The following is a 72,089-nucleotide window of genomic DNA, read 5'->3' on the forward strand; positions in this document are numbered from 1 at the left end:
AACACTGACGGTCCGACCTGGTTGATCGGGGTCAAGCACTACAGCTTGATGATTGTCGGCCGGCTGGGGTCTCAGCTCTTCAGGCCGGCTGACAGTCATTAGTTGCTATGCTTGGTCGGTCATGACCTGCTTTCGCTTCTGGCCGACCTGGTATGCTTGGAGTGGGGGTTCTTCCCCCTTCAACTCAGACGGCTTTCCAGGTCCGCAAGTCGTTGGCTTAACAGCTAACTAGTTGCACTCTTTTGCCATTTTCTGGCTCCCTTGAATCGAACCAATCTTTCCAGTCCGAACGCTCAAACTTCATCAACATTAAATGGGGGACGATCACAGCCTTTGCAGCATTTAGGGTGGGACGGCCGAGTATGACATTGTAGCCAGTCAATTCTTTCACTACCAAGAATCGAACGACCATATCCCTCCCTTCTCCTTTTTGCCCGAATCGAACTGGCAGATCTATCTGTTCGACTGGGTGAATGATATTTCCCCCAAATCCTACCTAGGGGTGAGTGATGTCCTTTAAAGCATCTTCTGGGAACTTTAAATTCTTCAGGGCGGACAGACTAATGATATAGGATGAGCTGCCCGTATGTATCAGTATTCGGCCCACTTTCAAATTAGCTATCTTCATAATAAACACCATAGGATCATTGTGCAGGGCTCTGACCTTCCCCCGGTCAACTTCAGACACGGTTACTTCGGGGAAAGGTTCAGCCTTCACAGCGCCCGCCTGCATCACCTTTTCCAAGTTCCAGGCGTTTTGCTTAATTCCCTTCATGGTGGGGCCGCCTGAAGCAAATCCCCCCATATCACGGCCACAAAGCCCGAATCGGTACTCTTCCCATCATCTTCTTTATCATTTTTCTTCTTCTTGGATGTGTTATCTTTCCGTGTATATGTGAACTTAGACTTCGTCACATAAGCATTTAGCATGCCCTTCTCGGCTAGCTTGTCTAACAATATCTTCAAATTGATGCAATCGTTTGTGTCATGCCCCACGTCCTTGTGGTAATGACAATACTTGTTTTTGTTCCTGTACTGAGCCGAGCCTCTTAACGGCTGGGGCTTTTCAAATTCAAACTTATCTTTGATCTTCATCAGGATGGAGTAACAGTCTTTGTTGAACTCATACTTGGGCTCGTACGTCTTGAATTTCTTTAATTTCTGCCGCTGGCCGTTGGCCACCCAGACTTCTTTCCTTTTGTTTCCATCTTTCTTTTTTCCAGCTAAGTCTTGCTGAGTAGATTGTTTCTTCTCAACTCCCTTGGCCGGTGCCTCTGCTTTTGTAAGAGAACAAAAGTCGGCTGCCTCAATATAAGCTTCGACTTCCCGCAGAACACCTGCGTATGTCCGAATCTTTTTTCTTACCAAGTCAAACTTAAAACCATTATGCTTTAATCCCTGGAGAAATTTAGAGTAAGCCATTTCATCCGACAGATTATGAATTTGGGCTTTTTCTTGGTTAAATCTCTGGACGTACGACCGTAGGCCCTCATTTTTTCTTTGGACAATTGTTGCCAAATTAAGACTTGTCTTTCGAGGTGGTATGTTATAAGAGAAATTTCCCACGAACAGCAAACTGAGAGTGGTAAAGCAATTGATACACCCGCCCGGAAGGCTATTGAACCAATCCTACGCCAAACCCTTCAAAGTGGCCGGGAAGCATTTGCACCAGGTAGCGTCATCTACGCTTTATAAGTACATCAGGTTTCTGTACGAGGTGATATATTCCTCGGGGTTGCCCGTGCCATCATAGGCTCCCACGAGTACACTTTTTACCTTCGGCGGCTGAGGAGGAGTTAAAATTTCTTGCGAAAACGGAGGCGGCTTATCTCCAAGAGTCAGTAAGCGCATCTGCCAATCAATTGGCTGAGGTTGCACAAGCTGTCCGGCTAAATAGGGAGTCTGGCCGAGCGCCTAATTGAACGGCCCATATTGTCCGAAGACTTGGGGGCTCGGTTGCAAAATGCCGTTGAAACCCTGGGGGGGCTGAAGCGATTGCACTGGAATAGGGGTTTGAGTACGCACGGCTTGACTCCTGTCGGAGATGGCCGAGTTGCTATGCTGGGAAAGAGAGTGGTTGGAGAATTTATCCGGCATTGTGGGAGTGGAGGCCGTGTCTGAGTAAGCGGCAAGTTCCCGTTGTTTATGCCGAAGGTAGTCTCTCGCGTCCTTCCAGCGTCGAGACGGCTCTGTCTCCTCTCTTCGAGGCTGTCTGCCCCTCCCCCCAGCCGATTGGGTTTTCGCCAACAGACTAGACAAATTCGTTGTTGGCACCCTAGGAGACCTTCCATTCGGCCTGCGAAATGGGTGTTCCCAGTATCTGTTGCATTGGTTACTCTGTTCTGAGTTTTCTTTGGAGCTCTTTCTCTCTCTTTTCTGGGCGGCTGCCTAGAGGTAGAAGCTCGGATGCTCTCAAACTCCTTCTAAAGTTTGTTAAGTGCGGTCTGCAAGGAAGCAGCAGTAACTGGAGGATCATCGGCCTCTTGAAATGAGGCGGTCAAAGAGTCGCTGGAATGAATTGTAGGGACTATATCCTCTACATGACCGTCCTCACCTGGACGAGGACCGGTATTAGGTGTCTGACCATCTATTGCCATAACGGACGAGTATCCCCACAGACGGGCCAAATGTTTCGGGTATTTTTTAGATTTCCTCAGATACTGGTCACACTCTTCAGGCAACGAGACTCGGACACCTGCAAAATGAACGAATATTCCTTTACCGGAATATTCGCCTCCGACGATTAAGTTAGAGATCTAAACCGGAAAGGCTAGAGAGAGAAAGTAGAGAGAAGTTGGAGCTATTTTATGCTCTTTTTAGGTAATGTCGTAATCCACCCCTCCCATCATAAATGATTGGGGTATTTATAGGGGTGGGAGCTTGTGCCCCTTTGGGGTTTGTGCCCTAAAATTCCGTGACGTGATTAGCTGCGCAATCACACAATGCCACGTGTAATATAGGGGCGCCGTTTTGCGGCTTTCATGAATATCTCTCGGGACTTGGGCCATGATGTAATAAGGCCTTTTTAATGCTGATTTCAGGGGCTTTTATGCCTTGGACATGCGTCATCTTCCCATAGTGACACGTGTCGCCCTTTGATTGGGCCACGTGTCGCTACGGGATTGGTCCACGTACATGGGGTATTTTTACCCTAAACAGATGGCATTCTGCTAATCTGATCTGATATTGGGAACATCTACACTAACACAAAGAAAAAAGGAAAATAAAAATCAAATATCTAATACTAACTCCGTTTTTAAGTTGTGACACTTTTACTTTCACGAACTCCTAGGCAATTTTTGGGGAGAAAAGATATAGAGAGGTGAAAAAAGGGGGGCCATGTGAAAGAATTTGCCCAATAACAGTGTCACAACCAATTTAAAACTTCATTATATGGAAGTGTCAACTTAAAAAGAAATGGAGGAAGAATCAAATTGCAAAATACTAAATCAATGCTTTGAAAATAAGTTTATATTTGTTCAAACATGTTTTAAAAATTAGAACCACAACACTACTCGAACAAAGACCCTAATCATACAAACTCATTACTATACACAAGCACAACACAGATATTTCATCTTTATATGCACACACACACACAATGTGCTTAAAGAAAGGATAAAAACTATATGAGCCTATACATGATAATAACAAAATAAGACAAGTCTAAATCAAGGGGCACTAACTATCTGGCATGTGTAAAGCAGGCAGAGAGGTTACCTTCGTGCTATATGCTCGTAGGCCTCTGATCGTAAGATATATTCAGATAAGATAATCCTATTATAAGAACCTGGGGGTCGGCGATCTAGGTTTAATATAAGATACTGGTAGAACCTATTCAAGAGATTTAAAGATATAAATTTCACACATAATAATTCAGGGCCATCAAGAAAACGCAAGTCACAGACTTGCCCAGGTGGAAACAAGTAGTCCAGGAATGCTGATAGCCATGACTTGCAAATGAAAAAACCTCTCTAGAACCAAATATGCCACGGATATCGCTTAAATATGTGAATTAATATCTCCTGGTCCATGTCTTCCCACCTTCTGTTGCAAGGACTTCCTTCATCTACCACCATCTTATATCCCTTCTCATCCCCCCTAAGCCAATTTCTATTTCCACATTGCATGAGTTGTGGTGGCGACGTCAATCCTGTTGACGATGAAGACGGCAGGTCACAACATCTTTGACCAGCTGCATCATGGTGGTAAACAAAATTGAATTCAGGCATTCACACTGCCAAGGAAATAAAATTGAAAATTTGATGCAGTGAAACCTCCATACATTGATCGAAGATAGAATAAATAAAACTAGAGTAATAATCTTTCATCTAATGATAGTTGCTACCAGTAGTTAAAAAAGATCGCTTTCATTGGCGGGTACTTAAAAATGAGAAAACCCAAGTTACTCATTTTGAGTAACAACTAAAGTTACTCAAAGGGCACGCTGGCCATTTTGTTATGTAAAATGGGGGTAAAATTGTCAAGATTGGGTAAAAGTGAAGAAAACAATAGGCTTCAATGGAGAAAAATTTACAGATCTTTAAAGTCTTCAATGGAGAAAACAATGGGCTTTAATAGAGAATAAAATTTTGAAATGGTTTCAGTGGAGGAGGAAAACACTCATACCCTTTGGGGTTAACCATGCCATTCTTTCCTCCATTTTTCTTAGGGTTTTTTTTCGTTAAATATGGTGGCGAAGCCGCCGAAAGTGGTGTGTTAGGGTCGGAGTTTCGTGTGGTGTTAGTAGTGTTGATGACGATCTATGTTGTGGTGTTGGGCAAATTATATCATTGTTATGCTCTAGCAAACAAGTGAAGAAGGAAGAAGAAGAGAGAGAAGAAGAAGGGAGGACTGCCATATAGACTGCCATGCACGAATTTCTAGACAAATATTTACAAGATTGCCATTTAAGTAACAATATTGTTACTCAAATTGTGTAACCTAGGCAGCCTCATATGTCCATAATGGATAAATATTTGTTACTCAAATTGAGTAACCTGGGCTTGGTGCTGTTGCTCGCAACCATCTAGGAGAGGTCCTTTTTGCTGGTGTCCGAAGGTATAAGGCTCACTGGACCCCTGAATTAGCAGGATGCAAAGCAACAATATTTGCAGTCCGGTTTGCGAAGCAATTTGGCGTTAAAAAAGATTATCCTTTAGTTAGACAATAGCACAGTTATATCCAGGCTTTTGAAGGCTTCCACCTATCTCTTGGACTTGGACTCCTAGCTTGACGATGTCTTAGATACTTGCACTTTCTTTGATTTTATTTCTTGGTCTCATGTAAAGCGGGAAGGGAATTTTGTTGCTCACCATCTAGCTCGTCTTATTCCGTGTGGTGTTGAACAACTATGGTATAATTGTTGTCCTAGTGACATTGCTCCATATGTACTTACGACAATTTGTCCTCAATTGACTGAATATGATTCCGATGAAGCAAGATCGAATCTCTTCAATCGAAGCTTTCGCCTTGATTCTTTTTCGCGAGTTTTCGCTAGGAATCATCATGTCGATTGCTTTCATTGGAGAAATTGGTGGCATGGTTACATTATGGTTCCCTCGTCTTTCAAAAATGCGTTTTGGATTCCTGGGATGGAAAGGATTTTTCATTTGAGTTCTTCACACCTTTCTTTTAATCGAAATTCTTTGCTACTTCGTGCCTCTACTTCAATGAAAGCTAGCCCTCGCTTTTCCTAAAAAAAAAAGTGTTTTCTTGAAATTTATGTACGTTGCATAAAAAATTGTGCATCATACGGGCTTTAATTTAATTATAATAATACGGAGTATAAATACAAGAAACACAAGAAATACACAATCATACGGAATACTCCGTATTTGCTAACAAGGGCAAGTCTTGTATGTCCATAATGGAAAATTATTGTCAAAAAAGGTACTAAATGCAGGTACCAAATTACCTAAATGCAGTATAAATTAATTTTTATGAAAAATTAGATTTCCAATCTTACCCTTTGTTAACAATAACCTCTTTAAGACTCTTAAGTCCCAGAGTTCCAACCCAGAAATTTTGAAATTTTATACTAGTATATGTAGTATATAATCATCCCTTTCACCACTTGTACGCAAATTCCAACTTCTTTAACCTTTTGACTTTTTTTTTCCAGTTACTTTCATCATTCGAAGTACATAATATTTGTAAGATTGATGGAAAAGTTTCTCTAAAAAATTTCCAACTCCAACATTTTGCAATTGGTTGCAATGTTCGGGCTTTAAAACCAACTACCGGAAAATGTTTCCGGGGCTGACAGCTATGTACCGGATGATGTTTCCGGGGCTTTGAACCACCTACCGGATGATGTTTCCGGGCGTCAAGACAAATACTCTTATCAAAATATAGTGAATTATAACTTTTAAGGCAATTTTTTTCACAAACTAGACATATACTTCGTATAAGTAAACTACCTAATTATGAATTATAACAACAGTTTGTGAACCCAATTGACAAATAAGCAACCAAAAAAATGTTTAAGAGATGAAGTTAATGTAGAATTGGCTTGGAGAAGATTACAGTAGACATTAAGAGAAGGGGGGAAGGAGTGAAGAATCCACTGTATTAAGGAAAACGATAGTATTGATTTAGAAGAGGTTATTTTTGTCTTCTTTTTAATTTACGTATTATTAATCTTTTCTGCATTTAGGAAATTTTTTACTGCATTTAGTACTTGTCAAAAAAAAAAAACAAAAAAAAAAATTGAACGTTCTCCATTGAAGCGCACTCCACGTTCTCCATCGAGCCGCCTTCTAACATTTCTATCCTCCATTGAAGCAGCTTCTGAGGTAAGTTGTTTTTTCCTTCTGTAATTATCATATTAATTTCACAATCTAGGGTTAGTCGTTGATCTAATTTAATTTAATTGTCAGTATAGTAAATTTAGGGTTCGAATTTTTGAACTTTTTGTTCTAATTACTAAGGTTATGAAAGATTATAACATGTTGCTAGAGAAGAAAATTACGAGCCTAATTTCATAATTGAATCAAATATGCCTTTTCTCCAAAAGATTATGTGATTTTCGAGTATGATTTGATGATTGAATTAAATTTGTTTGCTAATGTGTTGCAGAACCCTTTAGTTTTAGGATCGAACTATGAAATTGGACACTTCTCCCTAAACTTGAGTTTGATGATTATCAAGCTAAAATACATCCACTCCAACTATGCAGCCACTTTTGTTTATAACCCTTTTATCATAGGAGTCTAGGATGAAAAATAGGACTTTACTCCGTGGGCGCTGGGCAGTTGCGCCTCCGTACTTGCCTCGGGTAGTCGGGAATGGGCTTAGTTGTATAAATGAGCTTGTTTTGTCTCTTTCTTTTACTTACTTTTGTATTGAATACTCCTGAATCAGCGACATGAGCTCTTTTTCAATTACTCGAAAGAAAACTCCTTTCCAAAAGCATAGAGAAGAAAAAGAAGCAAAAAAGAAGGTACAAGTGTTTGTCTGGCTTGAATGTTGATTGGTCTGCGTGGGAAGATAAATATTTATGTTGATTGGTGTTATATTTGCAGAGGGCAGAAGATGAAACAGCTCGTCTGTATGAGGAATTTCTGGAGTCATTTCAAGGAGAGGATGCTCCAGGGTCGAAGGCTTTTGTACGAGGAGGTTTAATCAATCCCAATGACAAAGTAAAAGCTGATTCTGAAGGTTAGCATTATGAGTCTAAGAAATATATTTACAATATATTTGGTATGTTTTGCGCATTAGCGGTTGCATACTGTTCTTGTTTCATTTGTGTTATGGAGATGCTTTACACTATACCGGTACATTAATAAAAATATGGGCCTTTTATTATTCACAAATGGCAGGTGGAAATTCCAAAGATGGTGTATCAGGTTCAAAGAAGGGGAGTAGGTAATTGAATGCATTTAGATTATACATTGATTAGACAATGTGAGTTAAAAACTATAATGTTGTACTATGGCGACATCTCTTAAATAGAATTAGATGTTAGAATAGTTAGGTAACAGTTTCCCAGCTCTTTCATTGCATCTCTGTACTGTATTTTTTAGGCATCTTTTGTATAGCTGTTTGGCTTATGTCTTATCCCATGCACTATTTTTTCGGCAAATATATGGTAGCTCTATTTGTCTTATCCCATGCACTATTTTTTCGGCAAATATATGGTAGCTCTATTTGTTTGACATGGACTGTTTACTTGAAACCAGCATGCTATGGCCTTGTTCTTTCACCTTGTAGAAATATTTTTGATGAGAAGTTTGGACAACGGCTAGTGGCCAATACATTATGATATGCTGAATTAAGGGCGACTAAGTTCATATTAGCTCAGTAAGGGCAACTGAGTTAATTCTAGATAAGTTCATATTACAGCCAACATGTTTAGATAATATCCAACATGTCAAGAAAAATTAGTTAAGGCCCGGTAGAATTTTCATGTGATAGAATGAAGCATAATAAAACTAATGACATAGCAGCGAAAGTCTTAAGAAAGTATCATGCTTCTATTGTAGGATTGTAGTTGTTTATCCAAGTAAGAGTAACCGTTTTTTGTACAAAATTAAAAATTGAGACTCTAGAGCTGTAATCTTGTTAGCTTTTGTGGTCATCCATGTCTATTGTATGGCTCCTGATGGATGAGATGAAGGAGTAATTGATGATGGTGTGCCACCTTTTTTTCTTTTTCTTTTTTTGTTAAATATAAGTATAACTTTTAATTCCACCAGTCACATTAAGTAAGCAAAATAATTCATTGTTAGCTGTCTAATTATGTAGTAAATGTTTGTCGTCATAAGCAATAATCTAACTTGATTTTTGGATACAAGTGGAAATTATGCAATAAGAAAAGTTTTTGATGCAAGTGCATGATTTTGTTTAGTGAATTGTAGAAGGGTATAATGTCTACTAAACTAAAAAAAATCCTTATATAGTTCTTGTAAAATGGTTAATTACAACATGTATAGCCAAATTGGTAAGTAGTAATAAATGGTGGTAAGAGTGATGAACTTGTATGTATATTTTCCATAAAAGTCTAGGGTCAATGTTGATAATATTGTAACTCTATTCCCAAGTATCACTCAAGTATTTGTTATTCTCTATATATTCCCTTATTCCCCGAATTTGGAGTGTCCTACTTTCACCTAATTCATAGGCAAGCATTATGTATTGTTGAATCAGTGAGTCTTACTCATTACCATTTCTAGCGGTGGTATTAAGTGAGAATGAATTTTGTTTACCTTGAGGTAGAGAAGCATCGCCGTAGACATTATCATGGAACTTTCCTTGCAAAATTACATAGAAAATCATAACCATTACCACCATATATCACATCCTACCAATTGGGCCATTAATAGTTCAAAATTACATAGAAAGATAATGCAATAGTTCAAACTCTCTTTTTTGGCTTCTAAATTATAACCAACTTAATGGGATGGAAAAAGTTAATGTTTACCTCAAGGTAAGACAATGCGATATTTCAAAATTCAGTGCTTTTGAGGAAACTCTATGTATAGGTGCTAAGTATTTTCCTTTAGTATTTCCTCTCTGTTTCTAATTCTCTTTTATTCTTACTTAATCTCCATTGTTTGTTGCTAGAGCCATTCATTTTTGTAAAATTTGTAGGATAGAGAAATGTATAGGCTAGAAATGTTTTATATTATGATTTTGTAGGTTATTGAAGTAGGTAAAGCCAAAGTGAAGTATGCAGTAGTAAATTAATTTTCACACCTTATATGCTATAGGTTGGAAGGAAATTTAATGCATAGTATAGTGCTAATATACCCTTAATATATTGTAATGGAAAGAGAAGTGTTTCTATTGATAGGTCATTGTGACAAAGGTGATTTAATGAAGATATTTCTAAACAGCTATGTTACTCGGACTCTTTCATTTACATCACGTGTCCTTGTCGACATGACACACCGACATGACACATGGACACTGACACTTGGACACTTCATTTTTAACTAAAAACTGATGCTTGGACACCCGTGTCTAATTTGACACTTTATCTGAGTCCAAGTAACATTGGGGTTTTGTATTTTTTGTTTTTTACCTCTTTATTTTATTATTCTGGTTTCCTCTGGTTGTATTTACCACTCTTTGTCCTTTTATAATGTGCTTTTGTAAACAAGAATGTGTTGATAGGAAGTACTGCGAAATGTTGTCACTGATGTTATGAACCAATACTTATTCCTAAACAAAAGCACTTATGAATGATTATTATATTATTTTATGACTTGATTGAATACATCGTACATGAGTTACTTAAGTGTCAATGAGTTGAGTTGTCATTTGTTTTTCAACAAAACCTCCTTATACAAAGAAAAAGCATCCCAAAGTCTTTGGCGAGAAGTAGATTCTTAGTGTGATGTTTATTGGAAAATTGCACAACTTTATATTTCATGTTTTCTTAGTTAATAGATTACTTTGTTTCCGAGTCTACCTATTTTCTCTTATCTTCTTGAAAGTGTTGCTTTTCAACACTGTTGGTGCTTTGCCAAGTGAAATCGATCTTCGCAATTGGCAGATATGTTCCATCATTCTTACCACCACCAATGGCAGCTAAAGGCAGAGAATATGAGAGGGAGGTAGGAACATATCATGTAAATTTTTTTTTTTCTGGTTTCCAGTTGATTAGAGTTCTAATTCTTAGGCTTTCATTGAAATATACAGGAACCTAGAGAGAAGTCAAAAGAAAAAGAGAAAGGAAGAATGAGAAATATTGACAACTTTATGGAGGAGCTAAAGCATGAGCAAGAGATGAGAGAGAAGAGAAATCAAGATCGTGATAAATGGCGTGATGGGGAACTCCCTCCAGTAAGTGGATCTAATTTTGATATAGAATACCCCGAGACAAACTTGCTCTATTTTACTATTTTCTCTTGCACCAAGTGCGACTTAAATGTTGGAATGGTTTTGTGTTTGCCCCAATGCTTTTGCTATCTAGAGACATTAGCTTTTATTGCTTCGTAAAAAATAAATAATTTAAATATGAGCTGCTGATTAAGAAAGGATTTTAACATCTCTATTATTTATTAACATTTAAAATGTGGTGCTGATGAAGAAAGGATTATAATACCTTTATTATATGGTGCAAGATGATTCCGCATATTGAGGTTGGAATGGGATCGGCTGTTTTATTTACTTCTGTAGAGACTCAGATACAGAGAGGAGGGAAAGGAAAAGTGAGAGATGGTAGGACAGCTTGTAATACTGTGCATGACTAATTGCTTTTTTGCGGTCTTCACCTTCCATCAATATGAAGGGAGCTAAAAAAAGGGACATAGATTAATTGCATCACAAAAGATAATAATAACTATTTGTTGCTGATGAGCTCTTGCTGATTCATTAATAATCATTCCTGACTTGGTTCGAATAAGAGAGAGGGGGGGGGGGGGGGTGATTTGAATTGGTCAATGTTGAGACATGTTTGTTTGGTAGAGCCATTCTTATGAAAATATCTGGTCGATACTTATTCTGTCTAGCACTTTTTGTTTCTTCTGTTGTTTAACTTTGACTTTTATTGTTTACCCTTTGTAAGCCTATTACCCGATTCGATGAGCTGCCTGATGAATTTGATGCTGGGAGGGGTTCTTTTGATGATGGTGATCCACAAACAACAAATCTCTATGTAGGAAATTTATCACCGAAGGTTAGTCTGAAATTGCTGTTAAAACCTTGTCCTCTGAACAATATTTCCATGCTTTTTCATCACAGAAAAAACTATATGAACAATCTTAAAGTTTCTAGATTTTGAACATAGCTGTTCTCCAAATATCATTGTATGAGATATTGATGAGACTGTCATTGCTTTACATGATTTAGGTTGACGAGAGTTTCCTTTTGCGAACCTTTGGGAGATTTGGACCTATTGCTAGCGTAAAAATTATGTGGCCTAGGACAGAAGAGGAACGAAGGCGCCAAAGGAATTGTGGGTTTGTTGCTTTTATGAATAGGAGTGAAGCACAGGCTGCTAAGGATGAAATGCAAGGTTTGTTACTTCATTATTCTCTCTCATGCAATATGAGGTTAAGTAACTCCTTTGTTGTTTATTACCATTCTAGTCCCCCCTCCCCCTCCCCTCTTGCCCTCTTTAGGTAATTCCAGGGTATGGAAGTGTGTATTATGATTTTGAAGCTTGACTGTCTCACTCTTGTGTAGTCAACTTTAGATGTGCCTTCCCTTGGTGGTCCGACTCCTCTTCCTGAGTGGTGAGGAGGATAGAGCCAATTAATGCAAATCTGACCATGGAATGTCTTCTGCAAAGGCTTGACTGAGGTGAGAAGGGAAACAGTGAGCCTTTGTATGGAAATCTATGAGGTTGATAATGACCGGTTACCGTATTTTGCCTTATCATCCAATTTTAAACCTGTTGGTTAAGCACAAGCTTATCTCTCACTTGTCATTGTTACATGACTTAAAGTCTTAAATCCATCGTACCTTTCTAAATACAAATACTTCAGCTGCATTATTCCTCTATCCTAAAAGCTGGTAATTTCATTTTAGTCTGAGCAACTCTTAATTGAAAATCTAAATAATGAGTCTGATATTGTTAAATCTGGCTGTGTTTGAATCTTAATACCAAGTATTTGTATTTTAAAATTTATTTATTCATCGTATTAAATTGAATAAATCGTCAATCTGGGCATAATCAAATGTGAGTGGTGATATTTACAGCATTGGTTGCTTTCATGTTTATTAGTCATAGTAGCTTTGGGAATCGAAAGGAGAAAGATTTTCTGGAGGGAAGGAAAACTTAAAAAGAGATGGCTCTTGAAGGGTTTATACGAAAAGTGGTTTTTCTAAAAGCTAAGCTGCATGCAAACATCCAATCACGAATGTTGTCATTCATGAAATATCCTAGAAACTGTATTATGTATGAAATGTCTGATAACTAATTTGGTGGGAGGCTTAACATATTGGATTGAAACTCGAATAAAAACTCCAATGAAAAAAAGTTTATCACCAAATGTTTCCAATCTGGTGTTTCCGCTGAAATCTGTAGGTCTATTAGTGGAGCACTGATAGTTATATGGAGCTATGTGGTAGTGGCATTTTCTAGGAATTATTAGTAGTTGTATGCTATTACAATAGTCAGGGTAAGAGGATTAGAGTGGGATACCTTAGGAATCTTTCACCATAACATTAAATAGGAAGTAACTTTTGATTGAAACACATGATATAACGTCCAATGCGGGGTGATTCGGGGTCAGAACATATGATTTGGACTAGATGGCAGGTTTATGGAACACCCCTTTGTTGTTACAGATTATTTCAATTCTGTAAATTGAATATCCTGTACAATACGGCCCAACCTAAGTGATGCGGCCTTGTTTTTGCACCATGTTTCCCTCCCTTTGAGATTGGTGGTTATGTAATGTTTTGTTTTGGGGTTTGTTATTTTGCTTCCCTTAACTTATACCATGCCTAATCCTGAAATTTATGCTTTGCAGTACCTACACCCCTCCCTATCACTGAAACCTTTCCTCTTAATACTGCGTCAGATGTCTTCCCTTACGATAATTGATATAAGGGTTTTTATTGACATGAAGCAAGCCCATGCTGAGAAGGCATTCGTAGTTAGTGATCTTTCTACCATATAATTAAGTTTTGGCTAGAGTTTTGCTGTAGTAGTTAGTGATCTTTCTACCATATAATTAAGTTTTGGCTAGAGTTTTGCTGTTGTACAGTTTATACAGGGTTGATGGTGGGAATAATGAGCTTAATTGAATCCAATTGCCAGTTCTTTTTTCATTGTATGTGCTTTACTAATAGCACTATAGTGAAGGAAATGGATTCAGTGCTTATGAGTCAACTAAAATTAAAAGGTGGCCCTTTTTGGCTGTCTCTCAATCTGGGTAAAGTGGGAAGCAATAAATAAAGGATTTGGTTTGACTAAACATGTACTTGACCGTGTAACATTAGTTCTTAGAATTGATATAACTTTACACACTTGGTGTGTTGAAAATGGAAGCTATCCATGAGATTTAAGTGTTTTTTGTGCCATATACATGTATTCATTCAGTTACCCTTGTGATTGTGATCTTTTGTTTCACTCTGTCTTTCTTAAACGTTATTTGAAGCTTTTGTAAATGCAAATAGAAGCTGAAATGTCTGTCTTATGCTAAATTTGTGTCTCAGGGGTGGTGGTTTATGAATATGAATTGAAGATTGGATGGGGTAAATCAGTTGCTCTCCCATCACAGGCATTACCTGCACCTCCACCTGGCCATATGGCAATCAGAAGTAAAGAGGTTGATTAGCTTTTTTGCTAATGTCTCAAGCAAAATGTTTATTCCAACCCCCCTCCCCCTCACCATAAGCTGTTAGAATTGTTTTTCTCAGTGGTTTCTTTTTAATTGAATTATAGGGTGGCACCGTAATCTTGTCTGGTTCAGGCACCCCTGTGGCTCCTGTTTCAAATCAAAACTCTGAGCTGGTATGTTCTATTTTCGAGTTCTTGCTTAACTAATTGTTAATGTGAGAGAGAGGGTATGAAAAGGTGTGTGGGTGTAAGAAAAAGACAGATGATTTCTTTTAGATGAATTTGCTTTGAAGGCGATAATTTGTTGTAGTATTTCTTTTGAGAAACTGGAGCCTTAAGCTGGGTGTAGGAAAAATTTCGATAAAGTGAGAGCGGGTACGAAAAGGTATGTGGGTTTAAAAAAAAAAGACGAATGATTTCTGTTAGATGAATTTGCTTTGAAGGCGATAATTTTGTTTTAGTATTTCTTTTGAGAAACTGGAGCCTTAAGTGTTCTTAATTCCTTTTCTTTTCTTTTCCTTTATTTTTTAATTATTACATTTTATTTCTTGTAAAAAACTAATAAGGAGAAAATCTTGTTTATATTCAACTTAGGGTTTTGATCTTTTTTCAATCTTCAAAAATGGGTTTATTCCACACAGTTGGTAAATTTATTATTGTGATTATGATATACAATCTACTTTTCGCTACTTTCTTTGAAGAACTTAACTTAATGGGGGCTTGAAAATGCTGTAATTGTTCTATTATTTTCTGACCCTTTGCTGCTTCCATCTTTAGGTCCTTACTCCTAATGTTCCAGATATAACAGTTGTGCCTCCTGAGGATAGGCATCTTCGCCATGTCATTGATACCATGGCTTTATATGTTTTAGATGGAGGGTGTGCTTTTGAGCAAGCAATAATGGAGCGTGGACGAGGGAATCCTCTTTTTAGTTTCTTGTTTGACCTTGGCTCAAAGGAACATATGTACTATGTTTGGAGGCTTTATTCATTTGCTCAGGTGTGTTTTCTCATGTAATTCCATGAATTTGTTTGGTTGTAGGTATGCTTGTTTTGACTGTTTTATTTTCCGTATATTTCATGTAATGTTCTTTTGTAATATCAAAAGCTTCTGATCATATAAGGATGTCTATGCAATATCATTTTTAAGATGAGGAGACATCCATAGACTTTCGTGTCACCCTTTCTATTTACTTGCTCATGCATCCACTAGCTCTCCCTTATGTTCTGCATTGTGAAAGAATCGACCATTCATTTATTAGGCTATTATGCTCTCATTCTGATGAATAGGGTGTTTGTTAATACTACCTCTGTTTCACATTTTTTGCAACTTTGAAGGGTGCACGGACTCCTAGGCAAAATTTTTTTGTGAGTGTAAGATAGAGAGAGAAAAATTGGAATGCATGTGATGAGAAGAGAGATAGAGAGAAATAACAACCTAAAAAGGAAAGAAAACATTAGTTGCAAATAATATGTAGCATCCATTTTTGGCAAAAGTTGCAAAATATATGAAACGGAGGTAGTATAAGAGATTGACATCATACCACACCTCTTACTATACTTCCTGTCACATGTTTCTGCATGTGTAAGATAAAGAGGAGGGTGTGCAACTACATTGTTGAAAGACTTGAAACTGTTGAGGGGATATTTTTGCCTAATCCTTTTGCTCAGCAACATAAACTGGCTTCATGCTTTGAACAATAAAAAAAAAAAAAAAAAAAAACACATATAATCTAAATAACTTTATTATATCTTAACCCCAATGATTAACCAACAGTGAATTATGTTGGGGAAAAAAGAGGACATATAATCACAATAACTTTAGTATTTTACTAGTGGCATTATAACTGAATACTACCAGAGTTTTGTTTTATTCTTCACTTAGAATACTATGTTCAATTTTCAATTCTCCGCTCTTTAAACCTGCTTCGTTTTAGTGCGCTTTGTAGTTTTCAAAGTATTGGGTAAATGAATTTATATAATGTCAATTTAGGTAAACCTATTCTCTGATGGTCTTTTACTTGTTTCAGGGTGACACTCTCCAGAGATGGAGAACAGAGCCTTTCATCATGATAACTGGTAGTGGGAGGTAAAGTAGTCCCCTTTTTTCATTGTTGTTGCATTAGCAGTTATATATTTCCCTAGAACCTCTGGAAATTTCCTAATTTGCATATTGATATATGTATGTTTACATCATGTTTGGTTTCAGGTGGGTGCCACCTCCTCTTCCCACAGCAAAAAGCCCAGATCCCGAGAAGGATTCTAGTGCAACATATGCAGCAGGAAGAAGCAGGGTACTTTTTAAAATGCTCTTGCTTCTGCTTTTGGATCATACACAATTACCCATACTTTTGCATTTTTAGGATTTTGCTCTATGTAAAAATCCATTAGCATCACCACTATGCCTTTAAGAAGGCTTTCTTCTTTGATGATAGATGTATGCATTCTTACTCGCATATATTTGACCTCTCTTCTAATTTAGGGAACTTCTGCCTTTTATGTGCAGCGTATTGATTCTGAAAGGACACTTACAGACTCACAAAGGGATGAGTTTGAGGATATGCTGCGTGCTTTGACCCTAGAGAGAAGTCAAATCAAAGATGCTATGGGATTTTCCTTGGATAATGCTGATGCTGCTGGTGAGGTATGCATTTTGTGTCGGTTTGATTATGTGGGCGAAGGTTAAAAAAATATTATGGATGTGGCTTTTAGGATTGTGGCCCTGTAAAGTATAGTTCTAACCAAGTTTAAAGAGTGAATGAATAGCATGGCTTGTGCTGAAATAATCTACTACCACCATCTCAAAAATTCCAATTTTGATTGTATTATGATATAGATAAGTTGCATTGAATTGTAGATAAAGGTGTATGTGAGGGGTGAATACTAGTAAATTATAATAAAAGAGTGCAGTATTTACTGGAAAAGAGTGCAGTGTTTGCTGTTGGTGAGGTATGCATTTTGTGTCGGTTTGATTATGTGGGTGAAGGTTAAAAAAATATTATGGATGTGGCTTTTAGGATGGTGGCCCTGTAAAGTAAAGTTCTAACCAAGTTTAAGGAGTGAATGAATAGCATGGCTTGTGCTGAAATATTCTACTACCACCATCACAAAAATTCCAATTTTGATTGTTCCATGATATAGACAAGTTGCATTGAATTGTAGATAAGGTGTATGTGAGGGGTGAATAACTAGTAAATTATAGTAAAAGAGTGCAGTATTTACTGGAAAAGGGTGCATGCGTATGTACAGTAACACATTTATTATACAGTATTAGTATTAATTTTTATGCACATGATGTGTGCTTAAAATTTTATATGAGCATTTATAATCCTTTAAAAAGTTATATGGTCTTAAAATTGTTATCATTTACTCTCCTAGATTTTTTTTTTTAAACTCACTTTTCGTCTCAGTCTGGTCTTTTTTGTTCTACTCACTTTGTTTTATATTTTTTTTGGCTTACCCCTTTTACAATCTTACCCCCTTCGACCTCATAATAATTACAATCTTTTCCACTCTTACTTTAGTCACCTTTTTCTTACAAACCTACCTTTTTCAATCTTTTCCACTCTTACTTTAGTCACCTTTAACGCTATCCTACTTTTACAATCTTACCCCCTTCGACCTCATAATAATTACAATCTTTTCCACTCTTACTTTAGTCACCTTTAACGCTATCCTACTTTTTCAGTTTTCTTATACCCACCTACCTTAGTCAATATTCTCTTAATTTGCGTATCTATTGTATCTAAGTAGAACATAAAAGAACTAAGGGAGTATATAATATAATGAGGAAAGTTGTATACATTGTGTGTGTGTGTGTGTGTGTGTGTGTTTGTTTGTTTGTTTTTTTTTTTTTTTTTTTTTTTTTTTTTTTTTTTTTTTTTTTTTTTGAAAAATAAAAACAACTAAAAGAAACTATGGGATGTATAATCAAATTTTTAATTATAGATTTTTTTTCAAGGTTTGATAATATTATACTTTTTTATTTGTGAAAAATGTTATTCTAATTAAAATCTTTGAATCTTTCTGATTTTGCCAAGGCCTGTCAATTATTGATTTTTTTTTTTTTTTTTTTTTTTTTTTTTTTTTAATTCATATGTGGTTGTTCACACGGTGTGACCGGGGTTACTCAGTCAGGGTTTACTCGGTCGATCATGGGTTATTTGGTCTGTCAGGGGTTACCCGGTCAATGTTTTGGCGTGTGTTAGCTTGCCGCACGGTGTAGCCGGCCACACCAAAAAAGCGCGTTTTATTCTCTAACAAATAAATACAGTGAAGGGGGAATTTGGGCCTTACACAATTTGGACACCAATATTCTACTCCATCTCCCTTCACTTATATAATAGAGATTTAGGTAAGTTTGCCAATTACAACCTTGTGTATTTGCCTAAAATTTTCTATATTTTCTTATTTAATTTTGGCTGTATCTGTACAGCACCTGAATATTTGAATTTTGATTTTTTCATTTTCCATCCCTGTTCCTGTACCTATACCTGTTCCCGTTTCTGACCCTATATTCATAGGAATGCTACATAGTTTAGAATTCTGAATTTGTAAAGTCCAAACTTTGTTTAGAATTAGAATGAAAAAGTTTGGCTTGTGCCTAGGTTTTTCCTGTATTCCAAAAAGGATTACCTGGAACTTTAGAGTTAGTGCAAATTTGCCTAATTTATGACCAACCATCTGATTGGTGCTGAAGAAAGACTATGCTAGAAAAAAAGAAAAAAAAAAAAAAAAAAAAAACTGATCCATTTCTAGCCAATCCTAGGATATATAACGCTAGTTTCAATTGTATAAATGGTATTCAATTTTGTTGAGTGTGAATGTTAGTTGTAGTTACTATATTCTCAGCTCAAGGAAATTTTGTTGAATGTGCAATGTCGACTGCAATTGCAGATCTTTTTCATTATACTTTTTTGCCATTCTTAAGAAGAAAGGCGATATCTTCAGTTCTTTTCAAATCAATATAAATACTTAATCCTTGAATATTCAAGGCTAGTTTTCTGCCCTTCCAATTTCTCATTTCTTTGATACAAGGTTGGGCTTATGTTGTTTACATTATCTATTTGATTTGATAACCAATGCTTTTGTCTCTGTTACTGGCCTAGCCTGTTTTAGTGATTATTTTTTCATTCCTCATTTTGCGAATACTTGACTTTTATGCTGAGATTGACTAATGAAGGTGATGCTGTTAGCGGAGTTGTATGCTGTCCAATATAAATTGATGGACATCAATGTCTTCATGGTTCAGGTTTAACTTATGTTGCTTCTTGTATTGCATAGCAGATAGTTGAAGTTTTAACGGAGTCTCTGACTCTGAAGGAAACACCTATACCCACAAAAGTTGCAAGATTGATGCTTGTGTCTGACATTCTTCATAATAGCAGTGCTCCAGTGAAGAACGCATCTGCTTACCGTACGAAATTTGAGGTGACGTTGCCTGACATAATGGAAAGCTTTAATGACTTGTATCGTAGCATAAGTGGAAGAATCACTGCTGAAGCTCTTAAGGTTAGATCTTGATTTTGTAATTGTCAATTTCTTTCTTATTAAATTTCTATTGCATGTTCTAGTTGTCTGATTCAAATCTTGGCCAAACAATTGTAATTGTAGGAGAGGGTGTTGAAAGTGCTTCAAGTTTGGTCAGACTGGTTTCTTTTTTCAGATGCATATGTTAATGGATTGCGAGCTACATTTCTTCGACCCAGTGCTTCTGGGGTTATACCTTTCCATTCCATTTGTGGTGATGTACTAGAAATGGAAGAAAAGGTTGGCCGCCCTGAACATTCAACTGATGGAAGCAAGACTAATCAGGATGTAGCCTTGGCTATGGGCAAGGGAGCTGCCATGTTAGAGTTGCGAAGCCTCCCTCTTCCTGAGCTGGAGAGGCGCTGTAGGCACAATGGACTTTCACTTGTTGGAGGTCGAGACATGATGGTTGCACGATTGCTTTATCTCGGAGAAGCTGAGAAGCAACGTGGATCTGAGCTAGAAGATGATTTAAAATATGTACAGGCCCAACCAAGCTCAGCTAAATTTGCTAATGTGCAGAGTGATGTGCATGTTGAGATGGAGGCTTTACGACCGACAACATGGAACTCTTATGGTGATGATGTGGAAGCACGAGAATCTAACTCTCTGTCACAAGAATTTTCCCTTCCGCAGTCTGAAGTGAAATCATTCTTGAAAAAAGAGAAAGCGGAGACTGTTTTGCCTGCCTCAAAGTGGGCTAGAGAAGAAGAAGATGATGATGAGCCTAAGGAAAGCTCTAGTGGTCTGGGGCTGGGTTACTCATCTTCTGGGAGTGAGAACGCTGCATATGATCTGTCTAATGCCGAGGATAGTGAGTATGCAGCTCAGACTAGTGCTGCAACACAGCCAGAAATAACTATAAATGAAGAGCAAAGGTTTGTTTCATCAACATTATGCTTACGTCCTTACTTGAGAATAATCTCTCTCACTCACTGTCACTCTGTTATATCATTCTCTTTTACCCATGGGATGGAAGCAGGGAATTTTGGCCATTGTATTAACTATTGCATTTTAGAACGTGGTTGTAATTTAAGTCATTCGTGTTAGTGTTAGTGGAATTGAGTGGCTTTGGAGCGTCAGAATTGCATCCTCTCTTCAGTTTTTCTGTTTAAGCGAGTGATTAGAGCAAGGAAGGCTTTTATACTACTATATTGGAGAAATTTGTGAATGGAGTTATGCTATACTTTATGGAGCAAATAATTCTAATCCATTTCCTATTTTTTTAATTAAAAAAAAAAGTTATAAAATTAAAACAAAAAAACCTTCTTCTGTTCTAAATTAGTTGACTTGTTTTCTTTATCATATTTGCCAATGCATAACCTCAATTGTAATTATCTCAATAATCAATAAGTAAAAAATTATAAAAAGTTTTATATTTTGAAATTACACATTAAGTGGAATCTAACAAGATCCCACATGGCTATGTTTGTTCTTATCTATAAATTACAAAAGCTAGTCAAAGTAGAGTTTGTAAATAGTGTTAAAAGTCTAATTGTATCAACAAATTTGGAATAGAGGAAGTAATTACTAAGGTGTTTTAGTTTTCATTAATACGTCATTATTTACTAATGTTGGATTCCTTAGCCCTTGTATGTTGTTTTACAATGCAATCTTATACGTGTTTTGATGTTTGGCTACACTTGTTCAGACAAAAATTGAGACGTCTAGAAGTTTCATTGATGGAATATCGGGAGTCTCTCGAGGAACGAGGTATCAAAAGTTCGGAGGAAATTGAGAAGAAGGTTGCAATATATAGGAAACGTCTAGAATTAGACTACGGCTTGTCGGATTCAAGTGAAAATCTTCCCAGGATTAGTAAGTTTTTTCCTCAAAAATTTAAATTTTAATACAGCTTTTTCCAGAAGTTGAAGCTAATATTCTTTTATCCAAAGAGGAGATCCCAAAGATATGTTACTATATACTTCGTATGTCCTAGGAAAGAAAGAATTTCCTTCGTCATATATTGCATAAATCCACTTTCTTTTTTCACAACTTTAATACAAATATAATGAGAATGTCCTATTTCTTTTTTTAACTGCTTAATATATATTGTATGTACAGCCCCCCTTTCGCGTTCTTATATCCTGTACTATGATGAATTTACTTATCCTTTAGTTTTAGTTTGTATGACCAATAAGTACTTGGTTTGGTGTTAAGATTTTGTATTATAACCTTGAAATTTAGGGGCTCTTTAAGGGTGGGGATTCCATTACTCTTTCCCCCACTTCCAAGAGGCCTTGTCTGCTAAATTGGGCCAGGTTGACCTATGATGGAATCTGGTATGGTAGTGCACTTCCTCTTTCCCACAATGTAATACCTCTGTTTTGTTTTTTTTTTTTTTTTTTTTTTTTTAAAGAAAAAAAACTTTAACACTTCTTATTTCACGCTTGCCAACTCATTATTTCAAGTTCTTATAATTTTAATTATCAATATGTAAAAATTATAAAAAAAATGATGATATGAATGTGTAAATCGAGCTTAATGTATCAAGATCCGCATGACTGCATTTTCCCTTAACTATAAATCTATAAAACTCGCCAAAGTGGAGTATTTGAATAGTGTAGAAGTAAAAGTGTTGTAAGTACCACAACAACAAAGTCTTAGTCCCAAAATGATTTGGGGTAGTAAAAGTGTAGTAAATAAAATAAAAAAACGCCTGAGGAAGTTTATAAATAGGAAAGGATGTGATAATTAGAAGGAAAAATGGAAATAAATAATCCCTCCTTTACCCTGACAATAACAATCCCACCTTTAATTTATTCCAAAACAATCCCACCTTTGACAGTCATATTCTACTAACAATCTCTGACCGGTTTTGTTAGGTTGGTAACCTGTTGGAGGAGGTCACTTGACACTTGTCGTTTTTTAGTTGGTCTTTATTTTACAAATTATAAAAAAAAGTTAAAAAAAAAAAATAAAAAATAAAAAATCAGCCTCCATGCTTTAACTCTATCTTCCCTTCATTCTCCTCCCACATGGATCCCCCCATTCTCCATCAGAGCCAACCACCCAACCTCACCAAATTCAACATTATGCATATGTTGATTCTATAAAACCTGTTAAATCACAAGCCAAGTTCCATTGACATTTTCTCTCCTAATTTCTTCATTTTTCTACATTTCAGATTCACCTTCAATTCCATTTTTCTGGAAAAAATTTTGAAGTTTGAACTTAAATTATTGGATTAATTGAAGTTAGAACTTATTTAGTTGAATTAATAGAAGTTTGAACTTAATTTGTTGGATTAACTGAAGTTGTTCATCTTATTATTATGGGTGTCGGAGCTGGAAAATATTGGCTAGTTCTGACATTGCCGTGTAAACGCTGGTGGTGATGTCAATGTCAGTGATACAAGTTAAAGCTCAAGCCAAGGCTGTTCAGGTCGGGGGAAGGGGATAATTACGGGTGGGTTTTTCAGGGAGAGGGGGGTTTCCGGGTGGGCTCAAGCGGTCAAGCCACCGCTGTTCGTGGGGGCTGGGTTTGCAAGGGGTTGTGGGTGGTTGCTGGGGAAAAGAAAGAAGAGATAAGAATGGGGGTGGGACTGCCGGCGTGGAAGGGGAAAGCATGGGTGGGCGCGAGAAGGTGTACGTTGTCGTGGTAAGGGTGGTGGTTAGTGTGGTGTGAGGGTTGTGATGTGGTGGTGGCTATGGATGGGGGTGAAAATGGAGGTCTAAGAAAATTCGTTGAAGAAGTAAAGAGTTTAGGAAGGAAATTAGAAAGGTTAACCTATTTAACTGGTAACCTGTAAAATAGCCTATTAAAAGAAGATTAATGACCAAAGTGGGTTTGCCTCGTAATAATCAAAAGGTGGGATTGTTATTGTCAGACCGGGTAAAGGTGGGATTATTTATTTTCATTTTTCCTAATTAGAATGGATGTGACGTGTTTTGAAAATGCCTAATCTTGATTTTTTTCAGGGGAAACTAAAGGGTATCTTGCCTTTTCACTTGTCAATTGTGATTATTTTATTGCAACTAAATCACGTGATTTTGATAGATTGGTGATTTCTAATGGAAATTTATTCATTATTTCCTTATTTTATATTATTGATCCTTATTGTCTTAGGGGTTAGCTTTTCTTTCGCGCGCTTTTTGTTTTGAAGCCAATTCTTGTAAAATTTGATGATGACTGACATTGCCACCTCCCTGCCAGTCACTCGGCTTTGTTTAAAACATTTTATGTTGGTGCCTTGGTCGCATTATTTAAACTTCAAGTACTGAAAATGCTTTACATTTAACTAACATTTTTGTGTGATTCTTTCTTTGTTTTGCATTTATCATTCAGCCCAAGTCTAACCAATAATCTTGTCAGTATTTCCAGGAGCACAGTCTCCCAACACTTAGGTTTTCTTAATTATATTCAGTTGGCTTCTAGGTGAAAATTCCCTACTATGCTTAAGAACTTTTGCAATAGGAGATAGTTTATATCTAGTTTGATGAAGTGATTATGTACATAGTTTTGGAGCATTGGTGATGATGCAATTAATCATGGAACACATACTGTAATTCTTGAGTTTGTATGTGCTTGAGGACTACTTTTTAATTTTTTTAATTTTTATTTCAAAAAACACTACAGAACAACCTTATATCATTGTTTGACCATTTTTGTGACTTTAAAAAAGAAATTACTTTTAAGTAATTTGTTTTTGAAAACTAAACTCTCTTCCCCTATTTACGTTTCCTTTGCTCTTTGCCCTGTCACTGCTTAAACTCAAGTGTCATCGACTGAACATCCCTTTTATCCTCTCCAGTAAGCACCACCTTTTATCCATACCACTAGTCAATATATCTCCTTCCGAGAACCTCTAGGTGCACCCAGGGGCATTTCCGTAATTTTCCACTTAGTTTGCCCTGCTGTACTTTCTCCCTCTTTCCCCCTCTTTCACGATTTAATTCATAAATCTCTTCAAATTACAGAAATTGAAAACAAAAATCGTTCAACAAGCTCGATTGATGATGAAACAAAAATCGTTCAACAAATTTGTAGAGCATAATTGATGAATTTCTCAAATACATATAAATCAAAATAATTCCTAAATTTAAAATTAAATCAAACAAAGATCGTAACGTTGAAGGTCACGCCGGAGTTCAGCAACGCGAAGGCGGCACAACTTCTCAAGCCACTACCCGACATCATCGCCGGAAATTTCGCCGGCGACGTCGAAGGTGAAGCAGCGTTTAAAGTCTCAGAAATCCGCTGACAGATGAGAGGAGTGAAGTGAGAAAGAAAATTTTGTGTTGATTGGAGAGAGCATGCCTTGCTGCTGCTGTCGAAACAGGTTGAAACAGTAGATTTATGACTTATGAGTAGGGGAGTAAAGACATGAACCCAGTCCTTGTACCTCTTTCTCCAGATTTATGTTGCGGTGTGACGATGGGTCGATGGTTGTTGCAAATTATTTGTTCATTTATTAAATGAGCAAATGAACCCGGGTGTTGTACCGTATGTATATAACAAATTCTATCTCCTTCCACATATCACTATGTTCTGATTACACAACAATGCAGTACAAAGGGAAGGGTGAAGATGTTGAGCAGCAACAACCAGTTGGGTGTTAAGCTAGTGAACTGTGGCAGATCAGGGGCCAGAAACATCAGTGGTTGTCACAGAGCATAAGCTTCCCTTATATACTTTTTTCCTCTGCTCCCCCCCCCCCCCCCCAATTTCGTCACTGCTCAACCCGAAGTGCCACCAACTGAACAGCCCTCTTAACTACTTTAACTACCATTCCATCTCCACAAGCCTGCACCACCAGTCGATGCATCTCTTTCCCCATATGGGCAATATCACAATGTTTCTGGTAACACAGATCATTATAAAGGAGGGGTGTCAATTAGCAACAGCCATTAGGGTTTTCAGTTGGTTAATAGTGTCATGTTCCGGGGCAGAAGCTTTTGTGGTTGTCATAGAGTATAAACTGGTGACTGGCCAGCAATTCAGAGGCCATAGGTTTGGTGTTGTGGTAGCTATATGTGGTTGCTGAGATGGGGATTCAAAGGGAGGATGGGAGAGGGAGGGGGAGGGGGAGGGGGGCTTTTATGTAGTGGTCCTGACTAATGGTGTGGGGAAGGCGCTGGTGGCTGGTCAGATGCTGTCATGTTTTTTGAGATTGTACATGGTGGAGGACTGGATGGTATAGAGGAGATACTAGGGATTTTCATATTATTTTATTTCATATAATATTTCTTTTAGTGAAAATTAAATGTAAGATTATAATATTTGTTATATGTGGAGTGTATTGTAAAATTCGTAAAATGAATCATATGATTTCCCGGGTTGATCGATATATATGGCTACCATACAGAATGTGCAAAAGTGGAGGGCTGCTGAGTAGAGTTTCCCTTTTTTTTTTTTGACAATGGTAATGAAAAACTATGCTAGCTCCTTAAAAAGGATCCATCTTTCAACTCTCCTTTCAGAACATAGCTTCATACCATTTAATGAAGGGGAAAAAAAAGGAAGAAAAAGCACCATGTTTCCTAACATTATGTTTGTGCATTTTTGTTTTATAGCATGTGAGATATTCTATTTCTCTGTGGCTGATTCTGAAATTTTCAAAATTGGTGTGTATGTTTTTATGTTATGTTCCTTGTTCATTCCCTCATTAGCTTGGGTAATAAAGCTATAGAGTATGCAAAAAGTAAAGCTTAATTGATTGCTTTACTAAATCATGCTGATGTGTTGTTTCAACAAATGTTGCAGAAAGAACAGTGGAGAGAAGAGACAAAAAAGATGATTTGCGAGAATCATCTCGAAAACGGCACCGCAGTACGAGTCGAAGTTGGAGCCCACCACGCAGAGGATCGAATAGAGAGACGGAAGATGCTGACAGGGATTACCGTGCTAAGGACAGATCTAAATCTCAAGATTCAGACAGTGAAAGGATCAAAAATAGAAAAGACCTTGAGAAGAGTGGTCATGAGAGGGATGATCATCAGAGAGATAGGGGGCAAGATAGAAGACGAAGAGTAAAGTAATTGATGTATTTGGCCTTTTCTTCTGTACTGGCTTGAGTCTTGAAGATGGCTTTAACTGAAAGTTTGCGAGTTACAGATGGATGGCTTTGTGCTTGAATGAAAGTATTCATTTAGATGTATAAAATTTGCAGTTTTTCACCTTTGTTAGATTTGTCTAAAGTTTAGCTCTGTTGAGTAATTTTTTTATATGAAAGAAAAGTCCTCATTCATGTGTTATCGGTGCTTGGTCAAGTGGCTGTTTTCGGTGCTTGGTCAAGTCCTGCAGCTGCTTCTCACTTGGATAAATAGAAAGGCCATAGAAGGATTATAGTTGTGTCTGGGTAAGGCGAAAATAAAAGTTCCAATTGGAGGTTTAACATCAGTTTGTCCCTCTTCCGGTCCTCCAAATACTGGGACGGTTAAGCTTGGTTTTTTGCCAGCTTTGGGCTATTTGGTTGGCTATCTTCTTCTCCGGATATGATATTCCGGATCCTTTGAGTTCAAACGCCAAAATGTATTTATGCGTCCTATTAATAACTCTTCCTCTCCAGATTCTATTTGTTGTCTTTGGGGGATATATTCTGATTCTGTGGATGTGTGTTTAATTTTCGACGGTGCGTGGTCGTCATTGGACAATTGTGCTGGTATGGGTTGGATTCTTCGGCCATTTGACTCTTCGTAGGTTCTTAGGGGTGGTGCCAGGGCTTGTCACTCAACTTCAAATCTGCAGGCGGAATTCCAAGCATGTCTGTGGGCACTATAAATGGGTATTCGGAAAGGCTATAGTCGGATTCTCATGTACACCAATTGTTCTACCTTATTGTCCGTGCTACCTGGTTCGGGTTCACTTCCCATTTCTTCGACGTGGTTATTTCATGATATCCATTCTATTCTTTTAAGTTTTTCTGTGTGTAGACTTATAAAGTTCCCTCGTTTTTGGGTTAACTCGGCTCATTGGTTGGCCGTCGTCAGCTTTTGTATTTTTTTTTTTACTGTTAAAACAAACATAGTTTTAGTTTTAAAATTTTATTTCTGACAAAATTCTTTCGGGCCTTGCTATCATTGCATATTAATATGGCCTAGCCTAACCTATTAGTTTCAATTTTCTTCTTTTGGTTGAGGAAAAACTTAAGTTCAAACTAGTGTACTTCTACTAAATTTTTGAATTAACTTTAAAATATATTAGGAAATTCTTTAATATGACCTTGGATTATTTCAAATTACATTTAGAAAATATTATTCTGCCGTATTTTAAAATAGGAAGCCCTTTGTTTTTGTATATAGAATCAATTTGTCTATGTTGGTATTTAATAGAGAAAATCAAGTTACAAGTATGATGTACAAAAAATTGTTAATCAATACGGTTATTTTAGTAAATTAATGAGTACTAGTTTTGTAATTTACCTAAAAAATAAAAATTAGTTTGATTAACCGGATGCTCCTCTTACCTAATCTATATCTATCTATCTATATCTATACTAACTATTTAAAAACACAAACCATCATCCCCATCAAACCACATGTAAACTTTATTTTTCACCAATGCCACATGTCACCTTCATTCATTAATTAATCCCCTTTTTTATAATAAAAAAAAATAGCTTTAATTCAATACATGTATGATTGTTATTTGATTCATTTTCTCTTAACTTAATATCTTCTACGATTACATTCAATTTTCACCTTTCTTCTCTTTTATAAACTATTCATTTTCCAATTAAAACATATTATAAAAAAAAAAAAATTATATTATACACCTATAAATATTCCGTGCATTGCACGAGCCAGAAGACTAGTTTAAATATAAAATGAGTAAGTTTTAATCTTATATCAAAATCATTAATTTACCCCTAGTTAGCACAACATTACTACGTAAATCTACTACTAAATCCACCGGAACCACCCCATCATTAATCTCACCATTGCTTAGCCGCCACCACTACTACTCTAGAACAATCACCACCTAACCTTAGGCCCCAACACCACCCACCCTTAGGCCCAAACAACAATTTTGCTATGAAATAAACTTGGACTGTTAATCATCGCCATCAACTTGGCTTTTCTCCTTGTATAAATAAGAGGAATTTCCCAAAAATATATATATTTTTTCTTTTACAACCTTTAAAAAATCCACTATTACATTTAACTGCCTTAAACAAATTTTACTTTGTTTTACTACTTTTAAAAGCAAAAAGTTTTGATTTTGTTACAACTACTCCCTCCCTCCGTTTCTCAAAAGTTGACACTTGAGAAGTTGTATTTATCTCAATGTATATTATTGACAACTACACTAACGTGCATTAACGCCTTACAAAACCAGACATGAATAAAAAAGAGAATTTGACTCCCATAATTTGAACCCTGAGAATAAATTCCAACAATCTGACAGAAGATGTGACGCTGGTTCAATCAACAAGAGATGGAAATAAAATGTAGGCTCAAACCATTAAAAGTTACAAGGTATTTTAGATGCAGTAATCTTATCTCACTCCTAAGACGGAAGCCACAATTAAAACTCTACTTGTTACGTTTAGACGCACGCCTTCCTTGTCCCTTCTTTGGAGGTCCTTTTCCACGACGCTTCAACATTTGATTCTTACTCAAGCGCCTGGATGCATAGTAGATAAGTCAGCCAAGATATATAAAAATCAAACCTATCGATGAAATATAGAAGTATGTACATCAGTACATAACTATGGGCCACAAATCAACACTGATATATACATATATGGCACAATTCAACTATATTTTGTTACTGTCTGGTTAGTAAAAGTAAAACTCAGTTTAGTACTAGTATTCGAATGCTTTCATTTACTTCTGCATGAACTATCACTGAACCATTGCTAAATTAAATTAAAATTGTTTTAAAATGATAAATTAAAATAGAAATAAAAAAGAAGATTAAAATGACTGTATAAAGAATAACAAGCTATGGATAACAGCCAAAAGAAAACCTTTGAGTAAACTTAAGATCAGTTCATTCACAAACAAAGGCCTTACGAGAAAAACAGTGACTTTTTTACTTCAGCTTGTCACACTTAGGTCATGCACATTGCTCTTAGCAGCAAGTCATGGCAATTCGACAGGATGGCAAGATAAACAACTACACACTGTAAACTGGGAAGAAAAAACTTCATTTTGCTTCTTTTGCCCACTTTAACAGTTCATTCAATTCTTTCTTATCCAAGAAATTTGTTTTTGAAAGTAAATGGATTTGATGAAGCAACAAAGAGATGGCTTTAAATAGATAATTTCGACCCATACATAAAACCTCATTCTGTACCTTGTGCTGATCCAAGATTGATGTACTATCCTGCATACCTTAATTGTTACCGAAAGTTACAAAGCTATCTGGAAAATTTTCAGTGTTTTCCGATCTTTTCAAACTTTTATATCACACCAAGATAACTGAGACCATGAGGTTGTTATACTTGATATATAACTATACAGAATGATGTAGGAGATATGGCAGAGGTATTGCACATTGATATGCCACCTTGTCATTTGATGATATGTAAGCTTGCATAACTATTCAAAAGGCAAGACCTCAAGGAAGATTTTGAGAAATCACTTAGGAATTTATGCCATTTCTTCCTAGGTAGACCATATCAATTGGATCATAATATGGCTTGTAATGGCAAGAACATGCTGAAAATAAATTAATGACCTAGGCAAGACAATTCGAACTTGCATTTTGCATATTTTGCCACCCAAGTAAAGGTAGTAAGTATGCTCTTGAATGCTAGAGATTTTGACAAGGTAATGCTAGATGAAAGGATGGCTTACGTACAAGAAATGTGAGATGTTGCTCAGTCATAGTTTTTGATATGGATTTATGCCTCACTCTATTCAATGCATTGACATGAAGATAATTTCTTTACTAAGGCTTTACTCTAATCACCTTATGTAAGGTGTTCAAATATGAATCTTTTATGCTGTGATGTGGCAAGTCATGTTTGGTCCAATTCTCATGCCTAAATCTTTATATTTTTGCCGCATCTTAATTTTGTCTTTGAAAGTCATATCTTTATGGTTTTCTCTCTGAATTTTTGTTTTGGTCTAGCTGGTGTGAATTTTTCTAATCTAATTTGACAAAATAAGTAAAAAGAATAAAGTGATGAAAGCAAAGACCAACTCCTAGAAGTTGCCTTATGGATTTCTTACCAAATTAACAAGATTAACTTAATTCAATGGGTGGCCTTGCCAATTAAATCTATCTATTGATGCAAACAAGAACACCTCTATTCCATTGACAAGTTGAAGAATTCACCAAACAAGAGTTTGTTTAAGACTTAACCCTGTGTTGAACTTGATATACTTATGGGTGCATAACAATGTATAAAATGTGTTTGGTGCAATTGATGAAGTGTCCAAGTGCACAATAATTAAGGAAATTAGAAAGGATTTATATAAGTAGTATCACGTGGCTTAGGATTACTTTGTGTTTGTACAAGTGTAACCTTCTAAATTCTGACAGAAGATGAGTTTTTTCCAATTGGCCCAAAAAGATAGGAAAAATTGAGTGAAAGCTTATTGTTTACCAATATGTTGCTTGAATATATTTTACAAGCAACTATATGGCGAAAGGGAATCTGGCAATTCATTAACATAGATTATCAGATTTGTGGTTCTAGATTCTCACTAAGTCACTATTAAATTTCCAAGTACCATGACAGCTAAATGATTAGTTGCACTGTCTTAACTTTTATCTATCTTTATTGACCTTTTTCTTCCTTATTTATCCCCACTACTTATCTCGTCACAAGTTGCTAGAATTTGCATAATTTTGAAGTTTCAATTAGTCAATAAACATAATGTTATTAGTATTAATAATCTTCATATATCATCACCCTTCATCAATTTCATGATTTACTTTATAATAGTAACTCGAAAATTTGAACAGTAATAGTTACTTATTTGTTGCTACTTTTTACCGGCCATTCCTGCATAGCTATTTCAAAATATTACAAAACTTCACTGTCCGTGTAATGGGTTACTGATTGCATATTTTACATGTTCATTAAAAAAAAAGTAAGTTTTGGGACGTAGCCCAAGCCAATCATGTTCCGTACCTTCGAAACCATCCTTTAGTGCCTCAGAGTAGGAAATTAACTAGGGTCATTGATCTAAGTATCCATAAAATGCATTGTCTTAGTATAAAATTTGAGTTGCTGAATTTATATTTGAATGGGTAGTGTCTACTTCTAAAGCACCACCTACATGCTACAGTAAAAGAGAAAACATATACCCAAATAACGCCAAGGATTGTGACCATATAACAAACTCCCAAATACCATGTGCAGTCTAAGACAATGTTTCATTTTGATAATCATTTTCATCTCTTTTCCAAAGTTCTTGCCAGCTAGCAAGTCATCTCTTACAGCAGATAAGCACTCTGCTTTAAGGATATCACTTAAAAAGCCCCTGCTGATATACCTACAAACACGGCCACTATAGACCCTGAGAGATAAACATAAAAGCCAACTTGTAGACAACATTATTGAGAACCTAAATTTGCATAAAGTACCCAAATGTTATATAGTAATTACTGATTACTTCAACTTGCAACTCTTTCGAAAAACAAAGAAATTGACGACTAAGCATACTTCAATCCAATCAATAGCCACTCTTATTCAAATTTATAATACAAATATTCTATCAGTATGTTTGGATACTAATGGTGGTGGGAAGCCACTTTTCTCCAATATAATTATGAATTTCTTCCCTTCCCCTCCCTTTCACTGATGTATTCTTACAATACACGACACTGTTGTGTTTGAAAAGAAGAAATGAGCTTGCATTTCCCCCTCTAACCCTTTTCCTAATACGGAATAATTTGATTAATTTAAAAGTAGGGAATTCAATCCATACATTTCCTTTATGTTCCACTCCCTTCCTCCCTCAACCCATATCAAAACAGAAACTAAATCCATCACTTTCCCTCCCCGTCTCTTACCTTTCGAACCGTGCCATTTAAACCTACCATATTTTTTTACTCATTGTTACTTAATTACTTAACAGATAAACACCGCAAACAAAACTCAACGAGCAACAACACAGACAAAAGCATCGGCGAACATTCAAACAGATGGTAGACATGTATAACCAAGTAACATAATGCCAAAAGACGAACAAAAAAAATGAATCAAGAAATGAAAAAGTAGTAGTTATACTCTTGTTGTTGGCGATCCATGATAAGAGGGTCATCATGCTTAACATCGTAAGGGTACCATTCAGCAACTTTGTCACCAATAAGCTTCTTCCTAAGTACCTTATGAGCGGATCGTTGGGCAGTACGGTTAAGGACATGCCCAAATATGTGTGCCCTTGCTTCAGCCACTCCTTTCACCACTGCCGATGCCACCACATTCTTTAGCGCTGCCGCCGAACTCATCAATGGCAGAATTCTTAGACCTAAAATTTATAATCAGAATCAATTAACCACATTATATAAAATTAGGGAAATCGTTCAATGACTCATCAACATTCGTAGAAAAGATATCTTACCTCAGAAGTTGCTTCAATGTAGGAGTGAAAACTCACAAGATGCTGTAAGGAGGATTTCAATGGAGGCGAGGCAGCTTAAAACTGAAAATATTTCAAATGGGCAAAAATAATCGCACGCTGAGTATTTTCACAACTCCTTCAGTATTTTATTATTTAATCCATTTTTCATGTGTGGAGATTTTGGACAAATACTAAAAAATAACAAAATCTAATACTTCCTCTGTTTTTTTTAATTGCTACACTTTTGATGTCATGGTCTCTAGATAATTTTTTAAGAGAAGAGAGATAGAGAGAAAAATAAGAGGGGCATTGGATAGGAGAGAGATAAAGAGAAAGAAATGTCAAAAATAAAAGGTGTAGCAACTAATTAACAATTTCCAAAATAGAAAAGTGTAGCAACTAAAAAGAAACGGAGGGAGTATATTACCTCCGGAACATATTATATGCAACTTTTGCCAAAAACAGAAATTTCACATTAGATACAACTTTTCCATTCTTTCTTTTCGTAGTAATTTTTTTAATGAAATTACAATTTTACCCTTACTAAATGTCTTTAAAACTTACTCAGACAACTAAACTAAGGTTGTTAAAATACATAATCTAACTAGCTTAATTTAAGTACTCCTACCAAAATTAATTCAATTCCCCACCTAACTCATTAAAATCACCCAACTTAAAAAAAATTCGAACCCCTTGTGTTTTCAAGGTTTAAAACCCTAGATCTAGTTCATCTTCTTCGTTCATCCTGCTCCTCTCTTCCATCTACTGCACTTTCTCTCCCCTGCCATTTTAGTTCGACAATTTCATACCTTCATCTTCTCTCTCCACCTCCTTATTGACGGAAAATGTTAGATCTCACCCCACTTGATGAAGCTATTTTACTGAGTGAGGATGAGGAAGAAATTCGCCTGCTCAACGAGTTAATTGACTCGATTGAGAGCGGCTCAGCGTCAGCTATTCGTCGTCGCTTCACTTGTGGCAAAATTGGTGATGTTTTGAGTTGTAATTCCATTACAACTTTGGGGAAAGTTCTTAGATCTGTTGAGGAAGAAGAGGACGGAGGCAAATAAAAAAAATTGCTCTAGAATTCGGTCATGAAAAACCGATTTTGAAAGATCTGAAAGTGCGTGGGGGTTCTTCTTCCACCAAAAAGTGCTTTCCATTAACACCTAGAGTACCGTTAGCAATGCTTATACGACGTCGTGGTCCTCCCGCAAAGATCACAAATCTATTGAAGAGGAGGAAATGAAGGCTGCCTCTGCTGATAATGATGAACCAAAATCTGGAGAAAAACTTAAGAGATCTGGACAGGAAGATGTTGAGTGAAATTCGCCCGCCTGAATGAGTCCTCAGCGTAACAGTTTCTAAACCCCTTGTAATTTTTATTTTAATGCTTGATGATTATGCTTATCTGTTATTCTGTTAAATTTGCTTAGCGTGATGATTATGATTGATGGTAGTGATGTTAACTTTGCTTGATTATGCTTGATGAATATTTTGGTTGAATATGGTTGATCATTATTTTGGATGATTATTATTTTAGGTGATGATTATGCTTCATAATACCATATTATGGTTTATTGTGCTTGAATTTGCTTGATTATGGCAGATTATGGTTGAAATGGTTCAATATGGTTGAATATGCTTGATTATGGCAGGTTATAGCAGATTAAGGTTGAATCTGCTTGATTATGACATGTTATGGCAGATTTCGGTAGATTGTGATGGTTATGTTGATTATGCTGATGGTGGATGATTAATTTGGGTGATGGTTAATTATTGTCGATGGTAATTGTTGATGATTGTGATGATTATTATGATGATTATTGTTGATGGTTATGATGATTATTGTCGATGGTTGATGATTCTTTTTGGGTGATGATTATTGTTTTTTTTTTTTTTTTTTTTTTTTTTTTTTTTTTTTTTTTTTTTTTGGTTGTTGTTGTTGTGTTTTGGGGAGGCAAGTGGTTGATGGATGATGATATCTATGGTTTAATGGTCTCAATGTCATTTAATGAGAGACCTTGTGTTTGTGTGTATTGGTCTCAATGACAATTATTGAGAGACCTTGGTTTTCTATGCATATAGGAGTCCCGAGTTTTGGCTTTTGTGACTGAATTAGAGTCCCTTTTTTTGTTATTCAGGTTAACTTCTAAATCCAAGTGATGAAGGGACTCATAAAATCCTAATAAGGTGATGTATGATGCTCCTACAATGTGTTCTTAATGTTTTTTGATGTACCTAACATGATCATACAAGGGTTATGTATTTGGTTAACACATTATTGTTGAGGTAGCATACATCTTGTTAGTTGATTAAAATAAACCCATCTGATGGATTTGATTTCCCTACTCCAATGATCTGAATGTGTTAAAAATTGCATCTACGTAGTATATACTACAAAGTGATTCATCATTGATTTGTCATTTGACCACATACACAAAAGTACAATAATAGGATACTGTTGGATTGCTTATTTTCAACACAAAAGGTTTATCACAGGTTGATAACTGACTGCCTAACTGAAATTTTTTTAAAAAAAAGTAAAAAAAAATAAAAATAAAAATAAATAAAAAAAAACTAGGGGAAAAAAAAACAAAATACACATAACCTACTAAACTTGCCTTCTATCTAAGTCCCTTATGAGGTTATGTGTGGCAGTCTGCCCCTGTGTTTCTTGCTCCTTTTTCTGTCTACTTCTTGTTGATCATCGTCAGCCCTTACTTCTCTTGCCATTGTGATGAACCTGTCATTAAGAAACTGCCTAGCATGGTCTATAATTAGGGGTGAACATGGTTTGGTTTAGTGCAGTTTGAGTCCAAACCAAACCAAATCGCAAAATACGATTTGGTCAATTTTTCAAACCAAACCAAACCATAATAGTATTGAAACCGAACCAAACCAAACCATAATATGGTTTGGTTTACGGTTTATGTTAAGACGACTTTTTTTTTCTTAAAACTGCCATATAATACTACATTAACTTATAATAAAGTTTAAATAATTAGCCCAACGGATTAAATTGTATTACAAATTTACAATAAAAACAACAATTATTATTTTTTTAAAATATTTTTAATATATAATAATTATTTTTATTTATTTTAAGATTATATAAATATTAAAATACGGTTTATTGGTTTACAGTTTGGTTTGGTTTATAAATTTTTAATAACCTAACCAAACCGTAAACCGTATTTACAAAAAATTCGAAACCAAACCGTATTTTTATAAACCGTAAACCAAACCAAACCGCTTAAATACAGTTTGGTCTGGTTTGGTTACGGTTCAGACCAAATTGTGTACAACCCTATATCTATAATAGTTGGGCTTACCTTCAAATTATCTGGTAACAAACCAAGATTCTCAAGTCTGTCTTTTCCTATGTGGGGTGGTGTGAAATTGTTACCACCTCGACGCTTAAGAATTTCAACCATTGTTCTTTACAATGTCAACCAAACAGACTTATTAACCTTTGGCTCAAAAGATTCATAAGCTTCCTCAACCTTTTCAATTAATTCCTTCAATTTATTTGGGAATGAATGATATTGAATTGATTAAATACAGTTAAATAATCCTAGATCCAAAACATTCAGATTAGGGGATTGAGTAGGATGGTATACCATCTGTATGTTGAACCCATTTTGTGTAGTGGCTGCCAAAAACTCTTCATCTCTTGGAATTTGGTGTGGCCTTGCGTTATCCCATTGAATGTAGATATTCTTGCTTCTGTTTGCTGGCCATTTTTCCATGATTGCTGGAATCACCTTTTGTAGTAGCATTTTCCTGATCTTATCCTTATTGATATTCTGGACAACTTTGATTTCTAGAGTTCCTGCACTTCTGTTTTTGCTTTTTTTTTTTTTTTTTTTTTTTTTTTTTTGCTCTTTGATGGACAATAAATGGAAAAATGCCGTATTTTCCATCAAAGGTCATCAAGCCCCTTGTGTTTGAATGTGGCATTGAAATAAGGGCCACGAACATAGCCTTCAATTTAAACCTTCTGGATTGATCACATCTATAAGGATTATCTTCGTTAGGAAGAAGATAAAACCTCCTTGTTTCGGGGTATAAATAAAACCATTTTTCATCGATATGGATGACATTATCTATATCGATGAATGATGGATATGCTGATGGTCCTTTTGGCACAATGTGTGACAACACCCATTTGATCCTTGCTACTTTGTGGTTGTCTGTTAGTCTTGGATGATTGTTGCTGGTGTGGGTTCTCAGAATTCCCTTATTTTTCAGTCGATGCACAGTTGATTTGCTGACTTTAAGAGCTCCGACATAACTTCTTTCAGTTGTCCTTAAATGAAGAGGCACTGATTGAAGCCATTGTTCTGAGTATTCTCTTGGCTTTGGGCCTGTTTTCGAAAGCTTCTTACTTCTGACATCAACCACTCCCCCTTGTTCAATTTGTCTGCATAAATCTTCATAAATTCTTGTGATGGTTGACTTTTGCACACCGTAATCTCTTGCTAGTTTGGCTTTTGCACCTCTAGGGAGATTGTTATCTGTTTGCACTGCTAGCATTGTTTGAGTGAGTTGCCTTCGTGTGTCCAAATTCATTTCTGGTTTTAGCCTATTCCTTCGATCATTGTCTTCGTACTCGTTGCTTGATTGTATGAGTGTATCATTGTTGGATTGCCCCATTTCTTCCCCCATTAAAATCTGATCAATGCTAAAAAAATAGAACTGTCCATGCTTTTTCTTTATATACTAACACTAGCACGCTTTCCTAAATAAATAAAAAAAACTAATACTAGCACGCACAAGTGCATGACTCACCCTTCTTCCTTTTCCCCACTTTTTTCACATAAACCCGCCACTGTTCTCTCTCCTCTCAAAACTTCTCTAAAGCTCCTCCAAAACTGCAAAGCTTCTCCAAATCCAAAACTCATTCTACAAGAATATCATTAAGGTACATATGCTCTCGATCTCCACTTAATTTATGTATTTTTGATTATGTATAAGCCATTATTTGATAAAAAGAACTAAAAACAATTCTAGGGTTTGTGCTTTTGTTTGTTAATTGAATTTAATGAGAGTTTTGAGGTTTTATTACTTTCCAGTTGCAAACTCGTTCATAGTGAACTGGAATCAAAGAAAGTCTAGTTTTGAGATGCTGGGTTATGATAGTTTTCAGCTGATAAATTGAAGCTTGTAATTCTTAAACCGGTGTCATGTTGAACAATTTGCAGGGCTGGAAGATTCAGTTTGGCTCTTCAATTCATGAAAAATCTTTGATTATGATATATGTTGTGTGTTTTTTTTTATACTTCTATGAGAAATTTGACAGTTTCAATTATCACTATTATCTAGAGTTTGAGACAGCCTGCTTGAAAACTCAACTTTATTTATTTTATAGATAATTTCATCATTTGACAAATTCTCAGGAAAAATTTCAACCACTTTAATGATTAGAATTCAGAAATGTTGATAGTTCTTGGTTACTGTGAGACTAATTTTGCCGCTAGTTTCTTAAAATATAGGAATTGGACAATTCATACAAAATATGAGCTTGGAGCTATTCACATCTCTGTACTCAAATCTCTCATATATGTAGTATATCGATGCTAATTTTATTAACTTTAGTGAAACTTATCTTATGGTAAACTTGGATATTTGAAAAATAAAAGTTGAGAAACATGAGTGCATAACTAATGAAAGCTCAGATGGCGAATAATTTCAAGTATTGACATATGATAAAAATTTAGTGTTCTTAATTTAAATTAGCCTATATCATTGCTGAATTTTCGCTGCATGACTGTCTTACTACCCTCTTAACTAGGCAATGCTGACTGTATTTTGCTTGATTTTTTAATTTCGTTTCTTTTAGATAATCTTTTACATTAAGTGTTGTGGAGCTTTGTCATTAGATAGAGTAAGTTTTCTTTTTTTCTTTTTTTGTTTTTTTAACTAAATGGTGACATTCGAATAATTTTTATTGGATAAATACAAAAATAATTGGAAGAGCAAATTATCAGAGTTTGTGAAAGTTAAGTAATACAATAAGGTGCAAATATGTCTGAAAACTCTAATATCCTTCTTCAGTAGTTATGACTCAAGTATATGTTACATAGAGTATAAACTGGCCCTAATCAAGTAGGATTAGGCGTCGGATTGAACTCATGTTCGTAATATTTGGATACATGAACCATGACCCACTTGCTAGATTGATTAGTCCTGGGCCGGTTTTGTATAATTTGCCATAAAATTGATGTCTAATGTGTTTTATTGTATATTGTGTTATGAATATGATGTATAGTTTGGGTATTGAAATTTTTTTGCCATAAGGATTTGCTTGAGTTTGCCATAAATGGTTAAGTCCTTAGAAAGCTGTGGGCCTCCCCGCCCATTGAATTCTAGCTTTCATGGAAATATATTAATCCACCAAGCTGGATTGCTTTGATGCAGACTTAAATTATTGAATGTTAAGGATTGTATAGGCTTGAGGGATATGCACTATGTCATTTTGTTTAAAAAGCTATAATTTTTTATATTTCTATGGTCTTAGTAGCATAAAGGGTTGTGGCATGCTTTTATATTATTGTTATGGCTTATGGGCAATATTTATTTATTCTTTTTTTATGTAACTTGGAAATGGGAACCCAAGTGCCTTATTATATGTGGAAATGTGGGTGTCATAAATTTTTTTTATTTTTTAAAATTGATTTAATAGTCATAGTAACAGTAGTAGTGTAGATTGAACTTTAATTATCACAAATTCTACATTTTAAACTTAATAATCACAAAACCATGTTTGACACCTGAATAGTGGAGTTACTTTGCTTGATGCCTTTGCTTTCCTGAACAGCTAACTTCTGATCTTAGAAAGCAAGTTGTCTGTTCATCCTTTTCATGAGAAATTACATATGCAGGTGTGGTGAATTTGCATGGAGATTTGTCTAAGGCAAGATGGGCCCTAATTGTCTTGTTATTTGTCTAAGGCAAGATGGGCCCTAATTTGTCTCAACCATTTGTTATTTTAACAATATTATCTCTAAGTGTGTGTTTGTGTCTAATAGTTAAGCTCCATAATAATTAGTTATACATTTTGTAGTATGTTAATTGGTTAATATACATTGCTACTTGTGATTTGTCTTTTTTTCAAGAATTCTTGAGAAAAGCTGTATGTTTCATACTTTCAATAGTTACACTTCATAATATTAAGTCCATGATAATTAACTGATATTTGGTTGCTAATGTATTGCAGGTAACCGGCGTAACTTAATGCCAGTTACGAATAGTATGCTTTTTAACTTGGAAAATAGACTATTTGTAACTGGTGTTAGGTTAAGCCAGTTACGAGAAGTACATTATTAGTAACTAACATTAGCCAATTACGAATATTTTTCACTAGTTGTAACGGTGGCAATAGCAACCAACAATGCCAGTTACTAAAAGTCAATTTCGCCAATTACAAATAGGAGTTTTTCTACTAGTGTTTGTTCCAACCGAGGACGGTTTTCCGTTAAGGGGGGTTCTTTATGGGCATGTATTATAGGGTATATTGATCTCTAATAAATGCCCTTTGCAAGTTTTTCCTTAGCTTTGTTGATGTTCACTTCCTTTCTCTCTTCTAAAATCAATGTTTTGTTGATGATTTCACGTTTTGGCTCCCAAAGAGAAAAATCCAAACTCCCTTTTAATCCAAATTATTTTACTTTTCTTTTTCTTATCTTTGTTTCTCTTTAGTAGTTCCTTTTGCTTTCTATTTTAATCTTTGTGTGCATAACTCTTGCTACTAACTAAAAATTTTCCGAGTTATTTTGGATTATGTCATTTGTGTAGGTCTTATCGATGCAATATCTAGAGTGATGCAAGCAATGGAGCTTCATTTGTTATGGAATTGCAATCTTATGTGCTTTTGGTGAAAAATTTCCTTCTTAATTCTTTAAATATTTGGATTGGTTGCGTAGCATAGATTTAGTTCTAGGCATGAGTTGAATGATTCAAGGATGTTTGCATTTGGTTCTAAGGAACCTGGGGATCGTTGATGTTGATATCGAACGATCATTGCATGTCGATTGGGATTTAAATGGGTTTATATGCCTCCTTTGTGAATCATTTGAATTTTACCTTCTTCTTTTATTTTGTTTTCTTTTTCTTGTGACAAACATGACTATGAAAAATTTATACGCGTGTTTTGGTATTTGCTTTTACCTTTGGACTCAATTGCTTTGATATTGTACCTTAGAATGCTTGTTTCTTCCTAGTTAGTGATGGAGTACACCGTTTGAGAATGCTTGTGGTTGAATTTGACAAATTTTAACGCTAAGGTAGCAAGGTTAAGAACTTGGAGGACATTGGAATCCTTAGTTCACGGGAAGTGGTAAGATGGAGTTTCTCTCTATAGGGGATTTGAAACCCTTGGTTGGTATTTGTCTATTTTAATCCCTAGTGAGGTTACATTGTTCTAGCCTTCATCACCTTGTTGAGTGGCAATTTTATGATCTTTAGCTATGCATGTCTTAATCCTTAGTTTGACTTCTAGCTTCACGAGATCGTGACCGAGCTACTTTAGGGAAGCAAAAGGGCTCTTTTCTCATTTTGTTTATATTTCTTTTTATTTAGTTATAGATTTGGTTTTCTATTTTACATCAACCTACTTGCTAACCAATTTGAGCCTAATGTTTTCCTTTCTTGTTTCAACCACATTACAAACCTAATGGCCTATGTTTTACCAACCCTCTTATTCTAGTGAAGTATTTGGCATGCGAGGTTTGAGTTTTGAGCATGTTGAATATGAACAAGAAGCGTTTTGAAAAATTAGTTTAACTAAGAAATTGAAAGTTGAGCTGGAAATGTATATGCAAGAAATGTTTGAGAAGAATAGTGCAATTCAAGAAAATCAATTGATGTATCATACAAGGAAAAGGCCTCCATAGTTAAAAAAAGGCAAGGACACCATATAAGAAGAAGAAAAAAGCAAAAAAATTTGAGATCTTTTCCCTTGAATAAGTGTGGTAATGTTATGAAATTTCAATTGATGGTTGTTTGTTTGAAGTTTGGTTGGTCCGTTGAGTTTGTTTTCGAGAGTTGTCCATTCTTTTGCTTCACTTAGCCTTTTCCACTTCATTCACCTAGTTTTGACGTAATTTGCTTACTTTCCCTCTCTTAGTAGCTTATAGCTAATATTATGTGATTTTGGGTGTTTTATCCCCCTTTTCCTCCTTTACTTCATTCCTCCACTATTTTGCTTATATTTGTGTATGAGTGTTTGTTCGGGTTGAATGGAAAGCTCGCAATAATTTCCCTGAAGCTTCGCTTGAACCTCAAAATGCTTTGGAATAGGAGAAGAGTGGAGCATGAAGTGTTTTTGAAAAGTTGGGTCAGTCTCAAGGAGCGACCGCTCACATCTGTAGGAGCGCCCGCTCCTCTCGAGCCTTTCTTACACATTTTCAGCAGTTTAGTGGAGCGGCCGCTCATCATCCGTAGGAGCACCCACTTCCTTTTGAAGAAGCGCCCGCTCCTCTATGGTAGAGCGCCTGCTCCCATGGGTTCAAAGAATTCTCAAGACCCTCTAGAGCGCCCGCTCCCCCTTAATTGAGAGGCCTTTCTCTTGGGTATTCCGTGCATTCTTGTTTCATTTTTAGGCTTAATTTTGGGGGATAAGAGGGGGTATAAATACCCTTAATGATGTAATTAGATGATTATTCTGTTTAAGCTCTAATCTACAAAGATAAACTATTGGTAATCTAGAGAGAGAAAGTTACTTAATCTTCAATTTCATCATTGTAATCGAGATTTCTTCAAGGTTTTCTTCAATTCAATGCAAGTATTTCATGCTTTCTTTATCAATCAAGCTTCATTGTAGTAATCTCTTTACTCTTCCTTGTTGTTTGGTTAATTGCTTTTGATAGTGTTGATTTCCATCTATTTCTTTGATTTTACTTGTTTTATTGCTTTTCCTTTGAATTTGATTCATGTTTAGCTTTGTGAAGATTAAATCCATGCTTAGTGTAGTTGTGATAGCTATTTTCTCTTCTCTAGCTTAGATTTCTATCTAGGGAAGGGGGTTAAGATCATGATTGGTTGGGATTATATTGATGATTGATTGGATTTAGCCTTGAGTTGATGATTTTGTGCTTAAATTGATTGGAGTTATTGATTTGCACCTTTAATTCCAATATTTGAGTTCTAAATTAGATGTATGGGAATGATTTAGTTTAGTTTTGACCTATTTCATCAATTTGCTTGAGTAATTGCATGGGAATGAGTTATTTGAGTAGAATTTGTATTCCTTGGCATGAATCTATGTTGATTATCATTATTGTCTTAGTTGATCATGATTGGAACCCCCTCTCCTTAGTGTTTTGATCATATTTCTCTCAAATCTAGTTTTTCTTCCTTATTTTAGTATTTCTAGTTTGAGCTTTCTTAATTAGTTTGCTTTTATCATTTGTAGTAGTAAATTTGATCATTGAAAATCACAAAAAAAAAAAATCAAAATACCCCTTGTTACTTGCAATAGATTCTTAATTCCACTTTGATTGTGCATTATCCCGTTTCCTTATGGTTCGACCCTAGCTTGCCACTATCTAGTGTGCACTTGATAGAGTAAGGTTAGTATTATAAATTGTTGATTTGATTTAGGATAGTAGAGACAACCTATTATCCGGCGATCAATGATCTAGGTTAATGTTTAAGTTATGGATTTAATATAGTGATGATCTTGGGATTTGTTTAAGAAATGGAAAGGTTGAAGCTTGAAATTGTGAGGGAAGAGATTGTTAGAGAATACTCTATAGAATAGGGTAAAGGAAGAAAACTTCGCATAATTTGAGGAGATAAAGGAAAGCTAATTTCGAGTGTTGGAGTTGATCGAAATTGCGGAAATGTTAATCAAGTAAGGGTAACACTAATATTAATGAAGATGGAACCTTGGTGTTAGAAGACATGTGGTAAATGTGATGAATTTAAAGAGAAAACTCATGGAGGAAAGGCAAAAATATATCATATTTGGGTGCATTCACAAGGAGAAGAAGTGTATGAAGAATCAAGAAAGTGTATTGGCAGCCTTGAATGATTAATTAACTAGAAATTATGTGTTCAAACATTAGATTTGTCGAGAAATGAAGGTTGAGCATGGGAGAATCAAGAGGATTATACATCCACTCGAGATACGGGTGAAGGATATAATTACATCTCAATGGATTTGAATGCATGTTGATTTAAGTTAAGAAAAGGGAATGATATAGTTGAATTGCAGTGAATAAACTTCTAAGGACTTACGTCAAGAAGGTGGTGAGGCTCCATGGAGCACCTAAGAATGTCGTTTTAAACTACATGATTTTTTCGACCGTTTGGAGGAGTGTATACAAGAATGTTGGGTAAATGATTGGAAATGTGTATAATGATGAAATAAATGTTGTGAGTCATTATTCACCGTGATTGGAAGGGTATCTTGGGACAAATGGAGCTATCCAAGGTTGAGGGCTAGGAGTTCGTAAAAGTTCACACAAGAGACGGGTCATGAGACTTCTTAAGGGATAGAAAGGGAGCATAAAGTATTCATGTTTATATGATATTTGAGGAAGGAGTGGTAAAGGTGACTAATAGACTAGCCTTGCAATGATCTACGTAAAGTAGAAAGTGTTTTCATATACTCCAAGTTAGGAGATGTATGTCTTGAATGGTGGTATGATAATAATATGGAAGTTGTTGAGTTAGACCAATGTTGGTCTTGCGAGGAAAACTAGTCAGGATCTTTGATACAGGGAGTGCGTAACATTTGTCTATTAGAAGATTGCTATGGAATGATTTAAGTAAGATTGATCATTCCATGAGGATTTTGTTATTAATTATTACTCAATCATGACTCCTCAGTTGATATGAGTAAATGACTAATTGTATAGCGAGTACACGCATCAAGGATGGCAATAAGTTAAAAGTGTTGTAATTTAATCAAAGATTGGATAAAGAAAGAATGCATTGAGTTGTCTGAGTTGATTTGAGCGTAGTTACGGGGAGGTAACTCGTTTTCTTTAAGGGGGGTAGAGTGTAGTAGAACCTCACGCTTTTCCCCTTAATTTTAGTACTTTAAGTGCTTATTGAGTTAGTTTTGCACTGACTTTGTTGGTGGGTGTAGATAAATTATACACAAGTTTGTGTAAGTTTGTGTTTAAGGATGTATAGTATATACAGTAGTTGGTGTAATTTTGATGATGAAAAGATTATGTTACACAATAATTTGTGTAAATTTGGTATGTAGTAAGTTTGTTATCTTACACATTAGTTTGTGTAAGTTGGTTAGTGAATTATTGGTTAGTGAGTTAGTTACTTTCCACACTAGTTTGTGTGAGAATGAGTAGATGAGTTAGAAAGTAAAGTATCACAAGAGTACAACAACTAAAAATTCCAAGGAACTTTTAAGAATTTACAAGCATTTATTGTTGGGTTTCGATGAGTCCGACTCATCGCGGAAATAAAACTCGAGCCCAAGAACAAACTTACAATTAATATAACAAAATGCATAAATAACAAGAATAGAGAAAAGACTAAATTACCCTTGTAGCGTGCTTCGCTCACCCGGATGGAGCTCTTACTTGAGAAAGCCGAGCCTTGCAAAGGGCGAGGACCTCCGACGAAGTCCACCCACAACGCGACCCGACTGGTCTACTACTTAGAGGTTAGCCAAGTCCGACCAAAAAGACTACCCGAGTAATTAACGAGCTTATAGGTTTTCTCTCAAGTGGAGATGCCTAATTGAGCTCTTACTCAAGTGAGTTTCCTAAAATCCCAAGGGGTATATTTATAGGGAAACTCAAGTGCGAAATCCACTCTCCCATCAATGTGGGAGAGAGTTGGTAAAATCAATTTTCTCCTTTTATTTTTAAATAAAAAACAAAAGAAAATAGCCAACAACTAATTAATCAACAAGTGGCACTCAAAGGAGGGAAGGTTAGGTAAGGACCACAAGGGGAGGGGACCAAGCCTTCCTCCCCAAGCTTCCCCTTTTTTCGGCTGCCCTCTCAATGCGCCATGTGGTATCCCAGCCTTGGGCACCAAGGTGCGCCCAGCTGGCGGGCTTGTGCTAGGCTGGGTTGCTAGCCCGTGCACGCTTCGATGATGCTACTGCCCTTGGCGCAACAAGCCACGCACACTTGCGGGCTGCTGGCCAAGGTGTGCGCGCCTGGCTGCTAGCTGCTAGGCGCACACCAAGCACGCACCAATGCGGGCTGCTGCTTGGGTGCGTGCGGCTGGTGCTGCTAGCTAGGTTAGCTGTGCGCCAGCAACTAGCTAGCTAGCCATGCGCACCACGCACCATTGCCTTGGTGCGGTGCGCATGCTAGCATCATTGGCCCCTAGCACTTAGTTTGCTTGGGGCATTCCGATGCTAGGGGTATTTTGGTAATCTTGTTGATTAATTATTGATTTTACCGTCTCGTCTTTTATTAATTAGACTCGACTTGCGACGCTTGGTTTCGGCGCTCCTAGCTCGATTTCCGACGTCTAAATATTTATTACTCGAGCAACTCATTGATTCCTTCCGAATTAATTCGTCGTGTCGGATCGTTAGTTGCTTGGGTGTGACCCGAAGGGTTCAGTCAAGATTAAGCTGTAATATTAATTATGCATTAATATTATTGATCGGAAGCGGCCTCCACCCTAGGCATTCCGATCATTTGAACTTACTGCATAAATAACTTTCCAATACTCCGAACCCTCTATCGGGATAATACACTTGTTCGAAGGATACATTTCCTATCATTTATTTCGTTTTCGAAAAAGCTTTTTCTGATTTTCGTACTTGAGTTTCGAGGACGAAACTTCTTTTAAGGTGGGGTAGACTACTGTAATACCCCATATTTTTAATGTATTTTATAAATTATTTAATTAATTGTAAAATAGATTTCAGGTCAAGTTATTCAAATTATTGAATTTAAATAAAGCAATCAAGTTTTAATATTTGGGTCAATAATTATCATCCTCCAATGTAGCTAATTTCGTAAGAAGCCCATTTATTCTATTTTTATAATTGGGCTAAATATTTCCTTCCTCATATCACTATTTCATGAAGCCTAAATGTTACCTTAACCTACTTTATATTATAAATACTCTTCCAATCCCCAAAATTTTATCACCCTAAAAGTCAGATGATCAAGGTTAGCTATTTTATTTTTCTCCTTCCTTTTCTTCTTTTCCTTTTTCCTTTCTTTTTCTTCTTCTCCTTTCTTTCTTTTTGGTTCACCTTACAATGAGTTTCATGCGTGGGATTTTGTGAGCTAATTCCACTTGCTGCCCACACCATCTAACCCCACTCCAGCGCCAGCCTACAGCCCGCCGACCACCCTGCCAGAACTCGTCATTAAAAATTATAATTTAAGATTATTAGTTTGGGTTTAATTTTCAGATTTTCAAAGGTTATAAAGTTAGGGTTCTAATTTGTTAAAGACTTGATCTTTAGGGTTCTTACACAAATTGAATTATTGGGGCTTTTGTGTTCTTAGTGTTTTTAATTGATAAATGAGTATAAAAGTATGTTTTGATGAAGTTTTAAGGGATTTTTGAGTAGTTTATATTGTTGAAAATTGACCCTAAGTTTTGGTTTTGATGTTTTTATGAAAAGGGTGTAACTACCCATTGAAAATGAGATTAATTCAGAGTTTTAAAACAATTTTTAAATTTATTATAAGTTGTTTAAAGTAAGTTTAAGTTGCTAGAAATTGTGTATACAAGGGTAATTAATATAGTGTTATTGTCCCTTTATGTAAGAGACTTGATTCGGGAAGTGTTATAGTATAATCGGCTACTTTAAGGGCTTGCTCAAGGTACGTACGCGTACTCGGAAATTTATTAAGGGTGTAGAAACATGCTAGGTTTTATTTAATTGACTCCAAGTTAGTATCATGCTAGGAATTGTTGAATTGAGATGAGATCGGTGATTTAAATTGGATTGATTGAATTGGAATGGTTTTGGTGATGAAATATTTGTGAACCATGATTGGTTCAAATAAATTATTGGAAAAATTTATAAAAATAATCCCAACTTTGAGACATTAACTTTTAATAATCCCAACTTTGGATTATTATTGAATAATCCCAACTTTAGGGAGTATTCACTTTTATTGGTCCCAATCGGTAACCCAACCTGTTATAACAGGTTATGGGACACGTATCGCAACATAATTAGTCAAAAAAATAAAATAAAAATTAAAAATAAAAATATTAAAATAAAAAACTATACAACCCCCACCGCCCACAATTCCCCGACCCCCTCCCTACCGTCTACACTCTGGCAACCCCCTCCACACCGCCTAAAATCCGGCAACCTCCTTTCCCACGCCCAAACCGCCGAAAACCCCCCTCCCCACCCCTCCCAACCACCGAAACATCCCCTCTCCCCTGAACCGCCTCGATTCCCACCCCACCTTCAAAAACCCTCCCGATATCCCCTCCCCTTTCCCCCACCCCAAAAACCACCCATTTCCCTTTCCCCAACGCCAATGTATGCTGTTCGGGCTAGGGAAAAGAGAAAAGTGGTTTTCGGGGTGAAGGGAAGGGGAGAGGTGAGGTGTTTTTTGTGATAGTTTTCGTAGGTGGGTGGTGGGAATTGGGGCGCTTTAGGGGAAGGGGGCTGTTTCGATGGTTAAGAGGGGTGGGGATGGGGTTTTTCAGCTGGGTGTGGGGAGAGAGGCTGCCGGAGTGTAGGGGTTGGGAAAGGGGCTGCCGGAGTGGGGTTAGGGAGTGGTAGCATGATGATTTTTCTTTTTCAGAATTTTTTTTAAAACAAAATTTCTTATATTTGGGCCAATTAAGTGGTGCCACGTTTAATAGGTTACCGGTCACTTGGAATCAATAAAAACGTATACCCCCTAAAGTTGGGATTATTCAAATAATTCAAAGTTGGGATTATTAAAAGTAAATGCCTCAAAGTTGAGATTATTTTATCAATTTTTCCTAAATTATTTATTGGAATTGGTGATATTGAAATATTGTAATTGAACCATACTTTTATTATTGACACGTTTGAAGGTTTGTTTAATTAAACTAAATGTTTGATTTGGTTTGGATATTGAAAAGGAATTTTATTATGGTTCATATAATATTAATTAATGCTTTTAAGAATGGGAATTGACTACGTGCATTTAAGGTGTTTTAAACACCGAGGGATACGATTTGCGATGTTTTATTTACTTAAGGTGTTATTTAACACCGAGGTAGTTTAAAAAGGGTTCAACATTAAATTACATGGTCACTAATTATTCAAGAATTGAATTGGTATGTTTGATTGCTTAAATGATTTATTATGATTGATTGTGTTATGGTTTGAGAGTCATCACCAAGTCTAAAAATATGTAAACAACATAAAGTAAAAGAGATTACGCACTAAACTCTTGGAACGTATATACCTTGAGTATGAACATATATATGGGGGGAGTTATGTGGTTTTATATTTAACCATAACTTCTACTGGAAGTACAGGACACTATATTTTCCTTTTTATTATTTTATGCGCGGGATGTCCATCACTTCATGTAACATTTGCCTACCCGGATAGCTCCTGGTGTAGTTTATCCCAATTCTTTGGGACAGGGATTTGGTGGGAAACCCGTTCGATGCGTAATCAAAATTAAATAAGCAATTTATTTATTTATTAGTTGTATTGTATGTTGTATGCTTGTAAGCAGGTGCAACAAGGTAAGTTGTGTGATCGATGCTAGGATAAAAACATGTTAGTGTGTTTCCTTTACGCTTATGTACTCAGCATTGCTGATTGTGTGCTTGTATGTTTGTTTGGCCTTGACTTTATCTTAGTCCTACGAAGACCCATTTCTAATGGTGAGTAGTAGGGATAATTTGAAGAGAAGCTTTTCAAATGATGCAGCATATTCATGTTGGGGTTTGAGTGGAGAGCGAATCCATCTAGTTTTATTTAGGATATTGTAGGGAATATTTCAAGCCATCCCAAACTTGAGCCCCACAGTGATCATACGCTTAAGCATGGTGGCGTCCAAAGGGAAAGAAGCTAGAGCAAAAGAGTCGCCAACAAGTTTTAGGAACTTATAAACCGTTCACAAGGTGAAGGTTACACCCCTTAACGATCCATGAGATCGTCAACTCCAATAGGTCTGGAACCATGACTGGTGTTCGGGGATGAAGGTACAAATCCAACCTAAAAGAGATTGAACATGCCCTAATGAAATAGGCCTCTACTTTATTCTTCTCGTATTCATGTGCGCTTTCTGACTAACATGCAATCAATAGATTAATCCTAAACCTGTTTATCTATGTTGATTGAATTTAATGCACAAGCAAAACTATTATTGGCGATCACTTGAATTATAATCATATTAGCCTAAACAAGATTGTTAATTATCTTATTAAGCGTGATTACAAGTACAAATTCCCTTTAAACATGCATAAAAGGCGTGATCAAGCAATAACAACAAGCAACAATAATAATAATCATAATCATAATTATAAATAATCATGTTAAAGCATAATATTAATAGCAAGATCCTAGGCATGATACTAACAAGATTAATAACAAACCCTAGCATGTCACTAAACAATAAAAATTAAAGCTTTAGCCCTAGCATGATACTAACATGATATTGATATGATATTAGAAAGCATAGGAAGCACCCTAAACATGATACTAGAAAGCAATAATAACATCATAACATGATGCTAGGAATTAATAAATAACAAACATGCTTTCTACAAGAATAGAGCAATAAGACTACATACTTTGATGCCTCGTATCTCTTTCTAATAACAAAATACACGCGTTAGTAACTTGAAGGAAAATATAAAATCAAAAAATTAAATTAAATAATTGAAATAGAGATTTGGGACCAAACCCTCAGAAATTATAACCTTTCACGTCTAGGGCGAAAGCAACTTCGAACTTGGCTAGGTGTGTCTAGAACTAATGTATGAAGAATTTTGTAAAAGGGAAGGTTTAGAAAAAAAAAAGAGAAGAAAACTTCTAGCTTTTAGAGAGAAAGAAAGAGAGAGATGATGATTGTTGATTGTAGATTATAGACGATTGAAAAAAGGGGAGATATGACCTCTATTTATAGGAAAAAAGAGAGTCGAAGAATAAGAAAAGAATCCGAATTCGAATCGAAATAAAACTCGTCGGTCATCAGTTTTTGCGAATTTTGTTTTTATCATATCTTTTGATCCAGAAGTCCAAATAAGTCGTATAATATGTCGTTAGCTCTTGAAGTCTACTTTCCAACCCAATTAAAATTAGATTAAAATCTTTTGTAGATAAAAAGATATGGCCGAAATAGTGGGACGGTGTCAGTTTTGGATAGAGTTTCGTATTCCTTTCATATCATTTTCGTTATAGCTCGGAATTAATATTATAATATATCATTGGAAAGATAATTTCAAGATCTATCCAACCATATAAGATTTGGATAAAAATTATGAGGCACAAAATTAATATCTTACCGTCTTTGAATATCTTTAAATTCGAATAGAATTAGGACTTAAAAAAGGAAAGTTTTTTAAAAAAGGAAAGTTTTTATTCAATTTCAAATTCTTTGATTTTATCTTTTTCAAAAAGGATAATTAAGATATTTTAGAATCTCATGGAAGCTTCTAATTAATCCTAATTAGTTTAGGAATGGGATTAAACCTTTGGACCCTCCACATTATCATTGGGCCGTAGGTAAAATCCGGTTTGAGCCCAGTTTAGTATTTTGGCCATAACTTCCTCATTATTCATCGGAATTGGGCTTATAATATATATTGTTGGAAAGGTCTTTTCAAGCCCCATCCAACTACACTATTATTGGACCCATATCATGGACCAAACTAAACTGGAATGCACGTGTTTCATAAAATAGAGTAAGAAAAGAAATATTTTCAAAAACAAAAAGAAGAGATATTATAATAAAAACATCCTCATCACTAGACTTTTCACACTTTTGCTTTGTTCGATAATCAAATGACGTGAAAGGTACTCATCACTGGGTTTGGTTTTGGGGAGACACATTTGGGTGTCTACAGATATGTATTATTTTTATTATTTATTGTTGGATTATTATTACTGTTTGATGAGACTAACGCATTGGTTTTAAATATTCATTTGGTTTTGAAAGGGCCTAGAATGGTTCCAAGTTGTAGGTTTAACTTTGTTTGCCTTTACTTTTGTTTGGTGGACTGTTGAACTTTGACTTTGCTTTGAAAGGTTTGAAAAATGTCTCACTGTGTATCTTTAATAAATGCCTTAGCCGTTATCATGGTGGCGGTAATACCTTGGTTATTTTCTTTTTTATATTTTAAAATGGTAAAACAGGTATTTCAAAAGGCGGAAATTTCCAGGGTGTTACATTTATGCTATGGTTTCTGGATTTCACAGCCCTTAGGGCTGCGGCTCTACCATTGTTCAAGCTTTATTTGAGTATTTCTAGAATACTACCAACACTTTTCACTTCACTTAGGGGGAGATGATAATGATCGTTCTAGACTTTGACATTAAATTATCAATGGTTTACATTTCACGGAGTGATCCATTTAGCAGAGACTTTTTACTTGGTTGTCGAATGATGTAGAGGATTGGTTAGGCCCCATTGTACAGGTCGTAAGGGCCAATCGATACTCCACAGTGGTCCTCGGAGTTAGTGGTCAGAGTTAGCGTCCTTTCTAGCTCAAGGTTTTGATATAGCCGGGACACACCCGAGTAATGAGTGAGGATCTTCGTTTTGATTTTCATATCTAGGACTCTTTCTCTTGAGAAAAGTTCTCGTGCGCTTCTTCATTACTTGTCGTCCTTGGTTAGGATTGCTTAGAAGGGATCCTTTAACTGGGTCAGCTTAGGGTACGCTAATTTGCTTTTGTCGCTGCAATAAGGCTGTTGGCCAGATCCTGTTACCGTCTATGGTCTCTGGAGTGTTGTAAAGGTGATGAGCTTTTTGTTCCCTTGTTTTGGCTTCTCTTCTTCGACTCGTGAATTTACATATTAACTTTATTGTAGTTATGGTTTTACGAGTACTTTCCGAGATTGGTTCCTCCACGGCATCAGGGAGTACCTCGCGAGTTTCCTGTTGGCGCGAGCTGGCGTCATTGGGGTGAGTCACGCGTTGATTCGATGACGAGCTTCCGAGGGTTGTTGCGTCGGGGTACCACCGATTTTTGTGTAAGGGTTACCCTTTGCTTTATTTTACTTATCTTGATATTGCGTCTTAGTATTACATTCTTTTTCTTTTTTCAAATTCCGATCGAGTTCAGTACCGCCCTTCGGCCAACATTGGTCGTCTTTAGGAGGCTTTAGAGATTTTGACATACCGGTGTTGTCTTCTACGGCATTGTGCATCTTGTTTGGTATTTGTGGTTGCGGGTGACTGATGAGTGTCATAAATGGCACTCATTTGATTAGTTTTTAGGTTTTTTTTTACCTTCTTTTCATAACTTTCTTCCTTAATAAATGCTTAATTTTATGCATTCTCTTTAATTTCGTTTTCCCTCTCATTTTGTGTTTTTTATGGTTTTTCTAGTGTTTTCTCCTTTATTTTCTCTCTTTTTATGGTTATAGGTATTGTACGAGGTTCGAGTCTTGATATTGGTGACTTACTAAGTTGGAAAATGCCTTTGGAGCAAACTTATAGCATTAGGAAAGCTCAAGAAGTAAGAAAGTGGCAGGCTCCAAGTTTTACCTCTTGCGCTCTCAAGCCGCGCTCTCATGAGATCACGGTGTTAAACCCACCGTCAAGTCCATTTGAATCTACCATGCTTAGTGACTATCATGAAGACCTTGCGAGCGTACACGAAGACCCATTTGCGAGCACACGAAGCTACGAAGACTTAGAGGAAACCTGAAGAGCGCGGGCGCACAGCCCACATGCGCGGGCGTGCAACACCCATGTGCTGGCGCGCAGCCCTGCTCGGCATAGGCACGCATCCCTGTGTGCGATCGCGCTTCCCTAGTTTCTGGATTCTCTCGGTTTCATTTTTGAGCCTCTTATAAATACCTATTCAACCGATTTTTTAGAGGGCTTTTAGACATTAATTTCCTCATAATTTTAGCTTAGTTGAGAGTTTCTCTCTCTAGTTTTAGGGTTAGTTTAGGAGTAAATTTAGATAGAGAAAGTGAGATATTTCAATGGTGATTTGAGAGATTGATGATATAAGGGTGACAATTGAATTGAAGATCTTCTCTATTATCAATGAGCATTTCTAACTCTATCTCATTTTATTGCTTGCTTAATTTCATGTTTGTTTGATTTGATTTTAATGTTTGATTCTTGATTAGTGTAATTGTTCTTCATATTTTGTTGATTCTTGATTTCTTAGTTGTTTATTGATTAGATGATGATTCTTGAGTTGTTGTTTGGCTAGGGATTGGGTGAAACTTGTGTGATTGATTGATTCTGATTAATTTGGGAATTATGTTGATTGATTGTTGAGATTAAAGTGATTAATGTAAGTTTGCATGTGTGTAGTTTGGTTAGGCCTTGAGAATTATGCTAGATTGCATTGTGATTTCTAATGATACAGACCATTGATTTAGGAATTTCAATTATCGATTGGTTTGGATTGTGATTCTCCTAGTTTGTTATTCGTAGAGACCACTAGTTTAACGATTAGGAGATAGCTCTTTGATTCCAATTGATAGCTCTTATCATTAGTCTTCACAACCATTGATTGGCATGTTTTTCCCAAGTTGTTGCAATTGTCATGATTACTTGTTAATCCCCATTCCCTAGTGTTTTATTTGCTTGATTATTTGTTTTGTTAGTGGATTTGTCTTGGTTACTCTATCCTTTACCCTTTGACTTCGACCTAGCTTAGGCGCACAATTGAAAGCACTTGGAACATAACTGTTCCTAGTGGTTCGACCCTTGACTTACCTCTTTACATGTATTTAGGTTTGTTAAGTGATTATAAATTTTGTTTGGCTTAGGGAAGATTAGTCAACGACCTAGTTTTCCCCCTGTCAGTGACTCGCCACCATAGTACATTCAGTTCATATAAATTTTGTTTGGCTTGCATTCAGTTCCATTGCATTCGACGATGCCTCCGCAGACGATGCCCACGTCTTAGGATCAGTCGTCTCAGCCTATGCAGTTTACCGGTTGGTCAGGGCCTTTCTTGACATTAACTTCTATAGGAGTTGTGTAGCTGAGCATTGATGCGACTCCACGTACTCAATTGGCGAAGGAACTTTTTGGCTGACCACTTCCTTATTGGAGTCAAAGAGAGCTTGACATGGACTTTCTACCTAGTTCATTTGGATCAGGAGATTTTTGACCGAGAGACTTTATTGTACACTTGTTATTGGCATCTAACGACATTATTACTGTATTATGACCACTATGTACATTTTATTCACGTATATATTTGACACTTTATTTTCTCATTTGATGTGCATGTTAGTGTGTGCGTGCAACATTTTATTCACATATGTATTTGACACTTTATCATGAATAAAACGTTAGTAACTTCAAGGAATAATAAATCAAATTGAAATTAAATTAATTAAAAGTAAAGTTGATTTGGTTCAAACCCTCAATCGGTTCTACCTTTTACACCTTGGTTTAAGTATTGAACTTTGGGTGTACGTTGTATAGACTCCTTGGAGTGCTTAGGGAAGGAATGTTGTAATTAGGAGAATAGGTTTAAGGCTTAGAATGTGTGAGAGAGAGATGAGAATGTGTGTTGGTGCCCCGAAACTGTGAAAACAGCCTCGTACTTATAGAAGAAAATGATGGAATGAGGTATGAAACCCTAGAAACGAGGCACTACAGAAGAATAAAGCATCGTGGCTCGGGAAAGGTTGTCGTGGCACAGGATAAATAGCTGTGGCTAGGCAATATTACCGTGACACTGTAATTTCCAGTTTTTACGTGTTTTTAAAGCTTCGATAAATTTTGATCCGTAACTTGAAATAAGGCTTATAATATATCGTTGGAAAGATCTTCAATTCTACTTTCTAACCCAATTATAATCTGGTAAAAATCGTTTGTATATTTTGAGATATGGATGTTTTAGTGCAAGGGTGTTAGTTTATGAAATTTGTTGGATTATATATGGATCAAGAAATCCAAAGATTAAATACTCAACTCGACCAATAATGGCGGTTAAAGGTTGTTCATCATCAGGTTTGATTTTGGGAGAAATTTTTAGGTGTCTAAACTAGCCACCTTGGTTGGCCAGACGAGGCTAGCCACGGTGGTTGAGCGCCACGAAGGCACCCACTGCCTTACGATATTGGTGGACAGAAGTAGCATCAACTATAGGCCATTGTTCGTGATTAGTCGAGGCTGGCCACATTAGTTGGACACCTTGCTATTTCCAATAACCTACGGCACCAGCATGCAACACCTTGCACGGCTGCTGCCTTGCCTTGGACCACCTGACAGGCTAAAGTCGTATCACCTAATCAAAAGTAATTCCTAAAACCACTAACTAAAATAGATAGGGAAGTAGGGTCGAATCCACAGGGAAACGATTCTTTCTATTCCTAATTAATTAATATAATCTAGATTATTAAGTACAAAATAATATAATCAAAGGGAAACTAAACTACTAAGATTAAGGGTAGAGAAAATCAAGGAATAAAGGTCTAGGGCATAGGTTCACCAATAAATAACATTCCAGGGTAAAACATAATAATCTATCATCAATGCATCAATTAATCAGATCATAAAGGGATTTCGCTACGTATTACAATCACAGATTTAATCTACCGGTATTAAATCTCATCTCTCGAATCTCGACTTAACCATTTATAAATTAACCTGCCTATTGAAACTAAGCCTAAATATCAATTCTCATCTCTCGAATCTTGAATTAATATTGCTAAACTCATACATAAAAGACTAGCGCTAATCTAGTTGTAGAGCATTAAATCAATCAATAGGAAATTAATAAAGCATTGACAATCAACAACAATAATTTACCCCTTCATATTATTTATGGATCCCCATAAACCCTAGAAAGAAAACTACTCAGACATAATTAAAACTAAACTAATCAAAGCAATAAAACAAGACATGATGAAAGAAATAAAGTAAATAATTGAGATTGAAGTAGAAGAAATCGTTACCAAATTAATCCGAATTAAAGAGTTGAATTAAGAACAAAGTAGAGGACAAAGTTGTAGAGAGAGAAAATAATCTAAAACTAAGTAGAGAGAGAAAGTCTAAGAGAAGAGGTACCAAAACAAAAGCATTAAATCGTATTTATACAAAATAATTACTCCTAATTAAAACTAAGAAATCCCGCTGAACAGAACTCCACAAAATCTCGCGCCCGATCGGGCGAAGGGCCGCCCGATCGGGCCCGCCTTTCTTCCATCATAAGCGTTTCTCGCGCCCGGCCGGGCGCGAGGCCTTTTTCTTCATTAACCTCGCCCAGTCGGGCGCGCCTTCGGGCGCGAGATTCCTTGGCTGGGCAAGGACACTTGGGCAAGCTTGGACTTCGATTGGGCTCCGATTCTTCGGCCCAATCCGGATTCCTCTTCGGATCTTGAATACTTGGTCCAAATGCCTCGGAATCTCAAATGCTGAGCCCTTAATCACCGGTTCGATGACTCTACCCGGCCCTGGGCTATAAAGGATGGTCGTGCTCCTCCAATGCTCGTAGTTGCTCCATAAAATTCCCGGGAAAATGCTCCAAAGGTGCAAATCCCTACAAAAGTCAACCAAAACTACGAAAACACTAGAAAACACCAATTAGTAATAAAAGTGGCTCTAAAGAGCCAAAAACACTACCAATTTTGACCAAGGGACGGGGGTAAAACACTATATAAAATGGCCATATCACTACCCAGCCCCCAATCCATTTCTCTTGGATGACACCCTGGTCGATAGCTACTGTGGTTGCGCCACCCTGACTTAGGGTGAAGTAGGTTATTGACTAATCCTCCCTAAAGCCAAGAAAAATTTATAATCACTTAACAAACCTAGATACAAGTATAGAGGTAAGTCAAAGGTCGAACCACTAAAAATGATTATGCTTAAGTATTTCCAATTAATGCCTAAGCTAGGTCAAAGTCTAGAGGTGAAGAGGTAACACTAAACTACTACTAAAACCAAGAACCAAACAAATGAAACACTATGGATTAGGGATCAACAAGTAATCATGACAATTGCAACAACTTGGGAAGGTCATGCTAATCAATGGTTGTGAAGACTAATGATAAGAGCTATCAATTGGAATCATAGAGCTATCTCCTAATTGTTAAGCTAAGTTTCCTTTATGAATAACACATTAGGAGAATCACAATCCAAAACAATCAACAATTGCAAATCCCAAATCAAGTGGTCATGTCATTAGGAATCACAATGCAATCTAGCATAGTCTCAAGGCCTAATCAAACTACACACATGCAAACTTACATTAATCACTTTAATCTCAACAATCAATCAACATAATTCCCATATTAATCACAATCAATCAATTATACAAGTTTCACCCAAACCCTAGCAAAACAACAACTCAAAAACCATCATCTAATCCACAAGCAAGTAATGAAATCAGGAATCAACAAAATATGAAGAACAACTACACTAATCAAGATTCAATCATCAAAACCAAATCAAATAAAACATAGAATTAAACAAAGCAATAAGATGAGATAGAGTTACAACCGCTCATTGATAATTGAGAAGATCTTTAATACAATTGTCACCCATGCATCATCAATCTCTCAAATCACCATTGAAATCTCTCACTTTCTCTCTCTAAATCTACTCCTAAAACTAACCCTAAACTAGAGTCTCTCAACTAAGCTAAGAATTGAAATTTAAAATTGCTTAATGAATTCCTTAAAGAAGAAATAAGAAGAAAATCTATTTATACTACAAAGCAAATAAGGCAAATATCCCAAAATAAACGTAGTCGGGCGCCCCCTCACTTAAGCTTGCATGCCCGCGATAATCTGGGTATCAAAATAGGGAACTTAGGTGGCACGCCTGCGAAAAAAGCTTGCGCGCCCCCGCATCCCTCGTGCGCGCCCGCGCAAAGGTCGTGCAACCACAGCGCAAACACCTTGCAGAAATTGTAACTTCCTGCAGCTTTTGGATCTGTCGTGACGCGGCGGTTTTTGTTGTGGCGCGGTGGGACCTGCCATGTCGCGGCGGTTCATTCATGCGCGTCTGCGCATCTACCTTGCGCGCCCGCGCTGATGGAGAAAGGGACTTCCTTCGGTGCGAGCTTCATGTGGATTGTGCACTCTTCATGATCAACATTGGGCATGACAGATTCAAATGGACTCAACAGTGGGTTCAACACCATATTTTCATGTGAGCGTAGCATACAAGCGCAACCACTTAGTCTTGGAGTTAACCATCACTTGTTGCATTAGCTTTCATGAGCTAAAGCTTTGCACCAAAAAGGCTTCTTCCAACCCAGAGGATCATTGTGATGAGTCACAAGCTTCGCCTTCAACTTAAACCTACAACCAAAGGAAAACAACAATAAAGGGGAAAAATACTAGAAAATCCACAAAGTGGAAGAAAACACAAAATAAGCAAGAATAAGGAAATTAAAGAGAAAATGCATAAAACTAACCATTTATTAATGGAAAAAAGCCGTGAAAAAGGTAAAAACAACCTAAAAACACATTACACCCAGCCGTGGCTGTCGACCACTTTATTTTTTTTTGTTTTAATTTAATTAAAACCAATATTTGTTTATATTATATTAAATAATCTAAGAAACTAAAATTAAATCCCAATTCAATTTTAAACGTAGGATTCTTCAAGAAATTAATTCCAATTTAATTTAAATTTTAAATTAAATCATTGATCATACAAATTCACAATTTTTACATCAAATCAATTCTATTAAATTCATGAAACATGGTTAATTCAAAATTAAACAAAAACCAACACAAAAAAAAAAAGATATTTAAGGGCTTATAATTTTTGAAAAATTCAAAAAAAATAGGGTTAGCGTTCAAAAATTTCATACTACATATTCTAGGGCTTAAATTGATCCATTTTTTAGGTTGAGCAATTTTAAATCATATTTAACAATTCCAAACATTAAATGACATGCAACATAATAATTGATCCATAATTAAATTATTCTCCCTTTTGATAGATTATAATATTATGAACATGGACGTCAAAATAATCGCATTATTATGATCAAACGTATTCATGCAAAATGCTAACTGATACTAGTGTAAAGATTTAGGTATTATATTGCAGAATTTCACGAATCATATTTGTTTGCACCTAAAACAGGATCACTTGCATAACATATAAGAATAATATGATAACACCTTTGACGCGTGAATTCCACGTTGCGATTAGATACACATTAGGGAGAGAATATAGCCCCAAGCGTTGTTCATCTACTTAGTCTACGGGATTCGAGTGAACGTCCACAAATATTAGATTGATCAGGTGAGAGGGGAAACCACCACAATCACCACCTTTAACGGCCAACCACTATAAATGTGCACACACACACGGCACAAACACAAAGAGGGACTGTAGACACCTGATTGTGTCTCTCTAAAAACCAAACCCAGTGATGAATATTTTTCACGTCATTTGATTATAGAGCGAGGTGAAATGTGAAAGAGTCTTGTGATGCACCTGTTTTTAATAAAAATACATCTTTCTGTTTTTGAAAATATTTCTTTGCGTACCTTATTTATAGAAAATGACTAGACCAATTTAGTTTGGTCCTTAATATGGGTCTAGTAATAGTGTAGTTGGATAGGGTTTGAAAAGAGCTTTCCAACGATATATTATAAGCCTAATTCTGATGAATAATGAGGAAGTTATGGCCAAAATACTAAATTGGGCCCAAAATGATTTTATATGGCTCAATGATCAAGTGGAGGGCCCATTAATCATCATTCCTAAATTTATTAGGAATTACTTTACTTTTCTAGAGTAATCTAGAAGGTTATTTTAAATTCTAATAGAGTTAGGATTAATAATTATACTTTTATATTATTAAGAAAAGATAAGGAATTCGATTCGGAATAAAAACAAGTGTTTTAGAAGATAAAACTGATTTTAAATTAAGATAATTATGGTGTCTAATTACCCGATTATATTGGGAAAAGGACTCCATGCAGGATTTTTATCCTAATCAAGCCATCGCGCCACGGAGAGCCTATCGCGCCACGATAGGACTGTCGCGTCGCGATAGCCCTATCGCATCGCGATAGCTCTATCGCGTCACGATAGGGTTTGTTTTACTTCGAGTCGAATTCTAACTCTTTTCGAAGCGTTTCGGATGTTTTCACTATAAATAGGGGCGTTATTTCCCCGTTTTCAATCATCAACAATCATCTAATTCTATTATTTCTCTCTCTCAAAGCTAGAAGCTTTTTCTTTCTCCCTCTTTCTAAGCCTTCCCTTTTTGAAATACAATACCGCATTCACGAGTCTTAGACGCCCCTAACCAAGCTCAAAGTTGCCTTTGCCCTGGACGTGAAAGGTTGATAATTTCTGAGGGTTTGGTCCTAAATCCCTATTTCGATTATTTAAATTAATTGTTTGATTTAATATTTTCCTTGAAGTTACTAACGTGTGTATTGTTTTGATAGAAAGAGATACGAGGCAACAAAGTAAGTAGTTTCATTGATATATCTTTAAAAAGCATGCTTAGATTATATTAATTTCTAGTATCATGTTAGGATGTTATTTATTGCTTTTTAGTATCATGATTAGGTTGCTTCCTATTTTCTTCTATCATGTTATTATCATGTTAGGATTAAAGCTTTGATCTTTATTATTTAGTGACATGCTAGGATTTGTTATTAATCATGTTAGTATCATGCCTAGGATCTTGCTAATATTATCATGCTTTGATGAGATTGAGATTATGATGATGATGATTTGTTGGTAATAATATTATGTTGCTTGATATTATTATTGTTATTGCTTGATCATGCCCTCTCTTGCAGGTTTAAAGGGAATTTGTATTTGTAATCATGCTTAATAAGGTAATTAATAATTTTAGTTAGGCTAATGTGATTTTAATTCAAGTGATCGCCAATAATAGCTTTGTTTGTGCATTAATATTCAACAAACATAGATTAAATATGCTTAGGGTTAATGTAATGATTGTATGTTAGTTAGAAAGCACACATGAATACAAGAAGAATAAAGTAGAGGCCTATTTAGGGCATGTTCAATCTCTTTTAGGTTGGATTTGTACCTTCATCCCCGAATATCCAGTCATGGTTCAGGACCGCTATGGAGTTAGCGATCTCATGGATCGTGAAGGGGTGTAACCTTCACCCTGTGAACAGTTTACCAGTTCCTAAAACTTGTTGGCGATTCTTTTGCTCTAGCTTCCTTCCCTTTGGACGCCGCCATGCTTAAGTGTATGATCACAGTGTGGCTCAAGTGTGGGATGCTTGAAAGTATTCCCTACAGTTTTTGGCGACTCCGCTGGGGAGGATTTCTATTTTAATTCCTAAAATTTATTTTGTCAATAATTTAGAATGAGTGGATGAGACTTGAAAAGTTCTCAGTATTCATGTGCGTAATTTTGATTGACATTATTGGCATAAGCATAAAAAGGTCCGCATTGGATAGACCATCCGTAATGCGTCAAAAACATAGGCTTTTTACACGTAGGAAATTTGGGAAATGTCTTTCAGACTAGAATCGAAAAAACGCTGCGAAAACTGGAAAATTCTAAGAACAAAAGAGAGCTGCTGAGGCATGTAGGAACTGGCGTTGAGAAAACAGTGCCCATCGCAGTGCGATGGCTCTGTCGCGACGCGATAGCAATATCGCAGCGCGACAGGGATATCATCTCACGATGGTCCCTGTTGTCTCGCGCTACGTTCTTCCAATACCAAGCCAAAAATATGCGTTCTTGCTTTGACTGGTTCTAGTATTGTTTGCTCGGTTTTACTTCCTAATTAAGTTTTTCTCACTTTTCTAAACCTATATATGTTTTACATATGGCCATAAACCTCTGGGAATTCATGCTCCATCTACCCAATCGAACGCTCATTGCAATGAAGGGTACATCCGAGTTGTGAATTCACCAAACCATGGAAACAAGTTTAACTTGTGGGGTCCCATCCATACGCGCCAACCCTTCCAAAGGTAAGGCTTCCGCGTGATGCATCCGGACTCATAACCATGGACCCTCTTTGACTAACCCTTATCCTTGAGCTTTAGAGGACTAGAGCCATGGTTAGGTTGCAAACTCATTGCATCATATTGTGCTTATTTGACTATTTGTGCATTCTTACTTGTGCATAACCTATATGTGTTTACACTAACTGTTTGTTTGACTTATGTATAAGTTTAAATAAACTAATTTAATGGCTATATAGGACTTTGCTTAATTAAGTAATTAATTAATTAATATGATTAATCAAAGACTAATAAATTGACTAAATATGACTTAATACGACTTTAGGCTTGTCCTGTTAAGGTAGAACGCTGGAAATAGGCCCAGACCGATGTATCAGTAATGACGCGAAGGTTGGACCTGTGGCGCGACACGAAAATGTCCATCGCGACGCGATAACATTATCAGCCGTGATGGCCCCTTCCATTTCGCGACAGTTCCGTTGCTTTGGCGACGGCTCAGTTTTCTGCCTGAGTCCTCACGCCGGGTCTAATTAATCAATTTATTAATGATTAAAGCTTTATTAAGTCCTTAATTGAGTCTAGGCACATAGTCCCATGGTCTTACACAAGTGTCAAAGCATGCCACTTTCACTCACTTTTTAAGCACACACTTTGTATATATGTACACCATGACCATGTCTAGAGAGTCTTGCGTGGGCGTGTTTTCCGTCATTTTTTTAGGGGGGTAAGTCGGATATTAATCCTCCCAACATAGCCATGTTGCTTGAACCCTATATTTGATTCCCAAAAATATGCACCCCATTTTTGCTTTTGCTTTTTAAACCCAATAAAGTCAAAATCAATTTGAGTCAAGTCATTAAGTCAAAGTGGTTTAATATTTACAGCGCTTGGTCAAGAAAGGAAGGGCGACTAATCAAAGACAACACTTTCGTCCAAGTCTTACTTTTTGATTAGCCGTTTCGACAAAGAAGAAAGGCTAAGAAGAAAATGGCAACTGAAGAAGAAGTTAATAAACTAAGACTAAACATGGCTAGCTTGACCGAGATGTTCTGACCCTACGAAACAACAACAGCTCGAGCGAATGGAAGAGAGCTTAAGCAAAATCTCCAATGACTACAAGTTCCAAGGGATTAGCTCACAAGGGGTCTCTTTGGACAAGGAACTTCTTCCGCAGAAGTTCAATGCTAATGACATCCCTGAGTTCAAGCCAATTGATAACCCTTACTTTCATTTAAGAGCTTTTGAAAAAATAATGAACATTAAGGGCATTGATAAGAAAGCGTTCCATTCGTTGTTCTCTTTGTCAACAATGGTTTTTCTCTCTTGACAAGGAGAAAATCTCCTCTTGGGATTCTTTAACAAACACTTTCATTGATAGATATAAATGCAACATTCAAGTTGAAACTGACCATAGGGAATTTAAGATGTTAAAACAAAAGGAGAACGAAGGATTCACTTCCTTTTTCAATAAGTGGAGGGAAACTTCCACTAAAATGGTTGAGGTTCCCACTGAAAAAGAATATGTGAGGTTGTTTATCAAGAATCTCCAAGAAAAGTGTTCAAAGCATCTAAAGTACCAAAGTAACTTGAATACTTTCAAGGCCGTCTACGATATAGGAATTGATATTGAAGATGACCTTGCAAAACAAAAAGCTGCTAGCAACTCCAACAGTGGTTGGAAAGGAAAGAAGAACGACAATCATTCTTCTTTCCAAAACCACCCACTCAAACAATGTTAGCACCGTTAACTCAAACGAGGTCCTAGTTATAAACAATCAAGGACAAAAGAAGTCATTTAGGAGAAACTTCACACCTATTGGCATGAGTTATGACACCGCATTCGATCGCCTTCATGCTAAAGGTCTCATAACTCCTATTGGACGGTTTGGAGATCCACCAGTCGAAAAGAAGACGGCTAGTTGGAATCCCTACCATAATTCCAAGTATAATCAAGGCAGGGGCCATCTCACCGAGAACTGTCGGAAGTTGAAAGAAGTTATTCAAGACTTAATTGATAGCAATAAACTCCCATTGCCTCTTGCAAGTAAGAAGCCGAGTATCAATAGTGCTCCCCTTTTGGACTCCTTGGCAGTTTCTGATGAGGAAGGCCATGCTGATCCATCACTCCTCATTAAACCGATTGAAGAAACTCATGCTATCGAAGAAGAGGAGAAAACCTTTTTTGATGCCTTGAGCGATTCTCCCACAGGAGAACAACCGGCCACTAAAATAGAAGTATGGCTTCTCATAAACACAATGAGGGAAGCAATAGACATGTGTCGTGAGGCCCTTGATCATGCTAAATTGGTACAAAGTAAGCGTGCCGCTAAAAAAGTGATGCCCACAAAGACTACTGAGAGAAAACCCTTTTCTCTCAAAGTAGTTGAAACACCCAAAAGGAGTAACAAGGTATACACACCTATTGGGACTTCTTATGCGAACATGTTTCAAATGCTCTTCGAGAATGGGAAGATCAAGCCTCTCGAGCCAAGACCATTTGAATCACTGAAAAGGACATATAGGTTCTATTGTCCCTACCATCAATCAGGAGGACATACCATATAACACTGTTTTAAATTCAAGGACCTAGTCTAAGGATTAATTGACAGTAAGAAATTGGTCCAAATTTGACCAGAAAAAGAGATATTTTCAGAATTGGTTAATGGAGTGTGGGACAGTGATGATGAGGATGTCTACCTCAAAGATATAGAAGACACTCCACTTTCCTTAATTAATCCGGTTGATGATATTTGGGATGAAGAGGATTCCCCTATCGATTTCCTCACAAGATCAGGGAGAATGCAACCTCCCATCACAACACAACCTATTCCTACCACTTAGCAAGTTCCCATACCAATCATAGAAGAAAACGATGTTGTCAAGCAACAAAAAAAGAATAAGGTCGAGATGAACATATGGAAACTCTTAGCTACATCCCATGAACATAGGCTCGTAGTAATGGATGCTTTAGCTAAAGTAGGTTTAGACTCAGAAACCACTCCTAAGGGGTTGGCTAACTTTCTCACGAATGATCTTCCTAGCCCCATCAATCTAATCTCCTTTTCTAACAAGGATTTACCTCCTAAAGGTGATAAACATAATAAAGCCTTGAACCTCACAGTAGTGTGCAAACGAATGAATGTCCCAATGACCCTTGTGGATAATGGGTTGGTAATTAATGCTTGCCCACTTAGAAATGCGAGGATGCTAGGAATAAAGGATGAAGATTTGTCCCCGTCAACACAAGGCATAAGAGCTTATGACAATACTCGTCGCCAAGCTCTTGGAACTATTACTATTAATGTCACAATAGGGGTTATTGAGCATGCTACTACTTTTCAAGTGGTAGACATCAAAGCCTCCTTCAATCTATTTTTGGGACACCCTTGGCTTCACGATCTTAAGGCCGTCCCTTCATCCCTTCATCAACAAGTTAAGGCAATAGTTGGAGGACTTCTTATCACAATTGACGCTTCTCCTATGAGGATCAAGGTAATTGATAAGCCTTTCATAAATGTGGAGCATGATGAGAATGATGAAGATCTATAGGGATTCAATGCTGAAGAGGTCTCTTTCATCAAGGAAGATGAGAAGACCCTTCTTCACTACGACCTCCATACGAACATGATAGTTAATGGCATTCTCAGAAAGCAAGGGCACTTTCCTGGAATGACTCTTGGAAAGAAGAAGGGAGTAGCAACACAAATGGGATCGCCTGGCCTTCCTAAATTAGATACTTTCGAACTTGGTTTTAAACCGACTCTGAAAGACTATAAGCAAGCCCGGGAAAAGATTAATGCACAGAGGAATGCTCGTACTCAAAAGAAAGCAATCCCAATGGATTGTTACCCTCTCACTCTGAATGGACAATTCATAAAAGAGGGTGAGGATTATCTATGCTACGAATTTCCTGAACCCTTTGTCAAAGAAGGGGTAAGACAACCAGGGTTAAAAATCTTTTTAGATTGCAACGTCCTAGATGAGATCCCAACTCCTATTCACAAAAAGAAAGCACCCCCATGCTTTGACTTTAATGTCATGGGACTCCTCTTTGGCTATGAGAAGAATGAGCGTAAGCGTATCGCCGATAACTCTGCGATTATCCAAACAGTCTTGCAATGTGAAAACTTCGATCCCACAAAGCTCATTACTCCGGCAGAAGGATTAGTTCGAGGATGGCGAAAGACTGTGAAGGTGACTACACCAAGTGGAAGAAAAATCTCTATAACAACAGGACAAGGACCAATGTTCGATTAGTCTGAATCATCTGAGTCTGAGTCTGAATCCGAGTCTGAATTCAAGTCTTCTGTAGTCGAGTCCTCTAAACCCTCTATAGTTGCATCTTCTTCCATCCCTTCTAGTTCAAAGTCTAGTCCTAGGATAGTTAGTAGTCAAGTCCCAACGGACATTTCTTTATTTGATGTAATGGTTTCTGAGTTTAATAACATGTCTTCATTTGCTTACTCCTCGTGTGATTATCTTACTCAAGATGACGAGTGTTTCTTAACTAACAATGAAAATGACAAAGAAATAATTAAAGCAGTGGAAATGATTGAAAATAAAACACCAGTAATTGAAGACACCGAAATGGTTGACATCTTAAAAGATCCCACTATTAAAAGAGAGGTTAAAATTGGTTTAACTCTTAATAAAGAAAAAAGAACCGATTTAATTAATCTACTAAAAGAATTCATTGATGTGTTTGCTTGGTTATATGAAGATATGCTAGGAATAAATAGAGAAATGGCTCAACACACAATACCACTAATTCCAGGAATGAAACCTATAAAACAAAAGTTACGTGGAATGAAACCCGACGTAGCTCTTAAGATAAAAGAAGAAGTTCAAAAACATATAACTACAGGTTTAATCAGGGTATCCAAATACCCCAAATGGGTCGCAAATGTGGTACTAGTTCTTAAAAAGGATGGAAGGCTAAGAATGTGTGTCGACTACAGAGATCTAAATAAGGCAAGTCTAAAGGACGACTTCCCTTACCACACATCGACATTTTAGTAGATAACACAGCAAATCACACACTCCTCTCGCTCATGGATGGATACGCAGGATACAACCAGATTCTCATGGACGAAGAAGACATGGAAAAGAATACATTCATAACACCTTAGGGCACTTACTGTTACACGGTGATGCCATTCGGGTTGAACAACGCGGGTGCCACTTACCAAAGAGCAACGACTGCCTTGCTCCACGACATGATGCACAAAGAAGTTGAAGTATATGTGGACGACATGATTGTAAAATCAAAAGACCGTCCTGGACATCAAATAACCTTAAGAAAATTCTTCGAAAGGCTAAGGAAATATAACATGAGGCTAAATCCAGCCAAGTGTGCTTTTGGAGTCACCTCAGGAAAACTCTTAGGCTATGTCATTAGCTCTAGATCGAGGAATAGAGATAGATCCAACCAAGATCAAAGCAATCATGTCAATGCCACCGCCCAAGACCGAGAAACAGATTCGAGGATTTATTGGCCGGTTGCGATACATAAGTAGGTTCATATCTAAGCTAACCACAATATGTGAACCAATATTTAAAAAGCTTAAGAAGAATGTGCCAGTAATATGAGACGATGAGTGTTAAAAAGCTTTTAATAAGATCAAATCCTATCTCGCTAATCCTCCTATATTAGCACCAGCGCTTCCAGGAATTCCTCTTCGATTGTACTTAACAGTCACTAAAGATACAATGGGAGCCATGCTTGCACAAGAAGTAGAAGGTAAAGAAAACGCAATCTACTACTTAAGTAAGAAGATGCTCGAGTATGAAGTAAGCTACACACCACTTGAGAAATTGTGCCTCACATTAGTGTGGGCCACAACCAAACTAAGACATTACATGCTCGTCCATACGGTCTATGTAGTATCCCGAATGGACCCACTTAAGTATCTATTCAAGAAATCTACACTTAACGGGCAAATATCTAGATGGATATTCAACTTAGCCCAATTCGATGTAAAATTTATGCCTCAAAAGGCCATTAAAGGATCAGTGGTCTCGGACTTCTTAGCGGACTTTTCGATAAAAGATTCGACACCGATACATGAGAATGATTTTCCAGATGAAGATTTGATGGTTACAGAAGATGATACTTGGACATTATACTTCGACGGAGCTTCCAACTAAAAAGGATGTGGTGTAGGAGTATTATTAGTATCACCTAAAGAAGAGCACGTCCTAATCTGAATAAAGTTAGATTTCGACGTTACCAACAACGTTGCTGAATATGAAGCATGCGTGGTAGGCCTCGAAACAGCTTTGGCATTGGGAGTAAAGAAACTTTGAATATTCGGAGATTCTTCCTTAATCATCAACCAAATTTCCAAAAGATGGAAAGTAAGAACTGAAAGCTTAGCTCCTTATCAAACATACCTAGAAACTCTTACCGATCAACTCAAAAAGGTAGAATACACATATCTGCCAAGAGAAGAAAATCAATTTGATGATGCCTTGTCAAGACTAGCCTCGATAGTTAGAATTCCTATAGAAATCGAGAAAATGCCTCTAACAATAGAAAAAAGGCATAAACCGGCTTACATCCAAGCCATAAAAGACGATGAACTAATACAAGAGGAAGAAGAGGAGGAAGAGCCTTGGTACACTGACATCCTCAACTATGTCACCAAAAGAGAATACCCACTTCACGTTGACAAAATTGCAAAACGAGCTCTGAGACTTTTGGCTTCCCAATATGTACTCATAAATGACGAGCTACATAAAAGGGTACCTAAAGGTAGGGCTCTCCTATTTGTAGGCAAAAAGGAAGCTCAAAGGGCAATGAGAATAATCCACGAAGGAGTATGTGGAACTCATATGAATGGCAAAATGTTAGCTAAAAAATATATGCGCCAAGGATATTATTGGACTACCATGAATAGGGATTGCCATCATTATGTAAAAAGATGCCCTAAATGCCAAATATACGCTAACCTATAACACGTTCCTCCATCGCTTCTTTATACCTATACATCACCATGGGCATTCTTAACATGGGGAATAGACATTATTGGAAAAATCACCCCTCCTGGAATAGGAGGCCATAAATATATCCTTGTGCCAATTTATTACTTCACAAAATGGGTTAAAGCAGCATCATATGCAAAACTCACCGCAAAACATGTAGCACTCTTTATCGAAAGAAACATTATATGTCGATATGGAGTCCCACATGAAATGATTAGTGACAATAGAACTCACTTCCAAGCGGAATGTGAAGAATTGCTTCAAAAATATGGCATTCAACACCATCACTCTTCCCCATATAGGCCTTAAGCAAATGGTGCAATAGAAGCAGCCAATAAAAACATGAAAACTATCACCGAGAAAATGACAGAAAACTACAAGGATTGGCCTAACAAACTCCATTTCGCTCTTTGGGGATACCGCACGTCAATTCGTTCATCCACAGGAAATACGCAATTTTCCTTAGTCTATGGAATGGATGTCGTACAACCTGTGGAACTGGAAATACCTTACTTACGCATCACTTTGGAAAGTCAACTCGATGAAGTTGAATGGACTAGAGCGAGATATGAAGAGCTAATTCTACTCGATGAAAAACGACTAGGAGCACTACATCACACTCAATGTTATCAAACTCGCATGGCTAGACACTTTAACAAGAAGGTCAAGAAAAGAAACATCAAAGTAGGATACTTGGTGTTAAAATGTTCTAGACCCAAGAGGTAAGTTTAGGCCTAATTGGTCTGGACCATACATCGTCAAAACCATCCTATCAGGAGGTGCCGCAAAACTAACTGATATGGACGGTAATGAGTTCTCAAATATGACAAATCTTGACCAACTTAAAAAGTTCTACTCATGAAAACTTGAGTAGTATACTCAAGAGAGCTACGTTTGGCCTGATTCCTAAGGAAAGGATACGTAGGCAACCCTTTACAGAGCACGACCACTTTAATTTTTACAAATCTCGCACTCCAGCATCAATCCGCCAAAGCAGAAAGAATGACGCACGAAAATCAAGACCAGCGCGCCACGACAAGGCCTGTCGTGCCGCGATAAGGTTAAAATCTCAATGGCAGTACATTTACTTTGATTTGGGCAAATTTTGGTGTATTTCGGGAATTTTTGACTTCTGTACTCGAATTATTTTCGAAATTTAGTCAAGTCAATTTCATTGCTTTAATAAAATAAATTTTTATTTCCAATATAAAAGAGTTAATTTAATTTAAAATGATGAAAAATTGCATTAATAAAATAAAATTACATTATTGATGAAATTGAAAGGCTTAAAAAATAAAATTGACTTAAAAAATAAATAAATGTCTGATAAATTGAGAGTAAAGCAATGCTCTAATTGGTCTTCTCTTTTCTAGCCCTCTTCCAATTTTTGTCTACTTCCTCTTCATCATCCATCTCTTGCACCAATAGGGATCCCTTAGATGATCTGCATATTGTAGAGATAGTTTCTCCTTCAGCCATCACACCATGCTTCTTTTCAACCCATACTTTCTTTTCTGTAGAGTCAGCTTTCCTTTTCTCTTTGCTTTTTGCAACACTCTTTTTCTTAGGCATAATAGGAGTCTTGAATCCAACTCTTGCACCTAGGAGATCTTTAGGAGGAATTTTCTTATCTCCTAAGAGATCTTTAACATTAGTTTTGTACATATTTTGAACTTTGTTCTTGTCCTTTTAAGATCTACCAAGTAGCCACTAAGCATCCAAACTAAGCATAGTTTCTCCAACAATCAATGGCATTGGATTTCTCCCTGAGTCAACTTGCTCCATAACAGACACCAAAATTGCTTGACCCTCATGAATATTTCCACTAGTGAGGAGATATTGACTAAACATGCAAAAGAGGAAAGCCCTC

At 36.5% G+C, this 72,089-nt stretch overlaps 1 protein-coding gene and 1 long non-coding RNA gene across 2 annotated transcripts; one reads left to right on the top strand and one right to left on the bottom strand.

Moving 5' to 3' along the window:
• The first annotated feature begins 6,674 nt into the window (after positions 1-6,674).
• On the top strand, positions 6,675-26,889 carry LOC145570493 (protein RRC1-like). Its single transcript, XM_081629608.1, has 18 exons — positions 6,675-6,797; positions 7,366-7,444; positions 7,527-7,662; positions 7,824-7,869; positions 10,502-10,562; positions 10,648-10,791; positions 11,516-11,626; positions 11,800-11,965; positions 14,116-14,228; positions 14,345-14,413; positions 15,017-15,238; positions 16,269-16,327; positions 16,448-16,532; positions 16,745-16,882; positions 19,525-19,749; positions 19,852-20,645; positions 21,419-21,585; positions 26,473-26,889. Exons 2-18 carry the CDS (start codon positions 7,370-7,372, stop codon positions 26,745-26,747), a joined length of 2,886 nt encoding a protein of 961 aa, XP_081485734.1. The 5' UTR covers positions 6,675-6,797; positions 7,366-7,369; the 3' UTR covers positions 26,748-26,889.
• A 2,220-nt stretch (positions 26,890-29,109) lies between these two features.
• Positions 29,110-33,136, bottom strand: LOC145572325 (uncharacterized). Its single transcript, XR_014096788.1, has 2 exons — positions 32,998-33,136; positions 29,110-29,334 (listed from the first exon to the last, which is right to left on the bottom strand). It is a non-coding gene; the product is annotated as an uncharacterized LOC145572325 (long non-coding RNA).
• Between the last annotated feature and the right edge of the window lie 38,953 nt (positions 33,137-72,089).

Source organism: Chenopodium album, chromosome 12, assembly GCF_948465745.1.
Source record: "Chenopodium album chromosome 12, dcCheAlbu1.1, whole genome shotgun sequence".
Classification (NCBI taxonomy): Eukaryota; Viridiplantae; Streptophyta; class Magnoliopsida; order Caryophyllales; family Amaranthaceae; genus Chenopodium; species Chenopodium album.

What these genes read in the sequence shown, in the direction of transcription:
- LOC145570493 (XM_081629608.1), top strand. Translation starts at nt 7,370, where the DNA reads ATGAGCTCTTTTTCAATTACTCGAAAGAAAACTCCTTTCCAAAAGCAT. An exon ending in TCACTGCTGAAGCTCTTAAG is followed by an intron (nt 19,750 to 19,851) that starts GTTAGATCTTGA and finishes TTGTAATTGTAG; the next exon opens with GAGAGGGTGTTGAAAGTGCT. An exon ending in ACTATAAATGAAGAGCAAAG is followed by an intron (nt 20,646 to 21,418) that starts GTTTGTTTCATC and finishes ACACTTGTTCAG; the next exon opens with ACAAAAATTGAGACGTCTAG.